This window comes from Neofelis nebulosa, chromosome 9 (genome assembly GCF_028018385.1).
Source record: "Neofelis nebulosa isolate mNeoNeb1 chromosome 9, mNeoNeb1.pri, whole genome shotgun sequence".
Taxonomy (NCBI): domain Eukaryota; kingdom Metazoa; phylum Chordata; class Mammalia; order Carnivora; family Felidae; genus Neofelis; species Neofelis nebulosa.
In genome coordinates, this window is record NC_080790.1 from 48,381,902 (window position 1) to 48,453,990 (window position 72,089).

A 72,089-nucleotide genomic window follows, 5' to 3' on the forward strand; every position below is an offset into this window, starting at 1 on the left:
ATTTTTGGTGCCAGACTAAATAGTGATACCACATTTGTGTGTTTATTTTGTTTTGTTCCACATGTTCTTACTACCTTTCCATATCTGCGTGCAGATGTGTTACGGTAAGTTAGTATCAGAACTCCAATTTAAATTTGCAGTTGGTACCAAGACAACCGAATATCTCAGGTTGTATCCTTTGCCGCCTTAGATCCCACAGATGAACTTCAATGACCTATCAATGAGATAACTTCCACTTGCTCTCCTAGTACACGGAGATTGTGGAAAAAAGGAAAGCAGTGACATGAAAGCATTCTTCCTGTAGCCCCATCTATCTCTCATGTGGCTCCTCACAGCCAGCGGCCAGGGCTCCCTGCTGGCCCCAGGGTCCCAGTGGTCTGGTACTCTGTCCATGCCTTCCAAGAAGCGTCCAAATATATTCTTGTCTCTGACTCTTCAACAAATACTACTTGCCTTTTGTCTTATTTTTTGAGGCAACTTCATTAATCTAATTACTTGATTTCAAAGTACCTTTAACTTAATATGAATTTAGCTGCACCCACACAAAAGATAAGAACCTCCAGTCTTGCAAGAATAACTTTTAAAACACTGTTGGATATATGGAGCAGTAAAATACATAAAGATATATATATACATATATACACACACACACACACACACACATATGCATATATATGTATGTCATATATATGATATAATATATAAATGTACTGGCTTAGTTGTTTATTTACTTATTTATTTATTAAAGGTGAACATCACAGATAAAGCTAAAGTTTACCTGAAACCACTATAAAAAATTCATAGCAGTCCTTTTGTCTTATATGTACCAATCACAGACTTTAGTCATGGTCATTAAAAATGAAAGGATCTCATTAGAAAGAAGGAAAAAATATTAAATAAGTGACACTCTTTATGACTACACATCAATAAACACTCTTCTTACTAAGCGTCCACTAGTGTCAGATATTTTATATCTATTTTTGTGTGTGTGCATGTATATATGTGTGTGTGTGTGCACGCACACACACACACATATATTGTTTCCCCTCATTCCTACATGGATGGTGGCCAAAGGCCGTTTAGCTTCCATTCTTTAGATCAGGAAACAGAAGCGTATGCAGTTAGTGACTCCACCAAGGGCTCAGCTAGTAGAGACACGACTGGAACTTTAATCTGCCTGATGTATACACCTGTACTCCTGTACTCCTGACTAAGGCATGCAGTTCATTCTGTCACCCAATGTGAGTTAAAATTTGACACTTTCCCTGTCATGCCACCAGACAAGTATTTTTCACAAATTCTGTACCGCATAGTAATCATTATAAAAATAACATTTTTGAAGTGTTTATTTTTAGAGGAAGCTAATATTTGATTTATTTCACTTCATGACCTAAAAAATCAATTTGAGACAGTTGGCATTTGGATCATAGCTTAATATTTGACTAATACACAAGCTGAGATGGGATTTGGCTGATATGGTGAAGTATCAATGTGAAAAGGGAATTTTTTGCAAATCAAAATGATTGCTTTAACCAGATTCATTTTCATAAATATTAAAACCAATATTTACTGGCTCAGATTACTTCTCCCATAGGACATATCTAAGTTAAAATATTACTTTTGGCAAAGAATTAGTTTACAATGTGGACTCGTTGCCATTTGGAATTTTAAAGCAATTTGAAATATTGAAGGTTTTTGTTGTTGTTGTGTTTCAGTTTTATTTCTGTCTTGTTTTTTTTTCTGGAAAACAATAAATGCTTTTAGCATATGCATAGTAAGTATTGCTTAAAAAGCATTTCGAATGCAAAGGTCGCTTATGATATAGCCTATTTAAGCTAGTAAAATTTCTCACTGACTTGGATCTCCCAAACTTAATCAGTCAGTGTTATTTTTCTATGAAACTGGTTTATATCCAATGGGACTTTCCCCCCAAATAATATATGTAAAACCATGTAAACAACTAGCTGCAAAGAATTATTTTTCTGCTTTATTTTCCAGAAGAATTGAATAGTATAAATGATATTGTAGGAAGAATTGATAACCAACGTGATAGAAGTTACTTACCTCAAATACTTTTCATAGGTCCATTTATATGCATCCAACAATTAACCTGATCTAATAAATCTTATGTATGTCTTACTCATTTACTTATGACATTATTATCTTAAGCTACTGTATGTAAAGAAATTAATATCTACTTTTTTCTTTATAGTTAATCCCTCATACTGTCTCTCTAAATGTCAGTGAAACCAAAAGTTTAGTTTTAAAATTTTCATTGCTTCTTTTTTGGGGTATTACTATATTTTTGTTGTTGTTGTTATATTAAATTACATAAACAAAAATGCCTAAGTACCCTGAGGCTTCTGGCTTATCTAGACCTTTGAAACCCAACTAAATAGCTCAAGACCATTCCATTTATGGTTGAAAGCTCAACACCCTTCCTAGGATATCCAGTGCGACGCCTAGGGTGGGGGATACAAGGGCTTACATTCTCCTGGTCACTTGAGCCTTTAGATTTGGTTTCCTCTTGTCACCTTGCCTCCTGAGTCTATTTCATTTCACCCTCTGCAGGAGTACTGTCACTGCCCTTTAATCTTCCAAGCAAAGCATCAATAATGCAATGTTGTGGCATTTAGTAGATATCTGGTTAAAGTCTGGAAATAAACCAGAGACCTACTTTGCTGTTCAAAGCAAGGAATGACTCCCAAAATAGAATATTAGACTCCCAGTACTTTAAGTTACTTGGACATCCCTTCACAGGGAATTTCTCACTGCTCATCCTTCTCTTTTTGATTGAGCCTGATCCAGGGGCACCTGGGTGGCTCAGTCGGTTCAGCATCCAACTTTGGCTCAAGTCATGATTTCACAGTGAGTTTGAGCCCCACGTGGAGCTCTGTGCGGACAGCTCAGAGCCTGGAGCCTCCTTCAGATTCTGTGTCTCCCTCTTTCTCTCTCCGCCACTCCCCCACTCATGTTCTGTCTGACTCTCTCTCTCTCTCTCTCTCTCTCTCTCTCTCAAAAATAGGTAATAAACATTAAAAAAAAAGTTTTGATTAAGCCTGAACCATTTTTTCTCCTGACCATGCACCCACTCCTCCGTTCCTCCCTTTTCAGGTCCCCTCACACCTCACACTGTCTCTCCTGCTGATGACTCTTTATTTCTCATATAGGCCATGATAGTGTTCTCTTTCTCTTTTTTTTTCCTTCAGTTTTCTTTAATATTTCTTAAATACAGTTTCTTAAATACACTTTTATAACCAAAAGGTTAACTCACAGGTATTTCTAAATTAAAAACAAACAAACAAACAAAGTCATCTACCTTAGGTCTTTAATCCTAGCAATGCAAAACAAAATGCATTACTTTAGCTTTCTCTTTACCTTGATTTAGTCACTTATTTTTAGTCACTTATTTTTTATTTAGTTCTACTGACGATTATGTTGGTAGTCTACTTGAGTCTACTTGAAATCCTTTTTGAAGAGTGCATTATGTAAACCTTACCAAATAAATTATGAATGGATGGATGATAGATAGAGATATGCACAGAGATACATTTAATGTTTTATCTTTACTTATTTTCTTATTGTTGAATGCATCACACATCAAAGGTCTGACAAACATCTGAATTTCAGAGAAAGCAAGAAATTTGCTTTCAGAGTAGTAAATCACGCTTTTCAGTAGAATATCCTAAAAATTTAAATGTTATCTTTTCAATGTTCTGAAATTACAATACTTATTAAGCTATATAAGTACAATGCCCCTTCCCTAGTGAATTTTCTTTGGAAATGTTAACAAAGTTTACTTGCCCTCCCCTCTTTTTTGGTACCAACCTTGTAACCGGTGCTGAAACCAGCACATCTAAAGCATAGTTTTCGCCCTAGAACTTTCACTATATAAATAGCTAAAAGACAAATGCCGTGCAATTACTCTGCATTTGTTTCTAATTGTTCTAATTACCTCACTACTCTAAAAATATTCATTCCTCAGCTTTGCTTTTTTGTTGCCTTATTGTGTAGAGAGAGAGAGAAAGAGCATTTTTTTTTCTCACCATAAATGTTTGCTTGTTTGAGGGAGGAGGGGGAATTTCTTCAGTACTGTATATTAAGCAATGCACTTCCCATAAAGATTACTTTTAAAGTCATCAAATATCTGACATTTATGGTATCAAAATATGAAAGAAGGATTGTGCATGTAGGGTAATGGCAGCACTCACTGCTTTCCATAAAGCACTTTCCATGATGAATTGATTAAACAGGCCAGGAGCAGAGTTAAACAGATTTCCATGGATCTCATCCAGATAGCATTTTTACCAGCCTGTCTTATGCAGTGCCAGGAAAACTGTAAATAAGTTACTGACCCTTCCTTAGAGCAGATACTCCCAGAAAGTTCACTGTGTTTTTAACTCAAAAGATAAAGGACTTACGGTTTCATCACCATGATTACCATTAGCATCACCTAATGGTCTCGTGCTAAATTCCAGACAAAGCATGATGCCAAGGGTAACAAACATTATCTGGAATATTTGCACCAATCTTGAAAGGCAAATCATGGTGTCTTCACTTGAAAGGTAAGACAATTGAAGTTCAACATTTTTAAAATGTGTGTGCAACTCCTTGGAATCATGTTTATTTGCTTCCAAGACCAGTATTGATTTTTCCTACCATAAGGTGTATCCATCATAAAATACAACTATCATAAACCACATATGATGAAATTCTGCTATTTTAAAATCACTAGACAACACTGAGATGATCAAGTTCAACTTTATGAATTTCAACATTCCCATAACTATCTGTTTCATACTATAAAAAGTCAACTAAACATCACATTTTTCCATATGCTCACATTTAAAAAAATTTTTTAATGTTTATTTATTTTTGAGAGAGACAGAGACAGGACACAAGTGGGTTAGGGGCAGAGAGAGAGGGAGACACAGAATCTGTGTCTCCACAGGCTCCGGGCTCTGAGTGGTCAGCACAGAGCCGGACGCAGGGCTCGAATTCACGAGCTATGAGATCATGACCTGAGCCGAAGTTGGACGCTCAACCCACTGAGCCACCCAGGCGCCCCTACTCACATTTTTTTTTTAATGTGTGGGACCCTTTTTACCTTATATACTCCTTTCCCCTTCACACTTTTTTCAACTAATGGTTATATTCTTGAAAGGCATTGAACAACATGCAGAATAGGATTGTGATCCTGGAGAGAAGGAAACACACACAGTGAACCCTAATAATGCACCATCTTTCTCCCTTGCGGTATTTTGCTGCCACTGATCCAAGCAGATCCAGAATCTCTGAAAGCTGAGGAGGTAGACAAAGGAATTCCAAGTCACTGACGGCGCTGTATCTGCAAGGCAGGAAAGAGCTGTGCAGGATAAGATCAGGGGCAGAAGTATGTGTGGATATTCACTGCAGATATTAAGCTGGGCTGAGTTGGATATTTGGAGGGCTGGACTGAACAGACTGTACCAGAGATGGCTGCTCGGAAATGAGAGCTGACAAGTTATGCCAAAGGTACTGTAGCATGAGGGAATGTTCAAATAAAAATAAATAAATAAACATAAAAACCATATAATCACATCGATAAATGATAAAAGCTCTCAGTAAATTAGGAATAAATGAACATTTTCTCCATAGTGCAGGAGGCATCAATGAAAAACCTACTGCTAATATTATATTTAACACTAACTAAATACAAGTTATGTTCACTCTCATCAGTTCTGTTGAACAATGTATGGAGTCCTATCCTGTATAGATGAGCAAAAAAATAGTAAAAGGCATAAAGTTTGAAAAAGAAGTAAAGCTGTCTTTTTTTTTAAACATAACATGATCATTTGCATAGAAAATTTTAAGGATTCTATAAAAATTACTATGTGGATTTTAGCATAGAATTCAAATTCAATATATGAAAGCAATTGTGTTTCCATATGCTAACAACAAACATTTGGAAAATAAATTTTGGAAAAAAATCTCTTTATAATATCAAAACATTACAATGTAAAAAATATCTAAGAACATACGTGCAAAATATCTATACTGAAAATTACAAAGATGGATCAAGAAATTAAAGAACTAAAATTATATTCGTGGATTGGAGGATTCATGGTTGTTAATGTGTCCATCCTCCCCAAAATGGTATATAAATTCAATACAACCACTCTCAATATTTCACTAAGCCATGTAGAAGAAAAAGACATACTGATTCTAAAATTTATGTAGAAATTCAAGAATACAGAATAGTCAAATGATCTTTAAAAGAAAAACAAAGTTGGAGTATCACACTATATGAATTAAAGATTTACTATAAAGAAATAGTAATTTAAAAAGGGTAGTATTGACATTAAGATAGAAAACTGTGTCATATGAACAGAATATGTGTTCTAGAAACAGAATCAAAGTTCAACCAATTTTTAATAAAGACGCTAAATAAATTCGATATGAAAATTTTTATCAAATCATGGTTTAACAACTGGATAAGTCTATAGGAAATAAAAACAAGGCTACACCATTACTTCACACCATACGCAGAAAATAATTTGAGATGTATTATACACATAAACAGAAAACCCATATGCTTTTAGAAGAAAACAAGGTAGAACATCTTCCTGACCTTGGGGTAGTCTTCATAAGGTGGACATGAAACATACTAATGACACACATAAGAATAATTAGACTTATACAAAATTAAAGCACTCTATTCATCAAATAATATTGTTAAGAATGTTAATACACAAACTATAGACAGAGGAAAATATTTCCACTACTATGGATCTGATATTTTATTTATCCAGAATACATATGAAACTCTTAAGAAAAAAATAAATAAATAAATAAGCCACTTAGAAGAGTAAGCAAAAGAATTGAGTGGATATTTCAAAAGAGATGCGTGAGTGGCCAATGACCACATGAAAACGTACTTAACATCATCAGTCATTGGGGAAATGCAAATTTAAACTGTAATGAGAAACCACTTCACGATCACTATCGTGGTTAAGATTTTTTTGAGACTGTTATCACCAAACTACACTATAGAGCAATTAGAACCTCTATACATTGCTGTAAAGACTGTATAATGGTACAACCACATGAGAAAATTCTTTGGCAAGATCTTAAAAAGTTAAACATAAGTCTATCTGAGGACCTGGCAGTTCCAATCCTAGGTATATATGCAAGAGATATGTAAACATACACCCACAAATAGATTTATAGGAGAATATTTATAGTAAACTTACTCATACTAGTCAACACTGTGGATGCATGCAGCCCAAATGACTAGTAAGAACGGATAGAATCTGTTGCATTTCTAGAAACTATTAATTAACTATCTAAAAGAGAAAAGAAAACAGTATCATTTAAAATTGCACCAACAGAATAAAACACCTAGGATTAAATTTAACCAAACAGAATAAAGACTTGTATATTGAAAACCATAGACATTAATGAAATAAATTGAAGATGATACAAATAAATGGACGAATATTCCATGCTAATGTATTGGAATAATTAATATTGTTAAAATGTCCATACTATCCAAAGCAATATACAGATTCAATGTAATCTCTCTCAAAATTCCAATGTCATTTTTCATTGAAATAGAACAATCCTACAATTTGCATGTAACCATAAAGACCCCAAATAACCAAAGCGATCTCGAGAAAAAGCAAAGCTGGAAGCATCACATTTCCTGATTCAAACAATGTTACAAAGTTATGGTAATCAAAATGGTATGGTATTGGCATAAAAACAGACATACAGATCAATGGAACAGAATAAAGACCCCAGAAAAAACCCATACATATATGGCCAATTAGTTTATTATAACAAAAGAAGCAAGAATATACAGAGAGGTGGGGCACCTGAGCAAAGCTCAGTCGGTTAAGCGTCTGACTCTTGGTTTCGGCTCAGGTCATGGTCTTACAGTTCAGGGGTTTGAGCCCCACAGCAGGCTCTGCGCTGACAGCACAGATTGGGATTGGGATTCTCTCTCTCCCTCTCTCTCTACCCCTCTCCTGCTCATTCTCTCTCTCTCTCTCTCTCTCTCTCTCTCTCCCTCTCTCTCTCTCTCAAAAATAAATAAATAAACATTTTTTGAAAAAGAATATACAGTGAGGAAAGAACAGTTTCTTCAATAAGTGATGGTGGGAAAAATGGACAGCCACATGCAAAAGAATGTAACTGTATCCCTATCTTACACCATACACAAAAATAAACTCAAAACTGGATGAAAGACTTGAACATAAGATCTGAAACCAGAAAGTTCCTAGAAACATGCTCTGATATTAGTCTTGACAATAATTTTTATGGATTTAACACCAAAAGCAAAGGTAACAGAAGAAAAACATAAGCATTAATTCTTCATCAAACTAAAAGCTTCTGCATTACAAAGGAAACCATCAGCAAAACAAAAAGACAGCCTACAGAATGGGAGAAAATATTTACAAATCATATATCTGATAAGGGGCTACTATCCAAAATACATAAAGAATGACTGCAATTCAGCAGCAAAAAAGAAGTAAAATCTGATTTTAAAGAAGGGCAGAAGGGGTGCCTGTTTGGCTCAGTTGGTTAAGCGTCTGAGTCTTGATTTCGGTTCAGGTCATGATCTCCCCTCCCTGTTCATGCGTTTGAGCCCTGTGTTGGGCTCAGTGCTGACAGTGCAGAGCCCTTCCCCTGCTTGCATGCATGCTCCCTCTCTTTCTCAAAATAAATAATAAAAATATACTTAAAAAAATAAAAAATAAAATAAATAAAAATAAAAAGTAGGCAGAAGATCTGAATAGGCATTTTTCCAAAGAAGACAAAAGATGGACAGCACATACAAGAAAAGATGCTCTACATCATTTATCATTAGAGAAATGAAAATAAAAATCACAGTGATATATCACCTCACACCTGTCAGAATGGCTATTATCTAAGACTAGAAATAGCAAGTGTAAAAAAAAAAAAGAAAGAAATAACAAACGTTGGTGAGGGTTTGGAGCAAGGGGAACTGTGCACTCTTGGTAAGAATGTAAACTGGTACAGCCACTATAGAAAACAGTTTGGAAGTTGCTCAAAAATTTAAAAGTATAACTACTATACGATCTAGAAATTTCACTTCTGGATATTTATCCAAAGAAAACACAACACTAATTCAAAAATATATATGCCTCCCCCCTGCTCATTACATCATGACTTACAATAGTCAAAATATAGAAACGACCTAAGTGTCCAATGATAGATGAATGGACAAAAAAAAAAGTGGTAAATAAACAATAGAATATTCAACCATCAAAAAGGAATGAAATCTTGCCATTTGCCCACAACATCAACATGGGTGGACCTGAAGGACATAATACTAAGTAAAATAGACAGAGAAAGACAAATACCACATAATTTTTCTTATACGAGGAATACACATATATTATATATACATATATATCATATATATACACATATATATGTATATGTATATGTATATATAACATATATGTATATATATGTATATATGTGTGTATATACATATATGTGTATATATGTGTGTATATATACATATATGTATACGTGTGTATATATATATACACATATGTGTATATATATACACATATGTGTATATGTATATATACATATACATATGTGTGTGTATATATATATATATATATATATATATATATATATATATATATCTCAAGCTCATAGATATAGGAAACAGTTTAGTGGTTGCCAGAGGTGATGGGTGGGAGGTGGGAGAAATGAGTGAACTGTTTTTATTTTGTTTTTGTTTAAATAAATTGAGTAGTAATGAGAGAATGGATAAACAAATTTGGTATATACTCAAAAAGAAGGCAATAAACAAAACTAGAATTACAGATCCATTTAAAAAGTGAACTAATGATTATAGCATACATTTCTGTCTATTATTGACTTTTTAAAATTATATGTCAACATTCTACATCTTTTTCCTGTGAATAAATTTCTTTAATTCTTTTGTTTAAAAAATGTTGAATTAAAAGTGGACTGATTCCTACAATATAGATAAGTCTCCAAAACATGTTCAACAAATAAGACAGACAAAAAAGTGCATATTACAGACTTTCATTTATATGAATTCCACAGACAAAATCTATTTTAGAAATCCACCATTTGTTGCCTTTGGGTGATGGAGACTGACTGGAAAGAGGCAAGAGGGAACTTTTTGGAGTGATTGAAATGTTCTGTATCTTAACTGGAATATTGGCTATATAGGTGTGTGTGCTTGTCAAAATTTATCAGACTGTGTAAATAATATCTGTACATTTCAACTGTGTATAAGTTTTAGCTCACCAAAACTAAGAGGGAAATTTGTAGGATAAAATTACATAGCTAATTCTTAACACTAAAGGAAGAAGGGCATTGACAACTGGAAAATGTGACAGTAAAAAATGCGAATACATTTAATCTCTCCTGGCGAATCAAAGATAACACTGAAAATGTTGGTGAATGTTGCACTTCATATAGCAAGGTAACGCAATACATTTCATTCCCTTTCTTATATATGTCTCATATTATTAAATCTTTTCATTTTGTTGTTGCTCTAAAATGAAAAAGCCATTATATTTTTAACTTTTAAATTAGTTTCAAAACCCTTGAAATATAAATCTTGGCAAAAAATGCACAATTTCTCAAATATCTAGCTGGAGAAAATATTTATTCCAAAAAAGTGAAAGGCTGGGAGGGCAAAGAAAATGGAGAATTTGAATAGAAGTAATGATGTGGTCCTAATTGTAGTGATGAGATTAAACTGCCATGTGGAATGTTTTCTATAAACATAACTCATTTGATTACTATTTCAATTAGCCAAAAATCTGCTTTCACATTGAGCATCAATCTATAATTGAAAAAAAAAAAGAAATCTGGTATTTTACCCTCAGAAAGGTGTGAAGGGTGTGGATTAATGTTTCCCAGGAGATAACATAATGACACTACTCTCTTTTATAACCAAAAATGTCAAATAGGAATAAACATTAATTACTATTCTACAGTTATTAAGGACCCACCATGTTCCAAAAACTACAATGTTGGAAATACAAAAGTGATGATAATAAAGTCACAACCCAGGACACGGCCTGGCATAGAGACACCTTATATTCTCTATATAATGTAAATATTTCAATAAGTCTATTGGAGAACGGTTTTGAATTTGTGTTTTAATTTCAGAATTTTTTTGTAGGAAAATTTCAAAAGGAAACAATTTCTTTAAAGGCCCAAAATATACATCCATAAAGATTTATGTTTTAGTATCTACTAAGAAATTGAAAACTATCCAGTTGTCCAAAGAGAGTGACTGTTTATGAGTCTTGAAACATTTATGTCATGATAATATGTAACAATTAAGCAATAAATATGTAATAGTTTATCAGCATCTCTGACTTTGAACAAGACATTTTATCTTTTCCTATGTTTCAGTTTTTCCATCTAAAAATAGCCCAAAAATATTGTCTTCACTGTTCTTGCAGATTTGGGGATGAATAAAAACTAGCTTGAAAATATAAGCACAAAAGGATCAAATTATTAAAATTTTAAAACCCACTTTCTAAATTATTTTTTTCATTTTGAGATAGAGGGTGTGTGTGTGTGTGTGTGTGTGCATGTGTGTGTGTGCGTGCCCATGTGCATGCACACAGGCAGGCAGGAGAGGGCAGAGGGAGAGAAAGAATCTGAAGCAGGCTCCATGCTCAGCATGGAGCCCAACGTGGGGCTCAATCTCACAACCCTGGGATCATGACCTGAACAAAAATCAAGAGTTGGACACTCAACTGACTGAGCCACCCAGGCGCCCTGAAAACCCACCATTTTAATAAAATGGGAAATCAGTAAGTGAAATCATTTCCTCTTTATCACAAAATTCCACATTCCTAGACTTAATACATATTATTTTTATGATTAGAAAACTGGTAAAAAACGATAGAGTAAAAAAGTCTGCTCTAGTCCTGTGGGGTTTTCCTACGTTGGCTTTTCAAACTGAAGAGGTTTTTATACACATTTTCAGCTCACCATCACACAAATGCCTAAATAGGGAGATCTGTTATCCATTGCCCTGGTTTGCACATAATGATCCTACATTTTTCTCATGAGAACACTTCAGACTCCATTTTCATTATCACACCCACTTCATAATTCTTGTTTTAGCTCATATTATGGAAAAAGCAGAATATACAAACCTATTTCAATCTTACTTTAGTTTATAGAACAAAGCACCCAAAGAAGCATAAATACATAACGCACAGTGCTGGCACAGTTTCACCTGCCACAGTTCTGCTTACCTCTTAATAAAATGGCAGAAGTGGGATTTATTCAGACTTTAGATAAGAGAACATAAAAAGGATATCCTTAGGTTGGAGTGGAGTCTCCACTGCATTCAGAATGGCCATTTAATTAGTCCTTCCTTTCAACTTTATCCCATTATCCTTAGCATTGTTCATGTTGCTGCATTGAACAGAAGTCTGCCTTTTTGAAATGAACTAGTAGGTTATTTTTATTAGTTAATGAGTGAAAAGTTTGCAGGAGTAAAAGAGCAAAGCTAAATAAATAAATAAATAAATAAATAAATAAATAAATAAAGGTGTTCCAGAAAGTTCTATTCAATATTCCTTAAAATGATATTATGTAATAATCAAATGTTATCACACCCAGTTGGTTAAGTCCAGGCAGTCATCTGAGAAAACTACACCCCTAACCCCACCTTAGTTTAGACTGACAAAAAAAAAAAAAAAAAAGGTTATCTTCAATCATGCCCTGTAAACCTGATCTGGGTCACTACTGTTCTCCCTCTTTTATACCCCGATGATTGATAGGAATGACATCCAATCACTTGCCCTTTCCTTTCTGGGACTCTGAGAAATGGGCTTTCACTGTTTTCTAACAGAAATATTATCAAGTGGCAAACAAAAAGCAAATAAAAAACTTTCACCAAATACAGCATTGAGACTAAAGACTATCTTTTTCTTGGTCCCTTCTTTTGTTGTAGCTCAAGAACTAATCTCTTGGGAAGAGAGTGGTCTAAGCACTGCTCTTTCAGTTAAACAAATCTGTACAATCACCAAATAGAGTAAGCATCACAACAGAGCAAATCAGAGAAAAATTATGCTAGGTCTGCTTCTGCAGGATTCCCTGAGAGTGTCCCAGCCTTTCAGATTCACATGACCTATTCTAGGGACAACATGGTCTGCCACCTGAGAGAGATGAAAGATGCTTCAAGCACAGTGGTCTAATCTGTAAGATTGAATGTGAATACTTCCAAAACTCTGCCATATTGAATTAAATAGTATTTCCTATCTACGTTGTTTTTTTTTTTTTTTTTGGAAAGGCCATAGTCTTGGAAATAATCAATTTCTCTCTCTCCCTCAACCCACAAATCAAACAAATCACCAGATCCTTTAACTTTTGCATTATAAACATATTTTAAATCAATCCACTCTTCTCAGTTTCCTTCTTCATTGTCCCTGCTCAGGCTCAGATCAATACACTAGCTGTTGAGATCATGGATCTTATGTCTAACCCCCAACATCTTCTACACCACTGTCCATACAATCATCACACAGTGAATGTCAGTCTTTCCATGCCACAGACACTCTTGAAACCTGCCAGAGTTTCCATATTTCTTTTAGAACAAGGTCCATGTACCCTATCATAGTGTAACCACAAACTCAGAGACCAAAGTCACCCCTGGGGCTAAGGCAGGGCTCTGCAGTCAAAGGGACTCCCATTCTAGTCCCTGCTCTGCTGCTCACTTGGCCTAGGTAGTATAAGCAGTCTCTACCCACAGCACTGATGCGAAGGTTTACCCAAACACTTAGTTATAGAATGTTCTTACAGTTGCCAGGAATAAAGTAAGCTTTCAAGAAACAATAGCTCCTTATTATTATCATTAACACTACTTTGATAAAACAATCTATGTGGTGTGTGTGTGTGTGTGTGTGTGTGTGTGTGTGTGTGTGTGTGTTTGGTCCACTAGTATTTTCTTCTTTACTTTCTCTCTATATTCAAGGAACTTGCAAGTTATTTCTTCCTCCCTGCCTGTGTCATTGCCCCCATCATAGTCATAGCTCTGTGCCTATTTCGCCAAGGCAGGTGGGTGTATGGTGGTCAGGAAAATAGAATTTTCTAGCCAGTCTCTCAATATAAGTGTAAGCCTCAGAAAAATTTATGTGTTGTTGAACAAAGCTTTAAGAAACCTGTAAGAAGTGTTCCCTACAGTCCCTACAGTCTAAATAGAAATTCTATCTGGGATAGTAGATGAGAGACCAGAAGAGAAAGTTTTGTGAAGAGAAAGTTTTGTGAAACTCTGGAGCAGCAAGGGCCTGGCTCTGCTTTCTGTCTGCCTCCTAGAAAGCTGGCAAGACCCACATGGGAAACAGCTGCCTACTGCATTGAGGGAGACAGGTTCTCCAGAGCCTGCACAGAATTTAGCTCACAGTTCATGATCAATTGTTATTGACAGTAATACACCTGAAGTGAGCTATTTACAGCTAGTGATGGACAAACTAGACACAGAGCTGGACCATGGTCCCGCTCTCATGGACCCAGTCCATTTCCTAAGAATCCTTTCTCTTCATTCTTGAATTAGACACTTTACTCCTAATATTCATATCTTTCTCTCCAGCTCACAGCCTCCATGGATATTAGAGCAATGAGGTAAAAATTGCCACCCTGGAACAGGTGTTCCCATATTCTTAAATCACACTTGGGACAAGATGAGTTACCAAAAAAAGATTGCTATTTTAATGACGCTCATCACAGTCATGACTGGCTCAGGGCTTTCAAATCTCCTCCCTCAACTGCAGCAAATTTAGAAAGCCTGCATTTTTTTCAAAGCATTCTAAAAGATTCAACAGTTTTCTCCATGTAATCAGAGACACTAATTATCAAGCCTATTTCAGATAAAGTAGTAGTTAATGCCAATTTATCAAGATGGGAAATGAATCTGATTTTATTTCTATTGCAACTGCCCAAAGGCAGGTGGCTTAAGGCAAGTATATTTAGTTTAATGAGACTCCAGGGGATAAACAGTCTAAGTTTGAGCACCCTCATTATGCATCAGCAAATACAGTGACCTGCCTGCTGCAAGAATTCAATTTATATTTACACAAAACATAGCCATAGCCAGTCCACTGATATAAGTGTAAGATATTGGAGTTTCCTCCTCCAGATGGAATTTGTGCAGTGCTACTCCAATATTTGTATTTTGAGTTTAATTTGGAAGTAATTTCTGGTCTAAATGCTTCTTTCCTCACCTCTTTTAAGCCATTTCACAAAGCTATTATTTTCTAATTTTCAGGGATAGAAAGGAGGCTAGAGTGACTCAATTTCCAAGTATTTTATACTTTATTCTTTAACATGTTCTCATCATAAAACTGTCAAGGGTTTACTGTCATGCAGATTCAAGGCTACTCAATACAGAGCCCCTAGAAAATACAGATGAATGTAAGAAAATATTCACCCATTATTCCAGTAACCAGAAGTAATCTTTGGCCATATTTTGGTGGGTCGGTCATCTGTAGTTCATTGGACTTCTACCAGCAAACTAAGTTAATTGGAAAGAAAAGACCAGAATGAATAAACACCCATGAAATATTTGGAATTCATTATTGGAGGATTGTGCCTAAAAAGAAAGATACCATGGGTAGTATACCTGAGCTGAATTTGGGGGCCATAGCCCTGCGTGGATGGTACCTCCCTTAACTACACCCTACCCCAATTTCTGAGGTCTCACTATGATTTGGAAGAACACAGATGGGAAACCACAGTAAAAAAATATTCAGTAAAGTTATAATATATAAGTAAATGGCATACAGATCAAAGGCAGGGTTGGGGAGAGAGAGAAAGGAAAAGAGGGGAAGAGAGGGAGAGAAGGGGTGAGAGAAAGAAGACAAATTTGAGGATTCTAGTTCTATTCTCAGGTATATGGATTTATTTCATTTCTTGATCCCCTGAAGTTAGAGAAGCCATGTAATTTACCTTGACTGGTGGAATCATGGGTGGTTATTTTCCTTTGTGTTTGTAAGAGCTAGTGTGAATATACCATGCTCTTTTTCCCTCTTTCATGGTGACTAGAAACACTCCTAATTACAGTTGCCCGGCAGTGTGGAGTACAAGCGAGGATAATGCAAAGAACCTTCCACTGACCTACGGGGCACACGGGGGGAGAGCAAGACACAAAGCTTTTCTAGTAAAACCACAGAGGCTATTTATTACCACAGCATAACCTAGGCTACCTTTACTGATACAAAGAGTAACAGTAGTCAGATACAGCTACAACCATTAGTTCTCACATCTGTGTCATTGCATTAGGGTTCAAGAGTGGGATTTGAGGACACTAATATTGGAGACTGAAAACATGGTGGTCCACCTTATGCAGAGATTGAATTGTCACCTGTAGTTCTTAGAAGGCAGAACATGTTCTTAACAAACTAAGGCTCTAGGAGGAAAGGAGAGAAAACAAAATGTTGGTAGCATATGTGCTGGTTGCTGCCGGCTCTGTTTGGAAAAGTAACATAAGCAAAAGATAATTTCAGGAAATAATTAGTTTGTAAGCAGAGAATTAATGGGAACACAGAGTTCACAAATTCAGAGATTCACAGAGTTCAGAGGCAAGTGCTTCTCAACCCAAAACTAGTGGTGGCATGGGGTATGCTGAGAGTGTTCTATTAAAACCCAGGATCGAGGCACCCGGGCGGCTCAGTCCATTGAGCATCTGGTTCTTGGTTTCAGATCAGGTCATGATCTCACAGTTTGTGAGAGTCAGGCTCTGTGCTAGCAGTTTGGAGCCTGCTTGGGATTCTCTCTCTCCCTCTTTCTCTGCTCTTCCTTTGTGCGTGCTCTCTCTCTCTCTCTCTCTCTCTCTCTCTCTCTCCAAATAAATAAACATTTTTTTAAAAATAAAAATAAAAACCTAAGATCCAGTCAAGGGTATAGTTATAGTTACTATCCCCTTATTCAAATTTCTCAATTCATTAATTTCTATTAAAATAAAAAGTGGGGCACCTGGCTGGCTCAGTCAGTAGAGCATGTGACTCTTAATCTCGGTGTTGTAAATTTAAGCCCCACAGTGGGTGTAGAGATTACTTAAATAAACAAAATCTTTAAGTATATATATACACATATGTATACTTATATATACATATAAATATATATATTTATATATAAATATATATATACATACATATAAAAATATATGTATATTTATATATAAATATATACATATATATGTATATATAAATATATATACATATATTTATATATATATTTTATATATATACATATATATAAATTATATATATACATATATATAAATTATATATATACATATATATAAATTATATATATACATATATATTTTATATATATACATATATATAAATTATATATATACATATATATAATTTATATATATACATATATGTAAATTATATATATACATATATAATTTATATATATACATATATATAAATTATATATATACATATATATTTTATATATATACATATATATAAATTATATATATACATATATATAAATTATATATATACATATATATAAATTATATATATACATATATATTTTATATATATACATATATATAAATTATATATACATATATATACATATATATAAATTATATATACGTATATAAATTATATATATACATATATACATATATATGTATATACATATATACATATATACGTATAAATATACGTATATACGTATATACATATATATGCGTATATATGTATATATATATTTATATATGTATGTATATATATGTATATGTATATATATATATGTATGTATATATATATATATTTGATATATATATGAAGATCAAACAAAGGATTGGCAGTAGTAAGTCCTTTAATTTGACAAAGTGGTTAAGAACCATGTGACTAAGTGTAGCTGTCTCTCTGAAGCTCAGTAAACTCAAGCTACCCACAATGAAATCACAGAAGATGCAGAGATCAAGAGTGGTAGTGTAAAGATGCATCACAAGTTCATAAGATTATATATCCAGAAAGAACTGTGAGTATCTGTGGGTCTTTGCATCAAAAGGAATGACCGCTAGACCGGAAGAACTGCTATGGTCTACATGTTTGTGTCCTCCCCAAATTCACATGTTGAAGCCCTAATCTTCAATGTAATGGTGTTTAGAGATAGAGCCAATGGGAGGTAATTCGAGTATGGAGCTCCCATGATGGGATGAGTGTCCTTATAAGAAGAGATGAGAGCATATTCTGTCTCTCTGCCATGTGATTGTAAAGCAAGAAGGTGGCTGTCTACAAACCAGGAAGATGCCCCTCACCAGTCACCAAATCTGCCAGGACCTTGATCTTGGCCTTCCCAGACTCCAGAACTATGAGAAATAAATGTTTGTTGTTTAAGCCCCCCAGTCTATGGTTTTCTTGGTAGAACATCCTGAACTGACTAAGACACATACAGACTAGTCCACATTAATCAGACATCCTAAACTTTTAGCTAAATAATGCAAAGGGATACAACTTTTGGGTTCTGCCTCTTGAGGTGGATACAGCAGACCAGAGGCCCCTGCTGACTGAGATGGATATATAGTGACAGAATGAAATAAACCGTTGTTTAAAATGGTTTAAACCACTTAAAACTCTGAGTTGTCAGGGTTTCTTTAACCACAGAATAACCTAACTCATCCTGATAGACAAATAAACATAAATGTTTCTGAATGTTGGAATATGAGAGATATGCTTTTACTTCATATGTGTTTGTGCTTCTTTTAAAATGAACATACATTAACGGTGCCTGGGTAGCTCAGTCCGTTGAGCATCCAACTCTTGATTTCAGCTCAGGTCAGGATCTCACAGCTCATGAATTCGAGCCCCACATCAGGCTCTGCACTGGCAGTGTGGAGCCTCCTTGGGATTCTCTGTCTCCCTCTCTCTCTGTCCCTCCCCCGTTTACACTGCCTCTCCCTCTCTCAAAATAAATAAATAAACTTTATTTTTATTTTTTTTCTAATTTTTTTTCAACGTTTATTTATTTTTGGGACAGAGAGAGACAGAGCATGAACGGGGGAGGGACAGAGAGAGAGGGAGACACAGAATCGGAAACAGGCTCCAGGCTCTGAGCCGTCAGCCCAGAGCCCGACGCGGGGCTCGAACTCACGGACCGCGAGATCGTGACCTGAGCTGAAGTCGGATGCTCAACCGACTGCGCCACCCAGGCGCCCCAATAAATAAACTTTAAAATGAACATACATTATTTATGTAGCAAAATGATACAAAGTTTAAAAACCACTGCTTTTTTAACGCCACTGGATATAAAACAACTTAGAATTAACATGAACATAAAAAGTTAACAAAAATAACATTTTAATAAAAGTACCAGGATAATAGTTAAGTATTTGGAAGCAAAGAGAGAAAGAAAAAAAAAAGTGTAAACTTTACTTTCATCAATACAAAATAAATTCTTGAAATCCTTACATCAACCAAAATAACTTTATTTTTATTTCTGTTAATTATTGGAATTGGGGTAATGCCAAAAATAAAAAAATAGCATATCTCTTATAATGAGCAGAGTACTATTCTTAGAGCCTGACATATATTAACTCATTAATCCCAACAACAACTCTATCCACCTAGTTATTACTATTTATTACCATTCCTGCTTCATATATAAAGAAACTAAGAAACTGGGAGGCTAAATAAAATACCCAAGATTACACAGTTAAAAAGTGAAAGCTGCAAATTGACTTCAGGATCTGTGATCTTAACCACTATTATGTCTATATTGCCTCTCAGATCATCTGAGTTAATGATTCATTAGGCTAATACTCATTTGAAAAGTTTTCTGTGTCTAAAATTATTGGAGAATTCTCTTTTATAACATTTTGCTCTTATTTACTATTTTCGTAAGCAAAATAGAAAAATGAATATGCTGATAGTAGTGAAAAGAAACATATGAAGTTAATACAATTGAGAAAAATATGGAAATCATTAAGCACAACAAATTGTTGAATCTGAATCCTCAATTGGAGGCAAATTGGACCTTTGGATCTAAGCCAACTATCTGTGTGTTCAACTATGAACAAAAACGACAGAATGAAAAAACATCTTGGAAATGCAGGAAATATCTTATTGTTAGTTGGACCTCAAAAGAGAGATACTAAAACTTCTGGAAAAATGGGAAAGGACATATGAATTTGCATAATCCCATTCCTGAGACAGGCTGAAATTAACAGGATTCAAACAAAAGGAAGGAAGAAACTAAAAAATGGCTGCAACCTATGTTACAGCTTGGAAGAATCTGTACAGAAGAGGTCTTTATCTCTGTTGGATGAAACTTTTTTTTAATGTTTATTTATTTTTGAGAGAGAGAGAGAGAGAGAGAGAGCATGCCCATGAGTGGGGGAGGGGCATAAAGAGAGGGAGAGAGAGAATCTCAAGCAGGCTCTGGCTGTCAGTGCAGATCCCGATGCCGGGCTCAAATTCACAAACAGTGAGATCATGACCTGAGCTTAAATGAAGAGTCACACACTTAACCAACTGCACCACCCAGGCACCCCTGTTGGATAAAAGTTCTGAGTGAAATGTCAGATCGGCCAGATCTCCATCCTGTGGTCAGTTTTGCAACTGACCCTTTCCTTGCTGCTGTCTCATATGTCCACGAATGCCAGCTCCCCTATCCCTCACCCACTCAGAGTGCTACAGGGAATATTTGCTGCTGTTGGGAAACTTCTCTTCAACTCAGCCACCACTGTCCCCCCACCCCGATTTATGTGGCTATCTTGCCCCAAGCCTTCCACCATAGGCTCCGTTCAGTCTCTCCTTAATCCTTCCAGGTGCAGCTTTCTGCTATACTATGACAGATACTTGTTAGAGTACAGACACCTTTCCAGAAGCATCTGCTACCATTGGAGACATCATTCCCCATATCAAACTACTGTTTGTTTGTATAATGTGGACTTTCTTTTACATGATTCCCAGAAGCCAAACTCTTTTAAAGGGAGGTGAATTAATATACTATTACTAGTACTACCAAATAGTAACAACAGTGCTAATAAAGATAATATTTGCCCTGGATTCCATTAATTAATGACAGATGCAGGTTGGGACTTGGATCACCTGGATTATGAGTCCATTATGCTATTGTCCTTAACAGGACCTTCTGCACCATGTCAGAAATTCCTGAGTGCTTTTTTTTTTTTTTTTTTTTTTGCAGATTCCAGAAATGATACAATTCTTCCCTATTTGCAATGTTTCTTATGTCAGGATTTGGGGTAAGGAGAGGGGCAGAGGTAGGGAGGACACTGGTGCTCATCTGCTTTCTTATTTACTGGAAGATTTCATTGTGCACCGTTGATTTTGATGGCAAATATACACTTTTCTTAGCTCTGTCTAGACACAAATAAATAAAGAGCAACATTTACTCTAAATCTACAATCACTCAAATAGTATCTTCTATTCTCAGCTATCAGTCTTCTCCTTGTAATGTTTCTAAAATTTGTCACTTCTGTAAGGGTGAATTGCTCCCCAGAGGCTAAATAAAGGGAAAAAAGAAAGACTCCCCAGAGCTGTTTGCCTTTCAAGATTAAATACATCAAGTTTGCGGTCAGAGTTGGAGGTGTTTCTTTACTTTTAAAATAATTTTATTGAGTTAAAAATATCTCCTGAGTGGGTTCATGTTCATTACAGGAAACACAGGGGTGGAAAAAATGCCATGCCAAGGATCTGAACAATGTTCATTGCAGTGTTATAACAAAAGGATACGAATGAGTATTCCACAGTTTCCTGAGGTTTTCAGACGCCTCGGTAGCTGGGACCATGTGAGATCGCTTAGTTTTCCACTGTGATCAAATTATTTTTTTCATTTTGGTCATGCCTTGGAAACTAATTAAAGATTTTTGATATGTCATGTTAAGATAATCACATTAAAATATCAGAATTTTTCTTTTAAAATGTACATGCTTTCCATTTCTTCTTTTCTAAGCTTGTCTTTCTTCTAACATTTGCACCCAGTTGACTTACTCCCTCTCCCATTCACTATTCATTAGTTACCATTTGACACATAGCTGTTGAAACGCAAATGTCCTGGGTAGCCTGGGTGGCTCAGTCAGTTGAGCATCTGACTCTTGATTTCAGCTCAGGTCATGATCTCAGTGTTTGTGGTATCGAGCCCTGCATCTGACTCTGTGTTGACTGCGTGCAGCCTTCTTAGGATTCTCAGTCTCTCTCTCTTTCTCTCTCTCAAAATAAATAAACATTAAAAAAAAAGCACAAATATCCCTAAAAAGCCTATCTAAATGTGGTTCCTTAGTAAACACATTATCAAACATTTCTTCTGGATGCTTGCCCCAAATAAGCTGATAACCTGATATCTGGAAGCAAACAGCGGGGTCAGCTGTGGTGACCCCTATGTAGGAAGGGGACTTGTCATTTCAAGGAGTGTAATGGAGAAATAAACAAATTATCCCTTTTGTGTCATTTACTATCGAGAATATGCTCCAAAAATGTGTTGTTGGCATATTAAAAACGCAAAAATTTAGTAAAATGTGGGTGTTCTCTGTTTTGCTCACAGACATTGCTCATTAATATCTTGTGGGGATATTAGCATAGACCTTCATGTTTTCAGCCTTTTTTCAAATAATAATGTATCAGGAGTTTCTTTTCCAAATCCTCAGGAGGTAAAGCAACATATAAATTGAAGTTCTCATTATCAGAGGCAGTCTCATTTCAGACCAGTCTGTCGAGGGACCACAGTTCTAATTTACATGCCGCCAAAAGCTGCACATCCCTCTGGTGCTGTGTGAGGTGTGCAGTGTTATGGTGAGAGAATCTCTATGGCTGGATTTGCCACTGAAGTTGAAAGGTTAATGGTATCGACCGAATGAGATGAGAGGAATTTCATCTGACTGCATGGTAATAATAATGAGTTACTATTTCATCTAAGCCTTTGCTTGTTAGAAATAGGGAACTTTGTTCTACAGAAAGTATTTAGAAAGAAAGAATGGAAGGAAAGAAGAGAGGGAGGGTGGGAGGGAAGGATGAAGAAAGAAAGAAATTCTGGACTGCAAGTTCCAGCTATTTCATTCTTTGAAGGATTACAATTTGAATGTTTTAACTTTACTTAAACATAAAATGTCGACATATCAAAGTTTATTATAAATAAATTCTACCATGATAACGAAGCCATGCTAAATAGTTCTGCTCAAACATTTTAAAATAATTTGCAACCACTTCCAAAGAGATCATCTTACCAATTTATAGAGGAGACTGGTATCACCCTGACAGGTTTAAAAACTTTTAAAACATTTTTAGAGAAAGCAAAGGTAAGAATAAGAAATAGAATTTAATGTTCACGTTTTTACCCACTCTTTAGAGTTCTCTGAACCTCTTCACTCCAAGTCTATTTGCATGCAGTAAACATTCATAGGAAGCCTCTCCTCTGGGTCGGCTTCTTCACTCCTATAGGTGGTACAGAAATCACTCCAGAAGGAATTGGAATAGGATGTGAAAATATAAGACAGATGCCTAACCAAGCAGAACAGAGCAACAAGAGACAGAATGGCCAACAGCCCCACAGGGTGCTTCTGTAACCACATCCAATGAGAAGGGACACTCAGAATGTGGCCTGGTAATCATGGAAACAAGGAACACTTTTGGTCCTCTGCTGTTATCCTCTGCTTTTTTTGGTTTTAGGTTTTCTTGTTCTTTCTCTTTTTTTCACTTTATTTTGTGCTCTAAATTCCCTTGTGCTTAAAAAAAAAAGCCCACGCTCACAAAAACATAAGAAGTAAAATACTTGCCACATAATGGCAAACATGCAGGGATTTATTCTATGAGGGGCTACGTCTAATTTTCAAATATTAAAAATCTCCATGCCCTATGTTTTTCTACTTATAAGTGTTGAAATGGTGAAAGAACTTCTTTAGAGAGAGGAAAAATAATACAGGTCAGAAATTTGGATCCAAATAAAGAAAGGGCATTAGGCAAGGAACACATTCGGTAAAAAACGTCTTTTACTTTTCTTATTCTTAATCTAACAAGTAACAGTTTATTCAAAATAGCAATAGCAACAATGTATTCAGTGATTAGAGCTGATGGAAAGTGAAATCAATGACAGCAACATTGTAGGGAGAGAGGAATCGGGAATGTACTGTTATAAAGTACTTAACAACATCTGTGTCTCCCTCTCTCTGCCCTTACCCCACTCATGGTCTCTCTCTCTCTCTCTCTCTCTCTCTCTCTCTCTCTCTCTCTCTCTCTCTCTCAAAAATGAATAAATATTTAAAAAATTTTTAAGAAAAATAAACTACTTCACAACACGAGGCAGTACAGTGTTATTTAAAAAGTGGACTTACATTAGTTATGTATATATTTCGAATTCTAGGTCAACCATTAAAACTATTTTTAAGTTTAGTTATTTCATTTTTGAGAGAGAGAGAGAGAGTGGGGGAGAGGCAAAGACAGAGAATCCCAAGTAGGCTCCTGGCTACTGGCACAGAGCCTGACGACGAGGCTCGAGCCCATGAACCATGAGATCATTACCTGAGCTGAAATCAAGAGTCGGAAGCTTAACCAGCTGAGCCACCAGGTGCCCCTAAAAATATTTTTAAAGAGTATAATTGATATGGTAAAAGGAGAGGAAATGGAATTGTATAAAATCATCAATTGAAACCAGAGAAGGGGAAAAAAGAGTGGAAGAGAAAATAAGAAACAAACAATGAGGACAACAAATGGAAAAAATTTATAAATATGTATTCTGAGTCCAGGATATTGGGAAAATCACAGGTGATGATCTGAGAGGTTGTCATACAGCAAGAAACTTACCATTCTGTAGAGCCCCTGCCCAACTCTTCATATGCTTGAGCAATTCCCCAGAGCGTTTTCCCGTCATATGTTCCATTGAATTACAGCGCGGCCTGAGTATCACAGATGGCCACTCGATGCGGGACCTGGAGGCATCTCTGAAAGTTGTTTGATCAATCAACTCAACTTCCCTTCTGGCATGCTCACAATGAGGAGGTGTGTTGTATCTATTTTTCCTACTTATAAATTAAAAATAAGTGCTTCAGCCTATCAACTATATAGTCAACTTTCAAATTTTCCCATTTCTTCACAAACGTGTTGCTTGTATTTGAAGTTTGATGTAAAAACCTGCCTAAAGCTCATGCATCCCATTGTTTGCTGTGTCCCTCAAGTGTCTTTTAATCTATAGGTTTCCCTGCCCTTCTGTCTCCTTGCAATTTATTTTCTGAGTAAATCAGATTCACGTGCCTTATCAAGATTCCCAGATGCCGGATTTTGTCGCTCACATCTCCATGTTACCTTTTTTTTTTTTTTTTTTTTTTAAACACGTTCTTCTGTCTCCCTCGTTTTCTGCAAACTGGTCATTAGATCTAGAATCTGGATCGGATTCAGGTTCCATTTTTTATTAAGAACTCTTCATTGGTTTCGGTCAGATGCATATCTTCTGCATCACTTGTGCAAAGCCACAAATCCACCTCCTTTGCCCCCCTCTCTTATGTTGAGCGCTGAAGCATCATTGCTCACTTACCTTACCTTGGATCTGCATTGTCCTTTACCCTGAAGCTGCGATTTCCTTCTTGGACCTAAAAGAATCTGTCCAAATTTGAGAGTGACCATTCCCAGAAATGCTCACTCTTATGCCTGTGCCAGCAGGTGATGACATCACATCATCATTCACGTCTGATGTACTCAGGAGTGAAGGTGCTGTCTCTCCTCTAACATTAAGAGCTTGGAGTCTTAGGGAGGTAGAGATTCCATAGCATGGAGACCTAGCCCTCAAGGGAGGGTGATCTCGAAATCTGGGTTCACTTGGCTTCTTCTGTAATATCGCCTTTCCAGATGCACCACACAGCACAAGTGTGGGGCAGTGGCCATCCTGAAAATCGAACGGGGCTATAACCAAAGAACCAGGGCGTGTTTGATCTCAAGTCTTCTACTTTCTTACCGTCTGTGTGACCTTAGAAAAGTCACTTAACTTTGCTGAGTCTTCTTCTCCTCACCTCCATAATGGGAATGACATTACATTCTCAAAATTTTAATTGCATACTGTGTTAATTAAAGCATAAAACACACTTAAAAGTATAGAGTGAAATACAAGTATAAGGTTGCTATTTAGCATTTCTGTAACTATATATCAGATGCCATTAGAAGGTTGGCATAAATGGGACCCAGCCTAGATGAAACATGAGGGAAGAAAAGGAATAGACATCCTTCACTACGCACCAAGTACTTCATGTATGAAGAAAAGCATAAGGAAATAGTAAAGGAAGAGAAGCAGTATTTCATGTAATCTGCATGCTTGAGGTTTTCATTGCTTGCCCTCACTAAAATCAAGTTCAACTAGCTGTAAACACTTTTACAAGTCACCTCAACACACTTTATCTTTTTGAAAGCTCAGAAAAACTCTATAAGGTTATTATTACCCCCATCATGAAGAAGAGGAAACAACTGAAATTCAGAGCAACTTACCTGAATTCAGTTTAGATTTCTGTCCTAAGAAAGACTGTGTTGGTTATTGAGACTCCTCTGCCATAATTACAAAAGCAAGATTATAGCAAAAAAAAAAAAAAAAAAAAAAAAAAAAAAAAAAAAAAAGTGGTAAAAGCTGTTGTCCTGATTATTAAAGAAGAAATCCACTTGAAGAAGCTGGTCCAAAAATCACCAATTACCATATGAATCTCTAGAGATTAGCCAGAGGTGATGAGGTAACATGGAAACAGTATTAGGTGCTTGGCTACCCACAGATAAGGTTAATAGAAAAGGTATTGCTAGACGGAAGAACTATGGACAATTGTCTCCATGCAATTCAAACTAATGAATAGTCCTTAAACCTCTCTGAACCCCTTTCATGCTTACTTTCTGCATGGCTTACATGGAACTTACCTTAAGTCACACTGCATTGTTTGCTTTGAACACCCATCTGTCATCTCTCCAACAAGTGAGGCCCTCCAACGGAGTCCGCCTCTGTTCCGCCTATGGGACTATCTCCTCAAGAAAGACTTGGTTTGAGCCTCCTCCTTCCCCATCGACACTGCTCATCCGAAATCCAAAAATCATCAGTGAACAGGGTTCCTGAATCTTGTCTTTGCTTCTACTTTGCCTAAGCTGTATAGCAAAAGAAGACTGCAAGTTACTTTAATGAGGAAGCAGCCTACTCTCCAAGATTCTAATGAATAAAAGAGACCATAAGGGACCATAAAATGCAGTGGTTGTCTCTTCTCTTCTGCAGTTGGGGAGTGGACATTGTAAGTCCTTTTAGTGTTCTCTGTCTCTCTCTTTGTGTGTATGTGCATGTGTGTGTGTGTGTGTGTGTGTGTGTGTGTGTGTGTGTGTGTTAAGCACAATGTTCTTGTTCACTCTAGCAAGCTTCCTGGGAAGAGAGTACTGAGCTGTGAAGAAAAAACAGTATTCTTACGAGGTCCACCTATGTCTGGAAGAGTCACTAAGTTCATCTGAACCACCTCTGCTACACTTAGCATAAAACCATAGATGCTTCACCATGCCTCCTGAGGATAAAGCCCTCTATAAAGTTTGTCACTGAGGTTTCATGACATCTTTCAATGCTCTAGAACAAAAAGAAAATCAACCTTGAACCAATCCCGACAAAAGCAAACCTGATCTGGGTATGTTCCATACATGTGAGAAGAATGTTCTGGCCTTGCTCAAAGAACTGTTTATTCCAGACTAGTTTATTAGTATCCAGAGGCCCTGAGCCCTAAGCAATGAGTGGAAATTAAACCTGCCTCTAAGTAGGTGTGGCCCCCAATGGACACAGAGTACACAGTGGTGCCTTAAGACACTGCCATCCAGCAATGTTTAGTGATGTTCATAAAAACAGAGGAACAGAGAAACAAAAATCTTTAGAATGAAATCAATTTAAAGTATTTACATTACATGCTTTAAAAGTGATAACAGTATCTAGTCAACTTTATAGTTAAGCCTATCTGTTTTAAAGGCTATGAAAGTAAATTATAAGAAAAATCAAGAAATTTAAATATATAAGGAAGTAAGGTAGAATTTTTTTTAAATAAAAATGTTGACCCCTGTTGAAGGTTGGGCTTCTGATTCTGAGATGGGGATGGGTGCACAGGAAGATGGTGAAGGAATGCTCTTGGGGACAATACCCAAGGAAAGGAAAAGTAAAAATGAGACTAGGCAGAGGAAGAGGTGAGGTCTCAGTGGAGTCCCAGTGAAGACCCTAGCTGACCCTGCAAGGTGTTCTGAAACTGGGATGACCACCCAGATTTGTCACTACTTGGGGTGCAAGGGCTGGTCCTTCACATCTCTACGTTAAGTCACTGATCATGAGCTGCCTCAGGAAGATGGCATGGCCTTGGGTGAAACAGCTCACCTCAGCCCTGGCTAAGAGGGCTAAGAGCTGAGGGCTGTAGCCTCCTGCATTCCCAGCAGCCAGGAGCATTAGTCCTTCCATTGTGATGGGGATTGGAGTAGCATCCCAGCATCCCAGCATTAACCGAATGGATCCTTACAACTCTGCTCCTGAATTTTATCACTTCAGGGCTGATTTTCTAAGAAATATGGGGGTTTTCAAACTCACTCAATAAAATCACAGCAAACCTAAAGGACATTACAATCATGTTAAGCTGGGAAGGGTGAGTATTGGCAAATGTCCCCCAAACCTTTCACTGAACGGAGAAGACTTTAGGGGTAAATTCTATTGAGACTGCAAAGAAAAAACAATCAAATCATAAACCAATCTCATTATGAGCATAGTTGCCTAAATTGTAAATAAAACATAAACAAATATAACCCAGCCCTGTGCTATAATTACATCTTGCCCAAATAGAGTTTACTTAAGAAATGAGGATATAAATGAGATAGGAAGTATGATCATTTTTATAGATGCCCCTAAAAGGGCATTTAAAATTTCATTTGTGATTCATTCCTGGCTTAAAAAAGTTTATATTTAGTAAACTATCATGCAAAGGACTATTTCTTAACATGTTAAAGCTTATTAATCTCAAAAGAGCAGTTGGCATTAATGAGGTTCTCATTACTTTGCAATGCTAGCAAATGCAAATAGTTTTTGTCAACTGGTTCCCAACTCAGGCTACTAGATCAATTTTTAAAATGGCAAAATCAACAGAAAATGGAGTTCTACTCCAAATACTCTATGATACCATGACAAATAGTATTCATACTGATATTTCTACTCTAGACTGAGTCTCAGTTCTGGTGTCTGAGACCTGCATATAATTTTGAACTGCAGTCATAAATATTTGATTTCTGGCTTTATTAAAGGGTCAATCCCTCCATCCTTTCAGGTTCAACATTTTGCTGCAGCTGGACCTTCCACCTACTATGGCAGAGATGGTGGGTGGGTTCCTCAACCCAGCCAAGTAGCTTTACCCATGCCCCATGCTGTTTTCTTAACTGATGACAACTGCTTGTGCACTAGCCTTGATTGATAAATATCCATTGGCCTGTATTTTCTTTCTTGGTGCCCCACAGGCCTGCTGGGATTGCCCTATACCTTCATATTAGAGCCCCAATCACTTGCTGTTGGCCTATTCCTTTAATAATTGCCTGTTTTCTAGATTCATTTTCTTTCTAGAACTCTTTAGCTGTAAAATTATTCGACTCATTCCTTGGGCAGACATTTGCCCAGGTGGCAGAAGCTACTTTACTGAGCCTGGCTATACAAAATATTTTTGGATAGTTGAAAATAAAATCCACTGGAATGTTTAGCCCAGGAGAACCAAACAAAGCCTTATCTGTCTTCTTCACTGCCATATCCTTAAGTGCCAAGTAAAGGGACAAAAAAAAGACACCTCAAAAATATTTGTTGAATGAGTAATAGTCAAATCTCAATCTGAAATCAATTTGTGGCTATGTTTTCAATAATATTAATATGAATGTTCCCAAGTTTAAATTGTAATGTTAAATGATGAACACAAGAGAAGCTAAGAAGAATTTCTATTTGGCACGTGCTATCGAGGCAGATTCTGTGAACCCACATGGGTTCTGATCTCATTAGGCTTCAGGTAGGTATAAAGGTATCCGGAGGACATTGCAGATATTAAAAATAGGGCCCATTAAATAAAGGAACTTAGTATGTGGGGTAATTAAAATATGTGTTAGTATTTAGGGTTAAGGAAAATCTTTCCTTCCCCAGTGATAATCCCACATAGCCTTTAAAAAGCTCTTGTCTCTAAGAGTCCTGTGTTTAGGTTCTAGGACATCATTTAAAGTCAAATGTGTGATATTTTTCAGGTTACTAAGCCTCCTTTTCTGCTTGAGATATTTCTCATTTGTAAAATAAGATTAGGATGCGATTAAGATCTCTGTACGCGGGGCGCCTGGGTGGCGCAGTCGGTTAAGCGTCCGACTTCAGCCAGGTCACGATCTCGCAGTCCGTGAGTTCAAGCCCCGCGTCAGGCTCTGGGCTGATGGCTCGGAGCCTGGAGCCTGTTTCCGATTCTGTGTCTCCCTCTCTCTCTGCCCCTCCCCCGTTCATGCTCTGTCTCTCTCTGTCCCAAAAATAAATAAAAAACGTTGAAAAAAAAAATTAAAAAAAAAAAAGATCTCTGTACGCTCTGATGTTTAGCTGTTCTATAACCCTGTAATAGTAGAGGCTCTATTCTTAAGAACAGGGACAGTGTTCCTCAGGTACAAGAAACACCCTGGGATGTCTATGCTGGTTAATGCAGCATTGATATACACGAGGTGACTCTGGCCATTACTGATGAGACATATGCTGGTTCAATCCGGCCCATGGCATCATCAGCTAAGTAGAGAAGTTACCAAAAGCCTCTGCTGGACAACTAATGTTTGGATACAGCTGAACTTGACCTCATTTGTCCAGAATATGGAGTCAGGTGGCATTTTAGCCATTTAGATATTTATTTTCTTACCCAGATTAAATAGGACTCAGGGGCATCTTGGAGACAAAGACATGGATCCCATCCACAGCTGGAGGTTCATGTCTAATAGATGGGAGCAAGAGGGTATTATGGTGGTCCCAATGCATGGAGGGACAATAGGTCCCTTCAGAGAATCTGCAATAAAGGTAGAATGAATCTAGAATTAAAAAAAAAAAAAACACCTTAACGTGAAAAAAAGGACCAAGGATCACAGGGCATGGCACTTCTGAATGAGGTATTTGGCATGATCTTGGGAATACATCTTAACCCAGTCCCACAGGTGGTGTATTTCTCTTCAGGGAGAAAAATAACTGAATTTTTGATAGAGCTCTAAATTCTGAAGGTATTGGAGCCCAAGTTATCTGGCCCTGGGGCCTCTCCCATGCTCCCAATTTAGTAAAGATTTAAAAAAAGGGGGGGGGGAGGATTTTCTTTCTAGTTTTTTAAGTAACCACTTGGGTGTCAAAGCCACAGTTTCTGTACACCCAGCTGCTGGTTACGCAAAAGTCACCTGAAGAAGCTTGTTAAAAATACAACTTGCCAATTTTTTGGCTCCAGAAATATTGATTTGATAGGAACAGGAGCCCAGGAGTCTATAATAAAAAGCCTGTGTGGTGACTGAATATCAAGTGGCACAGAGAGCACATTTTGAGAAATAGTGCTCTGACACCTTGCCATTCACAGTGTGGTCCATGGACCAGCAGCATCAGCAACCACCTGGAGTTTATTAGAAAGGCAGAATCTCAAATCCCACTCCAGACCAGCTGAATTAGAATCTGTATTTAACAGAATCCCTAGGTGATACATATGCAAATTAAAGTTTAAAACTCACTCTAAAGCTTCAGAAGCTATGGTTCATTTCAGGAAACAGGGACTCTCAGATAAAGCTACATTGTGTTTTGTGAATGACTAGTACCTGGCCTCTGGTAACAGTAGCAAATGTCTCCAGCTACCAGGGTGGAAGGGGAATCCGCTTAGGTGGCTAGCAGCTAGGACCTGCCTGCCTAATTTATACAGGGAGGGACAGGAGGACTGGTTCATGCACATCTTTAAGATGGCTTTGGGGATTCTAAAAAATATTTGAGGATAGGTTACTCTTCCAGGAACAGGATGCATCTTCCTAATGATGGGAGCTTAGAATTATTGAGATGTGACAGGCTTAAATAGCAATGCAATTACATTTCTACTCACAGGCTGTTGAAGACTAGGACATTTAAATGATGGTATATAAAGATTAAAACTGGAAACAAGGAGTTCAGGAGTTCCTATATGTGACATCTTTTCCTTCCCTTTTTTTCATATGAAAATGAAGAGATGATATATAAGGTTTCTTTACTCTCAAAAACGAAAAGAATTGATGAATTCTTCTGAATCCTATTGCCCTCTGTATGCATGACCTGAGATGAAAAGGTTTGGCAGGCTTACTGATGTGGGCCATACTACAACCAAATCATGACCAGCTGTCCTCCATTTACTTATTTAAACACTGTCGCTTGTTTGTAGCTGCTGCGGTTATTTACAGAGTCTGTCAATTTCTGTGATTTTTCATTATCTGCCTAATTCTTTTTTACAAAAAAAAAAAAATGCTGACAGGAATTGTGGCATGCCACATGCATTCAACTATCCCTGGTGTTTCAGAGCAGCCAAGACATTGGGTAACATTTCATGCAACCATGTATCTGTCTATGCAACAAGCTTCCCCTTTTCTCCCTACAGTTATTTTTCTCTCCAATATTCCCTCTCTATTCTGTCTATTTCACTTCATTTATATCTCTCTTCTACTATTATTTATTTATTCATGCATAAATTATGTAGTTAAGCAAGATACACAAACCAATTCCACAAGAATCAAGTAAATGTCACCATCTTCCATGCAAAGTGACTAGAATAGCACCTGGCAAATACAGGCATTTCATAAATGTTGGGCATTCAGTGAACATTTTTGAGAGCTGCCTAACTAGATGCCATGTTTCTATGGAAAGTGTAGAATATAAAATATAATTCTGAGTTCACATCATTTATCTACAGAACTGGCTACATAATTTGCTAGGCTCAGTAAGTTGAAAATGAGTATCCCCTGTTCAAATATTATTAAAAGTTCCAAGATGGTGACACTGGAGTGGAACACTCTGGGCATAAGCACAAAGCCAAGAAGATCACTAACAAAGGTTTTTTAATTTTTTAATTTTTAATTTTTTTTTTTTTTTGGATTGTCTGTCTCTGTTGGAAGTTTGGGAGGAGAACCCAAAACTTTTAGCAAATACATATTCCATTTTATTTTTTTAAAAATGTAAGCATCCACTAGCACATGTCCAATTATTCAGTGCTGATAGAACAAAGGTAACACGTGGAAAGAAGGAGAGTAGAATAGCAGAATTTAATTATCACAACGACCCTTACCACAAATAACATTAACCTAAAAATATTTTATAATTTTTCATAATCTGAGTCTACTCATCACTCCTAGAGGCACACATCAAAAACTATGGCATCTTTTCCCCCTCACCTGTCCCTTTTCTCCCTCCCCAAAGTCAGAGGATGCATTTCCTGGCTGAGAAAATGTCAATAATGAGGAATTAATACCAGTTAAAATGCACTGCAATTCTTCGGCATGTTGGGGTGGAAAAATAGGTTGAAAGCCTTTACTTTAGCTTGTGCTACATGGCAAGAAGAATCATGTGATGGTCTTGTTCATATGTACATAACATCTAGCATTCTGTCCCTATTTACATGGTATCCCGATTGTTTACACATCTGTCTCCATTACTAGACTCGAAGGTCCTTCAGAACAGGCTTGCTGTATACTTTTTATATGGCACAGGAACTAAAAGTGTTCAATAATTGGGGAAAAAAATCAACAGAAGAGTATTTTGTGACATGTGAAAATTAGATGAAATTCAAATTTCAGAGTTCAAAAATAGTTATTGGAATACAGTCACACACCTGTTTCTTTATGCATTTTCTGTGACTGCTATGGCCCTATCACACTGGAGTTGAGTAGTCATGACAGAGACTATATGGCCCACAAAGCCTAAAACATTTGCTCTCTGGCTCTGTGCAGAAAACGTTTGCTGAGCTCTACTTCTGTGTGAGGGCTATATCTTCATCAATGAGCTGACGGAGTCTGGCATAATGTCTGACTTGCATATATGTTTCATATATTGAAAATAGGTATAAAAAGGGAAAAAGAGGAGTGGGCAAGTTCCTTTTTTATGTGGAATTGCTCGGGAGGCCCACTGATATTCCCAGGCCCTCTCCTGAATAGACCTCAGCCTAGCCCATCTATAGCACTTTTTTTTTATGAGAACATTTAAATTATACTTTCTTAGCAAATTTCAATCATATAATACAGTGTTATCAACTGTAGTTATCGTGTGATACGTTATATCCTCAGATCCTATTCATCTTATAACTGAACATTTGTAGCCTTTTACCAAACTCCCTATTTCTGCTACCCCTCAGCCCTTGGCAACCACTTTTCTACTCTGTGTGTTCAATTTATTTTTTAGGTTCTACATGTAAAGAAGATCATGCAGTACTTGTCTTTCTCTGTCCGGCTTATTTCACTTAGTATAATACCCTCCAAGATCATTCATGCTGAATGACAGAATGTCCTTTGTTAAGGATGAAGGATATTTTATCATGTGTGTGTATGTGTGTATGTATGTATGTGTGTGTACATATGTATACATACACACACACACGATAAAATATACATATGTACACACACACACATACATACACACATACACTGGACAAAGAAAATGTGGCATATATATCTTGCTTATACCTTGACCTCAGACTTTGAGTCTCTAAGATTGTTAAACAATAAATTTTTGTTGTTTAAATCATGAAAAGGTATGGAATCATTTCTGCTGACAGTAATTCCTTTCTCATATTAAAAATAATTACAAGAGCTCCTAAACATGGATTGATATAGATTATTTCTAATAAAAACATACTAAAAACTCACTAACACTTTTATGAATGCATTTGTACTTAATAACCAAAACTGAGTAAACATATATTGACAAGGGATTTTACCCATCTATGGGAGCCATTATTTACCGCACCATGTTTATTTGATGTATTGCTTTGCACACCACTTGCAATAACTTGCAGTAACCTGGAGCCTCCCCTGCTTATCCCCAAGGGTCTGTAATCCACAGGCTTGGAACTCTTGTTTTCTCATGTAACTGATTTATTGGAAAGTCTCAATTCTTCGAGGGTATAAACATAAACTGGTTTTCTTTTTTTTTTTTTTTTTTTTTTTTTCAGTCCTTGCTTCCAACCAGGTTTTGTTGAATCACTCTTTTCTATCCTTTAACAGTTTGGGAAAATCATTTGGTTTCATAGTCTCTTTCAGTTATAACAAGCTCAGATTAACTGCTGACTTTAATCACAAACTGATTTTTTTTTCTGTTTTAAATGTTTATTTTTGAGAGAGCATGAGTGTAGGAGGGATGGCAGGGGGGTGGACAGAGGATCGGAAGCAGGCTCTGTGCTGATAGCAGCCAGGGCTATGTGGGGCTGGAACTCACCAACCATGAGATCATGACCTGAGCTGAAGTCAGATGCTCAACCAACTGAGCCACCCAGCGCCCCACAAGCTAATTTGAATATCGTCTTTTCTTGACTGTCTGTCCCTGTATCCAGTCAGCAGTGGCTACACATCCACACTGGCTGTGTGCAGTAATCCCAAAGCGGTCTTGCTCGTGGGGGAGGGGTCTTTCAGAAGGCCCCGCAGGACCTCCCTGCTGTCACTTCTCCAACCTAGGATGTCCAAGTGCAAGCTCACCCCTTCATTCATTCCCTCTTCTCAACTTCCACAATTGGTGATCTCCCCACAGCCTCTGGCAGCTAGGGTTCCCTTGACCAGAAGGAAGCCACTTGAGTGAGCCTCCACAAAACTGTTAAATCGAAACTACCAGTCATTACTTAGGCATCAGCATCTTTGCATATCAGATAATGGAGCTCACATCTCCAGTCAGTCATCTCTTTCCAATCGTCTCCTATTCAGTCCAAGTCAGCAAGTTGGCTGTTTAAGAATGCCTAGGAACTGTGTCTTAATAGAGGTGTGGGTTACCCAGAGCATGCATTTGTCAAAGTGAATGGAAGCTCACACTTAAAATCAAAGCATTCCATTCTATGTAAATTAGACCTCAATTTAAAAGCAAGGATGTCAAAGAATGGAAAATTAACGATGGATAATGCTTAGGAATGAAAATAAATGCCTACTTCTCCTGTTTGAAAGCACTATGAGTTTCTTTAACTGAAGTTCTTGGAGCTCTCACCTTAGCTTTGGGGTAAAGTGTTCTCTACCTCTTGGAGAAGGGAGACAAATTTCATTTTGCCATGAACTCGGCTTTCCTCCCAAAAATCCAACAATGTAGCTTCTCTAACTTAGTCCCCTTCAATATTGACTGGGAAAGGTGAACAGGGTTTGGCATAGGGAGTTGTGGGGGAAGGGCAAGTCTGCTGTCTCTGGGAAACTCTTGGGGAAGTATCTGCCTCAGGTGCTATCGCAGGGGCTTGCTTGAAGTCTCCTGATTTTGGCTGGGTCCTGGTAATAAATGTCGAAGCAATTGGTAAGTACCATCAATAATCTCTTACCAAAAAACAAAAATGTAGACAACATATGAAGAGGAGAGTTTAGAGACAATTCCATGGCCCAGGTCTGACTTTGCCTTTCATTTGTTTTATTTTATTTTTAAATTTTTTAATGTTTATTTATATTTGAGAGAGAGAGAGAGAGAGAGAGAGAGAGAGAGAGAGAGAGAGCGTGTGTGTGTGCGCAAGTGGGGGAGTGGCAGAGAGAGAGGGAGACACAGAATCCGAAGCAGGCTCCAGGCTCTGAGCTGTCAGCACAGAGCCCAGCGCGGTGTTTGAACCCACGAGCCGTGAGATCATGACCTGAGCTGAAGTCCAGATGCTTAACCAACTGAGTCACCCAGATTTCCCTCCATTCATTTATTTTAAAATAGCAATTGAGCACCTCCTACATGCCATGATCTTTCCAGGCACCAAGGATTTGATTAAAAATCATCAGGACCAATAGATAAAGTTGAATAGATTGGGGCATATACAAACCTAAGATGTATACGAGGCAGTCCTGCTCTTCTCAGAACCAGATAGAAAAAAAAGCTTGTCCTTCTCCCAACTGGGAGATAAAAGACAAGTAAATCAGGTATTACATGAGAGTTTGTCCCAAATTAAGATGGAGTACGCACAGGATTCTATAGGAATACATAGGAGAGATGCTGAGCCAACATTTGAGAGAATCAGAGGAAACTTCCTGGAGGATGTACACGTGAGCCAAGACCCAAAGTTTGAGTAAGGTTAGCAACAGTGAAAAAAAGAAGCAATTCTAGGAGGAAGAACACAGAACCAATGTATTAGTTTCCTATGGCTGCCGTAACAAATCACCACAAACCAAATGGCCTAAAACAAGAGAAATTTATTCTCTCACAGTTCAGGAGGCCAGAAGTCTGAAATCAAGGTGTTGGCAAAGTTGGGTCATTCTGGAGTCTCTGAAGGATAATTTGTTACATGCTGTTCTCCTAGCTTCTGGTAGTTGCTGGCGATTCTTGACTCATAACTCCGTCTCTCCAATCTCTGCTTCTGTTTTCACATACCCACTTTCCTATGTATCTTTGTTTGTCTCTGTGTATTCTTTCCTCTTCTTATAAGGGCACGAGTCATTGATTTAGGGCTCATTTGAATCCAGGATGATCTCATTTTAACCTAATAATATCTGTGAAGACTCTATTTCCAAATAAGGTCACAATCTGAAATTCCAGGGGGACATGAATTTTTGGAGGCTACTATTCAACCCACTATAGTCACTAAATTTGTGATCGTTAGCAAGTTTTTGTCACTTTGCTGTCAAAGTAAAGTCTCTTTTACAATTCAACTTTTCATACTGTGTTATAATTAAGGATTTGAGAGTCTGTCATCCCTCGTAAGACGGTTAGTTTCTTGACACAGAGAATGAGACCATCTCTAGCCCAGAACCTAGAAAACCAATAAGTGTCCCTAAAAAAATAAGAATGACTGGAGTGCCTGGGTAGCTCAGTCAGTTAAGCTGCTGACTTTGGATCAGGTCATGATCTTGTACTCCATGAGTTCAAGCCCCACGTCGGGCTCTGTGCTGACACTCAGAGCCTGAAGCCTGCTTCAGATTCTGGGTCTCCTTCTCTCTCTGCCCCTCTGCCTCTCATGCTCTCTGTCTCTCTCAAAAGTAAACATTAAAATTTTTAAAAAAAGAATTATTGAGACATGGCTTCCTCAACTATAATTATGTGGTGGGCTCACTACACAAAACATGATCTTTTTTTTTTTTTTTTAATTTTGGTCAAGCGCTCTAAGTCATAGTATTCCTTGGACTGAAATACAGCAATACTCTGAAGCCAAGTGTAAGAGAAGGTGGCTTTAAAATGTGGCCATGGGCTATGTTCTTCCTACTACAACTCATTGCTACTTTTATTTTTACGATAAGAGTGACTATGATAATGCTTGCACAACAAAGAAGGTGCAATGACAGCTTATACACATTTCAGCTCCATGCTGTATTCCTAACATGGTTGTGAAAAACCCCTTGAAAAAATGATTTTATATGTACAGTAATAGTTTCTATGAAAACCTTGATAAGATTTCTACAAGATTAGAAAGTCCTCGATTGCTTTCGTTCTAGAAACATGAGAAACTAATGAAAGTATTAACAAACACAAAAAAATTGTAAAACAAATTCACCACCTTCTAATAACAATGTTTTTCTGTGAAACATTTTTTTCTTTTTTCTTCTTGTAATTACTTTTAAGTATAATCACCACATTGCATGTTATATCCACAGAACTTATTTGTCTTATTTATCTTACAACTTATATGTATATCACCTATCCCTCACTGCCTCCCACTTCCTCCCCCCATGCCCCCCACCACCACCTCAGGCAAGCACCAATCTGTACTCTGTATCTATGGGTTCCGTTTTTGGTTTTGGTTTTGTTTTACATTGCACATACACATGAGATCATACAGTATTTGTCTTCCTTTCTCTGACTTATTTCTCTCTCTGACATAATATCCTAAAGGTCTATCCATGTTGTTGCAAATGGCAGGATTTCCTTCTTTTTTATAACTGAATAATATTCCTCTGTGTATATGTGTGAGTGTGTGTGTGTGTGTGTGTGTGTGTGTGTGTGTTCTTTATCCATTTTCTTTATGCATTCATCCATCAGTGAACACTTAAGTTGTTTCCATATCTTGGCTGTTGTAAATAATGCTGCAATGAACCAGCAATGCATATATCTTTCCAAGATGGTGATTTTGTTTCCTTCAGATGTATACCCAGAAGTGGAGCTTCTAGATCATATAGTAACTCTATTTTTAACTTTTCGAGGACACCCCATACTGTTTTCCATAATGGCTGCACCAGTCTGCATTCCCACCAACAGTGCACAAGTGTTCTCTCTCTTTTCTCTACCTCCATGTCAACACTTGTCATCTTTTGTGTTTTTGATAACCATTCTAACAATTGTGAGGTGATATCTCATTGTGGTTTTGATTTGCATTTCCCTGATGATTAGTGACACTGAGCACCTTTCCATAAGCCTGTTTGTCATCTGTATGTCTTCTTTGGAAAAATTTCTATTCAGTTCCTCTGCCCATTTTTAAACAGATTTCTTTTTACTATTGAATTGTATGAGTTATTTAAATATTGTGGGTATTGACACCTTATCAGACATACGATTTGCAAATATTTTCTCCCATTGCCTAGGTTGTCGTTTACTTTGGTGATGGTTTCCTTTGCCAGACAAAAGGTTTTGAGTTTGATGTAGACCAGCTTATTTATTTTGGCTTTGGCTGTCTTTGTTTTTGGTGTCAAATCCAAAAAATCATTGCCTAGAACAACGTCTAAGAGCTTTCCCCCTGTTTTCTTCTAGGAGTTTTATGGCTTCGGGTCTTACATTCAACTCATTGACCTATTTTGAATTTATTTTTGTGTATGGTGCCAGACAGTAGCCTAGCTTCATTCTTTCACATGTGGCTGTCACTTTATACTTTTCACTGTGGCTTCAAATATATCATCTGTTTGGCCCTTGTAAATATCCCACAAGGTAGGGCAAGTGTTTGAGAGAAGATTTCCTAAAGGTAGAGTATAAGATGAAAATCTCATGCAAATGACTTATTGAAGGAGGTTTTTGAGGAGAAACAGAAAGTGAGGGACATGAGACATTGCAGGGGGAAAAAAAGAGCAAAGATGTGGTTTCCATGGAAGTTTGTCTCGGATTAATCCCACAGGTATCTCTGGAATATGAATAGCAACACGGAGCTGTTCTACATTTAGGCAAAAGGGCCAGACTTTTGTACTCCTACATTAATAGTTTATTGGCCGTGTGTCAGTCACTGGAAACAGGAGATGGAACATTCCAGGATATTTGGGTGAACTGGTGCCCATCTGCCAAGGGCAAGTGTCTGGAGAAAGGGCAGCTGTGAACCACTAGCAGCCAATCCTTACAGCAGCAGATGGTAGGTGCAGAGCCAGGTAAGAAGAATCTGGGCAGGGCACCAACAGCATCTACTCCAGAAAGTGAATGATCCCATTTTACAAAAGTAACAACCAAGGCTTACAGAGTCTAAATACTTACCAAGGCTACTGAGCCAATAAATGGCACAGTTACAACATGAATTCAGGTCTTGCTTCATAAATGAGGCTCTTCTTGCAGCCTCTGAAGACACTCCCTTCTGATGAAAGTTTTATAGCAAATTCTTTGACAAATACCCTGTGTTGCTATGGATGATCCCATTGGGCAAGAATAGGAAGGCTCATTCTAGAGCTTACTAGTGACTTTTTCCTAGGGAGCAAGTTATGATCGAAATGACTGTGAATCCTATTTGTGTAGATGCACCAGAATTATGTTTTTATCACCACACCTTAAGATAGTCTTCTTAATTTTTCTTACACACAAATACTTTTTTCTCCTCATGAAAGATTTTACTGTCAATTAGAGACTGTTAAAAGTTAAGAAGTTGACCTCCAGTGATCTCAAGGGTAAGCAGTAAAATCTTTTGTAAGATAATACTAAAATGATTCAGAAAAATCGCCATTTGATCAAATCACAACAGGCCCAGTGCCTTTTACCCTCATATTCCTTCACTCGGGAAAGGAAAAGTGTATTTGAACATATGGCACCTTTATTAGGGCACCTATCAATTATCTTGAGCCATGAGACATCATTAGACCAAATCTGAATAGAACAAGCCTGAGAAGAAGTACTATTTCTTAGAAATACCATTTAAAAACATATTTCATGCAATATTCTCTCCCAAAGTAGCAAGCAGGCCCATTTGGAAATGAATCACTCGCTCTGATTGTCTATTCCAGGTATGTGAGTAAATCATCTACCCTCAGAAAAGTGACTAAAATACAGTGAAGAAAATGAACTTTCTAGCATACTTACTCAAATGTCTATACCTGATTTAGATAGGATTAGAGTAGAGATTTCATTACCTTAGCCAAATTTAGGGATTTTATTTCACTGTTGAAGACAGCTAAGCACAAATGTATTACAAGGCCATCTCAGGGTCTTATACAACATGCTTTATTCTGAAGGTGAGTTATACTCATTTTTTCATCAAGTTATTGTTGTCCAATCTATGACCATTCTTAAAGTTAAATTTTCCATGACCTGACACAAACATGGACATTTCCACAGGATTTTTCCATGTTAGTCTGTATGTCAGTCTTTCTCTCACCCCAAATATTATAAAAGTGATATAATTAAAATGACATATAAACTGTGCCTAAGAGGAGGACTATGTGATTTAACTAAACAAATTTATGCAGAAAAGTTACACTTACTCTACTTGAGGAGATATAGCCAATTTTAAATTAACTTGCCACCTTAAAATTGAACTAGTTGAAAAGAACAATTTAATTTTACGTTAAAGAGATAACATTCCAGTAAGGTAAGAAATTACATACATGTGCATATTTCAAATGAATACTGATGTCTACCGTTAGAAGAAAGTGCCAATAAAATCTGGGAATAGTTGCTTTTTTTTCCTGCAAGAGAATTGGGATGTAGTAATCCTTACCTATACAGGTTTGGTTAATTAATGTTTGCAGAGCGCTTTGAGTTCTTGTGGTAATAATCTCCTTAGAAAGATGAGACATTGTTATGAACACCTGAGTAAGCCACTTGGAAAAACTGTCATACAAACCACCGCTTCAACCTCTAAGAATAAAATGATACATTGTTGCGGGTTACTGTCAAAGGAGAGTTCCAACCCATCACTCCCAAAGAGAAAAGAAATGAAATAAAGGAAATACTCATTTCAGCACCACCTCATGCCCTTGCTAGAGCACCAAGCTCCTATACCAGCCATTTATTTTTTGATCCATTCCAATGGGACCTTGAATTCAGAGAAGGGTTATAGGATTAGTTACCGTTAGCTGGTTAATATACAAGGGTGAACTTTTCCCAAAGGCATCTGAGTTTAATAAGAAAGCTATTTGAGATACATTTAAAACATTCTTCAATATCCCTCTATTAGATAAAGGTACTCTCTCTAATGCTATCATTCTAGGCATATAGTCAGTCTTGCCTTATTATTTGTATTGCCTTATTATTACTGCCTGATTATTATGATAAATAATAAGGGGATGGATAAAATAGTTGCTGATGACAGGTTATGAAGGCAAAAGATTTGTTAGTCTTTGACAGTTATCTAAGCAAGAGGAGCCTCATTTCAAAGCCAAGTTCTTCCACCCCATGTCATTACATTACTTCCAACTTCATTTCTAAATCAAATGTTTTTTATATGGAGAGAATATTTCGATAGAGAGAACCCATCGAGTATAGGATTTAATAACAAGCAACTGCTTCAAGGAGCAGAGCCTTCCCTGACTGTGTTTCAGATCTAGCCAAAGTCACCAATTACTGGACTCTCTGGAGACCAGACCTTACAACGAGTTTTCTGACCCTGGGAGGATTTAGATAAGCTCTGGATAAGTTCTGTTCTGTGACACGAGCCCTGACTTGTTTAGCAGTAAAAGTGTTTCTCCTCTTGAACACCTCAGCCAGCAATATTTCCCCAGGATTTATGAGGATGCCCTGCAACAGGATGGGGGTGCTCAGTAACTGAGTGTGACAACAGTTTTTGTTAATTGTATGTTAGGTTTAAGACCCTAAGGCCATTTTCAGCCCCTTCTGAGTTCTTTCTTTCTTAGGTTTAAGAATGGAAGGGACCCTGCAGGTGGTTCTGTTCTTCCCTTTCCCAGTGGTGTGAACAGGACCAGCCAGGTAGTGCTTAGGAGAGGTAGAGGTTCTCAGTTCCCAGAGATGTTTGTCTCCTCTATCTCCATGACAGGGTAGGGGCAACTATGGGGAGAAAAAAAACATCACATTCTTGAAGGCCAATTATGCACTAAATGCTTGAGGGAAGGCAGTGTGTTTGTTAAAACCGTGGTCTCTGAAGTGGGACCGCCTGGGTTTAAATAACCCAGTTCTACCTATCCTGGTAACCCCTCTGAGCCTCTGTACCCTTAAGGAAGGTATTAAAGAAGGGATAATAGGATAATTGGACAGGTAAATAGGAGAACATTTAAGAAACTTAGAAGAGGACCTGAAGCATTGGAGGCTCTCAATAAATCTGAGCAAGTATATATATAAAAGAACGAAGTCTTGTTATTCTCGTTTTACAATTGAAGAAACTAGGTATCTGAAATGTTAAAAATTCTAGTAACCAGGACCACACAACGAGTTAAAAAATGGAAAAGCTGGGATGTGAATGCGGGACTGCCCCTTTGCAGAGCCTTCTCCTCCTATTCTCTCAGCAATAGCCCATGCCAGTACTGTGCATAGATGGTGTTACCCAATGTGAAGGCCCCAAGGGGCCCTGAAAAGATCATGATCCCCAGAAAGCCACAATTACAGGTTAACGCTTCCAAGGAAAGGATTGTGTTTCACCCCAGTCCTCTTTTACAAAGCAATTTCTCTTGCAAAGGGTATCACAGTTAAGGGGAAGATGAGGGAGTTGGTCTAGGCTGAGCACATGCCCCACGGTCAGTGCTGGGCTACAAACTTCATGTGTATCATCTCGTCTACCCTGCACAACGACATTCAGTGTTGGTGTTATTATCCTCATTTTACAAGGGAGGAAATGGAAGCTCAAGAGAGGTGAAGCATCGGTCCCAAGGTTAAGGGTTATCAATTGGTGAAGGTAAGGCTCTCCCACAGCCAGCCCTGGCTGGTTCCCACCCCCAGACTGCTTTGTGGGCAGTATACTACCAACATGCACTCATTTCCTAATGGAACTTAGAGCAAATTGCTTTATCAACAATCTGGTTGTTAACAATTTCAGCCAGACCTTGGGCAGCAGGCACCTGAACACAGGCAGGCCCAGAGAGCTATGGAAATGCAGAAAAGGGGGTGGAGAGGTTCACTGGGCAGGAAGCCACCAGCCCTCATCGTTAGTCAGTGAGCAATCAGAATATTCCAGGCCACTTGCCATGCTGAATGCAGGAGAAGATTCAGAGTAACAAGCAGTTAAAAATGGATTTTGCCATTAATGCACTTCTGATTAATGCCTTCTGCGTTGTTCACAAGTAAAGTAAGTTCATTTTCTTTTCAGAAGATCCACACCTTGGAGATTCTATAAATATGGCTCTTAATTTAACTCCTGTGAAGAAATGGTAACATCTCTTTGAGTGAAATTACTACCTTTTAGAGGCACTATCTCTCCCTAGTTGCTGCTGCTTCCCTGAGCACTCATTAGCCTTCCCCCAGATGGGAAATGATTTTGTACAAGGCCCCGAAATGCTAAACGTCCTTAGGTTGAAGGGCATTTGTTCCCTGCGCCTGTCTGACTCAGCAGTGATGTATGTGCAGAGGAAATCTTTCTTTGCCTGTCTTAGCTTTGCTCTCATTCCTCTTTCAACTGAAGGAGTGTGATTTTTCTTTTCCACTCAAGTTCCATTCAGAAAGCAAAGGAAGTGCATAATTACGTGGTTGTCCCTTGCATGCCTCTGCTGTACATTTCCCAGGAAATCTCCTTATTAAAATAAGAATATTATCTGTAATCTATGAAAATAGATTGGGGTTGGTCAAAAGCCACGGTGGGGGAGGGTGGAATCAAACCTGCGTCCTGCAGCAAAGAAGCCCATTTTGTTGAGCTGCAGCTCGGAGCATGTTGTCAATTGAATGATGACCAGAGCAATAAATTCTGGGGATTCGTGGGAGAAAGTGTTTCTTATCACTCTTGGTTTGAAAAGGCTTGTGGTGTTTCAGGGCTTTCTCCAGTTGCCTTGAGCGATTAAGGAAAATGTCAAAGAACCTTGGGGAGCAGGAGCCAGATCCTTCTGTGAGGCCTTCCCAACATATGCCTGATGGGCCCTGTCATAGGGGCTGCTGCGTTGGGAAAGGCCAGATGCCATGCAGAGAATGTGCCTGGCACTCTGCAACTTCCTTTTCCCAGCCCTTGCAGAAGGAAGATCATTTGAGGGCTCCAGCAGCATCCCATTACACACAGGACGGCCCAGAAAGATTGAAATGAACATGTGCTCTAAAAGCCCCTGGCCTTCTTTCCAGATCTTGCACCCAAACAATTAAACCCATCATCAGTCTCCATCTGCTTGGGCTCTGACTTAAAAGTCAGAGTCAAATAGCGATCAGTGCCAGCCCCTCAATTACCCAGTGTCATGGCTTCACAAAATAATTGTGATGACAAAGATTTTGATTTTCCATAGCGGGGAAGAAAACAGTCCAAGAGCCCTAACGATGTGGAAGCCAGACACAATCACTCACAGAGGAGACATAGTTTTGTCTCCACATCCCACTGGAAGAGCTTTTCCCAATTTAAAACAAAATAGGACCAACAAACAAAATATCTCCTATGTCCCCAACAGAAGCGAAAACCCATTGTTCATTAGCTGTGTTGTTCAACTTTGCTGTGCCTTGGTTCTCTTATTGTAAAGTGGGGATAAAAGTATATCTACGTTATAAGACAGTTGTGAGAATTCAACGACTACTCAGAACAGTGCCTGGCATCTGGCTATTCCATCCATAGCTGTTACCATTAATCTTTCATAGGGAGGCATGTCAGTGGGCTACTATACATATACCCAGGAGTGACAGCCATGTCTATATTCATCCCAGACTTGCTCCCTCCCTCACCAACATTGTCATATGAATAACGACTGAGCTTGAGTTTCCCCACCTCTAAATAAACAGACCCATACGCTACCACCTAGCGATGTGATACAAATGACCTCGTTGACTGTTCCCACAAGACCCTGATGCTCCCTGGAGTGACTGATGTGAAAATGAGTTTGCTAAATTCAAACCCAACATGATGTATATGCTGACCATGGCTCTTTCTGAAAATATTAAAGTCGAAGCATGAAGGTAATAATGTCTTCAATATCAAATTTTCATTGAGCTGTGGCTTTGTGGATTAACAAATTAAGTAAAAATGACCGTAACGGGTCAGATTTGTTGTTGTTGTTGTTGTTTGCTATTTTTATTGTTTCATAGTTTCAGAGGAGTTTTCTGGCTGCAGGCTAAATAAATGTTAGCTTGGCCCCCAAGTGCTACCGCCTATCAAGGGATTCTCTGAATGACTTCTTGCCTCGGGCACAATGAAAATGGATTTATGAGTTTTCCAGGGATCTACTAGACCCAAATAAGGCTGTGCATCAGAAGGTTCTATTTAAAGCTAAGTTAGCCAGCCACAGAATACTGCTAGAAGGAAAGGAAATTATAAAGGAGAAGGATGGGGCAGGTCTGTGCCTGGATGGCTAAGCAGCCGAAGGTGAACACGTGAAGGGCAGGCAGAGAAAAAATGCTCACCCTAGAGATATTTTTCTTTGTACTAAATCACACCACTGGAGATGGAATGAAAGGTGAGCCATGGGGAGCTAAGCCAGCCAGCATTCTGCAGCTCCCAAGACTACAGGTGCCTGTCAACAGCACTGGCACGGAGGGCCAGAGGGGCTTAACATCACTTCAGACAGGGTTCTCTTGAACTGTATTTCTCTTGAAATATTCTTTGTACTTGGGGTCCTAAAGTCAAATCTTATTGGACATTTCCCAGCAAGCATGTTAATCAATTCCAAAACACCTAATACCTTGTTCTTTGAAATACCTAGAAAGTTCTCTTCTAGTTCAAAAATAGGTAACAGCATGTGACAAGCTATTTAAAATATATATGTAGTACATAAAAATATGTTATACATATTTATATTATTAGGGATTATATATAATATATATAACATAAAATATGTATTCTATATTATTATAATTTATATGTTGCCTGTTCAGTCTTACTAATGTCCATGTCCTTTATTTTTAATAATCATGGATCTTGGTGCATGAGGCTTAAGGAACAATGTCTAACTTCACACACATACTCAATTAGAGCAGAGCTGACAGTCTGATGCTGCTAACACTGAGGACTTCACAGCTAAGCACTGTAACGAATGCAATATTTGATAAAAGAATTATTATATAGATACATCCTTTATTCCCCTCTGTGCCTTGTTTTTTTAAATGAGAAATGCTTTAAGCTGGGTATATAATGGCACTCATGTGCATGCAGTGGGACAGGGAAGGCTGACTGAGTGAGGCCAGGCCTGGGGAAAAGTAGGTTGTCCACTGATGGCATGTATCTTTTCACACTATCTCATTGCTCTCTGCAGTTCTTTGATTCCCACTTCACCATACCCTTGTCCTCTCATCAATTTCTCCTTATCAAAGGTGACTCTCAAAAAACAACCTGATATGGGGCGCCCGGGTGGCTCAGTCGGTTAAGCGTCCGACTTCGGCTCAGGTCATGATCTCACGGTCTGTGAGTTCGAGCCCCGCATCGGGCTCTGTGCTGACAGCTCAGAGCCTGGAGCCTGCTTCGGATTCTGTGTCTCCCTCTCTCTCTGACCCTCCCCCATTCATGTTCTGTCTCTCTCTGTCTCAAAAATAAATAAACATTAAAAAAAATTAACAAAACAAAACAAAACAACCTGATATCCATCCGCATTAAGAATAACAACAACAAAAAATACTACACTTGTTAGCTATTCATTGAGAATCAGCATTTTGACAGATACCAAAGCTTTAATAGAGAGAAAAAGGATCTAAGAAAAGGATATATTTTGTGTGAAGTTCATTATTTCAACAGCTAAATGCCTTCAATGTGCTTGAGACTATTCTATATGTTATTGGAAACAGAATAACGTGGAGTTTGCCTTCTTGGTATTCACAGCCTAACAACAGAGACATCCATGTGAATGCAGCAGGGAACTGAGATGTGAAAAAAGATAGAGGGGAGGTAGAAAACAAGCTTCAAAATGAAAGTAACTCATTTTCCCTAGGGAAGTTGGAGCATGTCAGATTCTGGTCTTAAAGAAAATATGGACATTTTGCCAGGTGATGGGAGGAAAAGGGTCATCCCTGCGAAGGGAAGAGAATGTGAAAAGTGGTTGTAGGCAGGGGGCCTTGACAAACACACTGTGCTTGAGAACTGGCCAGGAGAAGAATGTCACAAAACTTAAAATCGTACATCGTAGTGGACTCCGGATGAGCCCAGGGCTGTGAAGATGAACATGACTTTCAGGGTAACGATCATATTTATGATAGACGCTATAGCGGACTCTCTTGCTCACCACCTTATCACTTCACAGGACAGCATTGCCCCAATGTTGATGAGCTTGTCTTGAAGATTTTCGAGGGAAAGAGTCACTACCTTTCTGGCCAGCATATCCAGCACCTAACAAGCTTTACTCTCAAGTATTAGGGAGGCTTACAAAAGAGGGCACGTGTGAGAATTAGGCAAGCAGTAAGCAAATGTCCATGCTGGAGCACAGGCCTGCCTTCCCAGTCTGACTTATATTCTAAATGGCATCTGCCATTACCCTTGTCTCATTCATTTCCCACTATATGTTATTTATTCTTAGGTCCTTAATCTTAGTATTTTCTGCAAACATTGTGTTTTCATTCAAACAGTCTTAGAATTCTCCTGGGATGGTTGATAGAAGTTTCATTTATCAGCCCATTTCTTCAGCAGCCTGCGCGGGATGGGAAGTGATCGGTGCCATGAGAAGTTACATTTTTCTCTCAATTTGGGGAAGCTTCTGTTTTGAAGAACAGTGTTCTTCTCCTCCTCCTCCTCCTCCTTCCTCTTCATCTTTTCCCCCTTCTTTTCATCCTTCTTCATATAATTTAGTTTTTTTTAATGTTTATTCATTTCTGAGAGAGAGAGAGAATGAGAGGAGGAGGTGAAGAGAAAGAGAGGGGACCAGAAGATTCGAAGCAGGCTCTGAGCTGAAAGCAGGAAATCAGACGCGGGGCTTGAACTCACGAACTGTGAGATCACGACCTGAACTGAAGTCGGAAGCTTAACCAACTGAGCCACCCAGGCACCCCTATAATTTAGTTTTTTAATTTAATTTGGCTTCCTCTAGAAAAAGACGTTCACTTTCATAAAGTGATGAAATGCCCCCTTATTCAAAAGGGTTTCATGTGGCTTTTGGCCTCCTAGTGCAGCCAATTCTAAATGTGGCAAAAGAGGTACTAAATGTAATAATGCTCCCTGCGTTATTTCCAGACCACCAGTACAACCCATTCCCCTCTGGCGCTTTTGGTTACCATCATAGGGTGGGCAGCAACATACCTGTGCTCAGTCATTGTTATCCCCAGATGTCTGTCCAGCTCTTCAGTTTTGTTTTCATTAGCTCTCTGGTGATCGCGTATTGTCACCACGGTTAGAATGTGTTTGTAAGCTTCATTTTGCCTGTCACAAAGGCAGGGTCTGGAGCTAAAGGATGCGCTTGTCCAGTGACTATTACGTTGCTGTTGCTGCCATACAGGATGCCGGCTGCCTCATCCACTACTGCAGGGACAAAGAAGAAACAAAGGCACAAATTCAGGAAATGCTTGGGTGTAGATGCAAAGGATAAGGGAGTCCCAGTTGCACAGCATCAAGTTTTGAGAAATGAGAAAGGTGAGTGATAAAGGAAGTCTAAGAAGAATGGAGGACTGGAACAGCCACTGTAGAGAACACAGGAGGGTGAGCCATGGATACGCAGAAGGGTAGCCAGGCAGCACTGAACTGCTCTTAGATAAATAAAGCATTCTCATCTTACCACTACATAGCCAAGAGGATAGCTTTACAATGCCAAATGTGGCAAGTTACAAACTCTTACCGGCCAACTCTCAATGGGAGCTCTTAGAAAAGCGATAGTGTGAAATGCATTTGAGGAAAAATTATATTTTGAATGCATCTCACCCCCCTCACTAAAGTCAAGGTGAAAAGAGTCTTCCAGTTCTACTCTTTATTAATCCAATAGTTTAGTGTTTCCACTAGCTCCAAGGAAAAAAGCTAATCCCTGCCTGGAATCCTCCCATCCACTGTTTTCAAAGACACTCAAGATGGCTTAGTAATTAGAAGAAATCACTTAGCTGGTGGAATTTGATTTGATTTCAAGTATTATATAAAACACAATTCTCAACTGACTCTTTTGTATTCAGAAAACAAGCGTATCAGTTTCTTTTTCCAGCATACATTTATTCTCTCCAAGTGAAGTGAATTGTAATTAGGCTAAACAATTAATCAAAAACCATTTATTCATTCCCTACTGTGAAGGATGCTCCAAAGCTTGAGAAACAGCCACTGTGGTCCCAATCTCGGTGGCATGGGGGCAGCGTGGGGGGCTGTTGACGCTTACACAGCTAGATCAAAGAGAGAGTAAATGAATGCCCGTGTGATACAGGCATAGGGTGAAGTTAGAGTTCAGGCCCAGCGATAAGTCTGAGTTGTTAACACACTCGAGATGATTAACCTTTCCGATAAAATGAGAGCATAGAACAGCGATCGCTTCAGAAATCCTTTCTTTTCTCGTTCACAGGAAGGTGACATGAGAAGCACTGTGACATCTGGGACTAGGGTGTCATTTGGGCCAGGGAGCAGTTGCACACTGGGCAGACCACTTGAGAAATGTTGGCATTAGCACGTCAGCATCTGCCTTTGAAGCCCAGCAAGGGTGCCAGATGTTGTTTGCGAGATAATCGCCCTCTGTGCTTGGCATTTGTCTCCTTCACGATACAACTGCACTCTGAACAGCCACAGTCAGAGGAGCAGTAAGACAAGTACGAGAGGAGGAGAGGAGACATGCAAGGAAAATTATTTTAGTATCGTAAGTTAAGTCTGTTTTTTCCATAATTCCTTTCCTTTTAATATGCCAAAATAGGCGCTAAGGGTTTCAGAACAGTATTTTATTTATTTAATTAATAAGGTGTCTTAAGGGACAGCAGTTAGATACAATTACAAAGATTCATTCTAACAATAATACTTAATGCCTGCATAACGTTTTGGATTCCGGAGTCATTTTGCATTTATTAATTTTCTCAAACTAATAACCATTCCTGCACAGGCAAGATGTGCAGTGATCTTGATTCATAAGGATCAGGAAGTCAGTCAGTACAAGAGATGTGACAAGGCCACTCCTCCAGCCTTTTAAGTGAATTTAGATCCTGCTAATCATACGGTAGTAGTAGTTCTTGGTCTCAGTCCATCCTCTTCTTAACTTCAAAAGTCACAGAGTTACCTAATGTGTGATGCCAAACTCTGAAACAAGATTCTCTTTTCCATTTACTATGTGACCAAATGAAATGACAAATAGTGTTCCAATTAAAAAGAGGAATGTGAACCCAGTAAACCACATACACATCATAAAATGTGGTGAAAGCATTCAATGCTGGCTCAGGAAAGTTCTGTCTGGCTTCTTTGTGCATTTAGCATCCCACATGATCCATAACTAAAACTCTCAGAGCCTATGGTCAGTGTTAGCTCCTGTGGCCAAGTCTAGGCACCATCAGGCCAGTTAGCCAATATAGATTCTGGAAAGCTCCTACCGAGTGCCCAGTAGTATGTTCAATTCCAAGAGAAATGCAGTATAAATCTAAAATGTGGATTTAAGGGCTTACAGATGAGTAGTGGAAGGATTAACCTTGATAGAAAGGGGAAATATTAAAATGGCATTGCATGAGAAGACCCAGAAACACTCAAATCCTGTCCTTAGGTTGCAATTATCTACTGCTGTATAACAAACCTTCTGAAAATCAATAAGCATTTTATAATTCTTACACGTTCCATTAGGAATTTAGATAGGGCACTGTGCGGGTGGCTTGTTTATTGCCTGGAGCCTTAGCAATGAATGCTGGGGACTAAAATTGTTGGAGAATGCACTGATCTGGAGGTTTCTATACTCACATCTCATGTACCTGGTTGACTCAAAGACTTGATTCAACTGGGGCTGTTGACCGGGCACCTACACACACACACACACACACACACACACACACACACACACACACGTGTAATGAGCATTACTACATGCGATGCCTGCTTCTAGACACAATAATGCCTATTCCAGTTTACACTCCCTATGAATAAGATGAAGCCCAAAACATGGAACAGAGTAAGGTAATCTTTCAGGTTCTTCTTTTCCTATTAAGAGGAACAAATACACGTTAAGCAATAGAGATGTAGAAGGCTATCCAATCAGTCCAAGTTCAGGCAGGAGAGCAAAAACCCCTCTAGGACATCATTTAATATAGAGAATTAAGAGTCTAAGGCAACTTTTGGAAGGGCTGAGGGAAAAAGTAACAGGAGGCTACTTACTGCTGGCCTCCAGGCAATAAAAATTGTAGGAATGTCAGGGATGCTGCCGTCAATGATGGGATGAACATTTACCCTGGTTCTATCCAAGAGGGATCTAGAGGGACACAGGAAGAATATTTTTCCTACTAACTAAAAAAAGAATAAATGATGAAAACAGCAAGAAAGGAAACCCATTTCGCTCCCAGCCTCTTTCTTATTCCTTGGGGTCTGAGGATAAGATGCCTGAGGCTGTGGCTGGCATCTCACAGCCTGGAGGGAAGACTCCATCCACGTTGTGAGAATGGAGATGCAAAGTTACTGGTGCACCAACCCTCTAATCTTCTGCCTTTATATTTGTTGTCACGTAAAGTTAATCCACTCTTACTTTTGTTGAAGTACTCTCTTACTTACAGCTGAACACACAAACTAAAACATATACAGTACAGAAACAGATGTTGACAGGCTTTTGTGATGGTAGAAGGAATCTTTGGATGGATTCACAGATTGAGAAGCTGTATATATAGAGAAAGGTACCCTTCTCTGACTTCAGGAACCTCAGTACTGCCATACTATGTCATGGCCAGTTTACACCCTATCCCCGTCCACGTATTTGGTGATAACCACAGGAATATGAGAAATCAAGATCTAGGTTACAGTGTCTGCAATGTTAAGTAGATGCACCCCATTATGCTCTTAAATGTTGGTGAACCTACACAGAGCAAAATAAAAACCGGTGTTCTTTATCGTCCAGTCTACATGGTGTCAAATGTAAATATTCTGCCAGTCCAGCCACTCATAGAAACACAGATTTCTCAGATTTCTTGACCTCTTTCAGTTTTTGCGGGGAAGAGCCACTGTTTGGTCAGGTCTCCTGTGTAACAATGTAACTGGAAGGAGGCAACAGGTCAGCAGTGAGGGTCAGAAAGTGAAGATGGGAGGGGGAGTCACCAACCAGTAAGAGCCACCATGAAGGGAGCTGGTTAGGTTAGCCAAAGACCACCTGGAAAGGCAGCGCCTGTGCCATTCAGCGCAGGTAATGAATGAGAAAAAGCAAAGATAAGCGAGGCATGCTCTTTATGCTGTGGAATCCCAGAGCAAGATAAGGTACAGGGCAAGAAGAATGAGGACGGTAAGAGTGCTCCTGGAGCTCTGAGGACAAACTAGAAGACTCTTTCCTGCTCTCTAACAGCATTTAATATCTTGAACACATATACTCTGAGCATGGATATTTCCATTATGATAATATGGTGTGATTTAGAATACCTTGATGCCCTCTGACAAATTACTCCTGTGCCCTCTGGCAGACATTATATTTCTTCGGGTTAAATCTTTATTCCCAGGCCAAATTCACTGAAGAAAGCTAGCATTTTATACCAATATCAAAGCATACAGAGAGCTATAGAACTTGTTTTTAAGAGTTCAAATGTCTGGGCCTTACAGTAGGTGATTCAGTAGGTAAGGATTAGTTGAGGCCCAGGAATCCAGCTGATTCTGGCACAGGTAGTGAGAAGAACATGGCTTTGGCTTTGTATTCTTTAGTGCAGGTCCCAAGCATACATCTGTTTAAGAAAGAAAGTCCTTTGAAGTCACACTGTTCTGAACAGTGCGATATGGAAGTAGAAGGGGGTGGGTGGGTAATGTAAAATGAGATTGAGTTGCCAAGTAAAGTTCATCCAGCCAAAGCCAGATTCCCCAAGGGGAGTCAGAAAGGCTAGGAAGAACTTCCAGTGAAAATTTCTATTGCGAGTGGATTTGAAAATTGGGTGTTAAGTGGAGGCCTGTGTTTATTATTTATTCAATGCATGACATTCTCAGTCACCTCTGCTATGAAGTAAGAGATTGGCAGAAACTCCAATATAGTCCTCTGCCCTGTGCCCAGCACCGAGGAACGCTTTCAAGTAAAAACTGGAGAACAAACACTCACAAAGGAGACAGGGACCAGCTGGGATTTATTTCGATGTGTCAGCTTGACACAGACATGGGTGAAGGCCAGATATGGATTGGTGACTCACCCACATTTAGATGCAGTCTGTGTAAAATGTTTTCATTTCCGCATCATGGAAGCAAATCTGAAAGCTTTCACTCAAACCACAGAATTTAATTTCTTGCAACAACAAGTGACCCACCTCATTGGATAGCTTTAAAAAGTCCCACTTCAATTCCTGCTTAGTGTCCAAATCTAGTTTAACTAGTTTTTATTTAATTCCAACATAGAAACAACAAAAATGATGATATTTTGCCTCTAGGTAATTCTCTGCTCCTGTATGCACTGTTTTTAAATAAGAATGAGTTAAAGTTTGGTTAATCCTTAGTACTACATAATCCTTTCAAAACAGACTTTAGATATTACATATTATTTTGAAAGGCACTGATATTACAGCCTGAATGTCTGTACTTTGAGGGGTCAGAAGAGATCAGGAGAGTGTGTTAGCCTGTGTCTATAGCCATCCTCTCTTTGAATATTCACTTTTAGATGAGTCAAACCATTTTTTTGCAAGCTTTAAAAGGGAGCAAGAATTAAAATATTAAGGAGTATGCACTGCTTCCAGATTTTTGTTCAACATTGCTTTTTAATGTTCATGATAAAACCAGTTTATGGGAAACTTCTCCCTGACCTCAGATTATCATGTAGACATCCCTATGCATCTTATCATACATAACCAAGGAGTCATCATAAGGTATGGATTTGAAGATCAAAGGATTCCCAACCATCATCACAGTATCTAGAGGAAAGAAGATAAAAATTTTTGTGGTAGATAGCTCAAAATTATTTTTAACAGCTTTAATGAGGTATCATGGAATATAAAAACTGCATATACTTAAAGTGTACAGCTTGATGTACTGATATATGTATACATTGTGAAATGATCATCACAATCAAGCTAATTAACATACTCATCACCTCTACACAGTTACCATTGTGTGTGGGTGGGTGTGTGCCCACTGAGATTTAATTTAAGATCTCTCCTTTTAGCAATTTTCAAGTATACACTACAGTGCTGTTAGCTATTATCACCATGCTATCCATTAGATCTCCAGAACTTATTCAGCATTCAGCATTGAAACTGTGTACCTTCTGACCAACATCATGCTATTTCCTCAGCTCCCCAGTTTCTGGTAACCACCATCCTACATTTAGCTTTTATGAGTTTGACTATGTTAGATTCCACATATAAGAGAGATCATGCAGTATTTCTCTTGCTGTGTCTGGCTTATTTTAGCCAGCATAATGTCCTTCAGGCTCATCCACGTTGTCACAAATGTCAGGATTACCTTCTTTGTTAAGGTTGAATAGTATTCCATTGCATATTTATACATACTGCATTTTCTTTATCCATTCATCCAACAATGGACCCTTGCCTTTTTTCCAGATCTTGGCTATTATGAATAATGCTGCAATGACCATGGGCTATCTCTTTGCTGATTTCTATCCCTTTCAATATATACCCAGAAAGAATTGCTGGATCATATGATAGTTCTATTTTAATTTTTGAGGAGCCTCATAGTGTAAATTAGTCCAGTCTTTAGGGAAATAAGTTTGGAGTTTTAAAATTATTTATATAGCAATTACTGTGAGTTGGCCTTGAGATATATCAGTAAAACCAATATCCAACCTGTGACCCTTTAGTATTCACATCCTCCTTCTAATTCTCAGTTTTCCTGTTAAGGAAACCTGAGAGGTTCTGGTTCAAGATGGCAGCATAAGAGGATCCATAAGAGGATCCTCACCTCCTCCCATAAACATAACAAATCCACAGCTATATATGCAACAATTCCCTCTGGAAAAAAATTCTGAAAACTAGTGGAACAGATCTTCCACAACAAAAGATAAAAAGCGCACATCGAGATGGGTAGGAGACGAGAGACACATTCTCACCAAAAACCCCACCCCTGACACGGCAACCCACAATTAAATAGAGTCAAGAGGGAGCTCACAAAATTAAACTTCTTCTTGAGGGGCAAGGAGTCTGTGTCACACATCAAGCACCTCAACCCTTGGCACTTGCTTAAGAGAGGCAAACACCTAAGACCTCTGACCTCAAGATCCAATGAGGCTTACCTCCAGGCAAAACAGGGATGAAGGGAATTGAGATTCCGCTCTTAAAGGTCCACATACAGACTCATTTTCTCCAGAACTCGGCACAAAAGAAGCAAATTAAAAAGCACCTAGACCATACGTGAAGGAGATTTCTTTGCTAACCCTAAGTTGTCTGCCAGAGGGGTAGAAGCCTGCTGGGATTCTCTCGGGGATGGAGGAGCTGGCAGACACCATTTCTGGCATTCTACCTTGCTAGCACTGCCACGAATGCACACCATCTTTGTAGTCCCCCTCTGTCTTGCCAGTGCCAGTGCAGACAGGCATCATATTTGCATTCTCACTCTAATCTGCTCGCACTGGTGGGCCAGGTCCCCACACTGCCCTGCACTGCTCCTGCAGCCACCACCAGACCCAGAGAGTGAGAGTGGCCTATGCACATGGAATGCCCCTGGACCATCTGGCTCTGGTGACTGGGAGTATTGCATTTCCGGGCCCATAGGTCAGAAATAATCACAGAGACAATTCAAGAGAGATAATCAAAAGCTAAGGGGACAAAGATAAAAGATAAGGTTAATCTCCTACACAAAGCCACTCCTTCAAGACTGGGAGAGATGGTTGTTTCACCTAACACATAAAAACAAACACAGAGTCAAAAAAAAAAAAAAAAGAAAAGAAAAAAGAAAAACAGAGAAATATGTTCCAAACAAGATAAAACTCAAGAAAAAATTAATGAAACAGAAATAAGTAATTTACCTAATAAAGAGCTCAAAGTTACGATCATAAAGATGCTCAGTAAACTCGGGAGAAAAGTGGATGAAAATAGTGAGAACTTCACAAAGAGATATAAAATATAAGAAAGTACTAAACAGAAGTCACAGAGCTGAAGAAAATACAATAACTAAACTGAAAAATACACTAGATTGGATCAACAGCAGACTTGATGAAGCAGAAGAATCAGTGAGCTGTAAGACAGGGTAGTGGAACTCACTTAACAAAACAGCAGAAAGAAAAAAAGAATTTCAAGAAGCAGAGATAGCTTAAGGGACCAATGAGACAATGTCAAGCGAAATGACATGAGCATTATGAGTCCCAAAAGAAGAGAGAGGGAAAAGGGCAGAAAACTTATTTGAAATAATAATGGCTGAAAACTTCCCTAACCTGGGGAAAGAAAAGACATTAAGGTCCATGATGTACAGAGAGTTCCAAGCAAGATGAACTCAAAGTGACCCACACCAAGACACAATACAATTAAAGCGTCAAAAATATAGCGAATCATAAGTAGCAAAAGAAAAACAACTTGTTACATATAAGAGAACTTCCATAAGGTTATCAGCAGATTTCTCAGCAGAAACTTTGCAGGCCGGAAGAGATGATGTGATATGTTCAAAGTGCTGAAAGGAAAACACCTACAACCCAGACTCTACCCAGCAAGATTATCATTCAGAATTGAAGGAGAGATACACAGTTTAACAGACAAGCAAAAACTAAAGAAGCTCATTACCACTAAATTGGCCCTACAAGAAATGTTAAAGAGACTTCTTTAAGTTGAAAAGAAAGGGTACTAATTAGTAATAAAATAATACATGAAAATTAAAATCTTACCAGTAAAGTAAATATGTAGTAAAGAAAGTAGGTTAATCATTTACAAAGCTAGTATGAAAGGTAAAAGATAAAAGCAATAAGATAATTACAACTACAATAACTAGTTAGGAGATCCACAAAATGAAAAAATATAAAATGTGACATCAGAAACATAAAATGTGGAGAGGGGAATAAAAATGCATAATTTTAGAATGTGTACAAACTTAACTTGCTATCAGTTTAAAATAGACTTTTGTGTAGGCTGTTATATATGAGCTTCATGGTAACCACAAAGCAAAACTGTATCATAAATACACAAAAAAACAATGAGAAAGGAATCTTAGCATAACACTGTAGAAAGTTGTCAATCCACAAGGGAAGAAAGAAAAGAAGAAAGGAACAGACAGAAACTACAAAACAGCCAGAAAACAGTTAACATAATGGCAATAAGAACACATCTATCAATAATTATTTTAAATGTAAGTGGACTAAATGTCTCTAATCAAGAGACATAGAGTGGCTAAATGGATAAAAACAAGGCCCATCTATATGTGCCTACAAGAAACTTATCTCACATATACAGACTTACACAGACTTAAAGAGAAATAATGGAAAAAGATGTTTCACACAAATGGAAATCAAAAAAAAAGGTGAAATAGCTATACTTACAGGAGACAAAACAGACTCTAAAACAACGACTATAATAAAAGACAAAGATACATATAACATAAAGACAAAGGGATGTTGGGAGAAAACTATTACTCCACCCTTCAAGGTTCTGGCTGGTCTTAGAATTAAATTGACATGAGACAGATGAACAGGAGAAAATCAAACAGAAGTTAATAACACATATACCTCTACTGCATGGGAAAGACTCAGGAAAACTGAGTAAAGTACCCCAAATGGTGGAAGCCATCATCTTAAATATCATCTTCAGCTAAAGACAAAAGATTTTGGGGCTGAGGAGTCAGTTATAGGAGGTTACCAGGGAAATCACAGTAAACATAAGGTAGTTATGCAGATTTAAGCCATTGTCCTCTCCATTGATAAGAGTGTCTAGAGATTGAGTCACCCCCTCCTTCCTGGTAAAGAGAGGAAGACACCCTTGCATATGGAAATTTCTTTTACAAGTTTAAACATCTCCTACAAAAAGGTAAATTTTGCTGGGATTGTCTCCAGTTTCTTAGAAATATCCAGCTTAAAATAATCTGTATGCCAAAGAGACATATTTTGGGGTAGCAAATTCTGCTTTCTTACAGGGGATAATCTAACAAAAGGACATAACATTTGTGAATATTTATGCAGTCAATATACAAGCACCTAAATGTATAATGCAAATATTAAGAAACCTAAAGTGAGAAATTGACAACAATACAATATAGTAGAGCACTTTAACACTCCACTTACATCAATGGATCAATCATCCAGACAGAAAATCAATAAGAGAACATTGGCTTTAAATGACACATTAGACCTGATAGACTTAATAGATATATACAGAACCTCCCATCCAAAAGCAACAGAATACAGATTCTTCTAAAGTTCACGTGGAACATTCTCTAGGACAGATCATATGCTAGGCCACAAAACAAGTCTTAATAAATTTAAGAAGACTGAAATCATTTCAGGCATATTTTCTGACTACAATGTTATAAAACTAGAAATTAATTTCAAGAAGAAAACAAGAAAAATCACAAATATGCAGAGATTTAAAAAGATGCTAGTAAACAATCAATGGGTGGAAATGAAGAAGTCAAAGAAGAAAACAAAAAATACCTTGAAACAAATAAAAATGGAAATCAATACATCAAAATCTATGGGATGCTGCAAAAGCAGTTCTGAAAGGGAAGTTTATAGCAATCCATGCCTACCTCAAAAAACAAGAAAAGACTCAAATAAGCAATCTAAGTTTACACACAAAGGAATCAGAATAAGAAGAACAAATAAAGCCCAAAGTTAGGAGAAGGAAGGAAACAATAAAGATCAGAGTGGAAATGAATGCAATAGAAATAAAAAGAAAACAGAAAAAAAAATCAATAAAATTAAAACCACTTCTTTGAAAAGATAAAATCGTCAAACTTTTACTAGAGTAAAAAAAAAAAAAAGAGGTCTCAAACAAATAAAGTCAGAAATAAATAAAATTGTAACTGATATCAATAATAATAATATAGGATCATAAGAGACTCTATGAACAATTATATACCAATGAGTTGGACAACCTAGAAGAAATGGATAAATTCCTGGAAGTGTACAATCTTCCCAGACTGAATCACAAAGCAATAGAAAATCTAAGTAGACCAATTACTAGTAAGGACATTAAATCAGCAATCAACAATCACCCAGCGAACAAAAGCCCAAGACCAGATGGCTTCACTAGTGAATTCTACCAAATGTTCAAAGATTTAATACTTAACCTTATCAAACTCTTCTAAAAATTTGAAGAGGAAATGGTCCCTAACTCATTTCAGCAGGTCAGCATTACCCTAATACCAAAACCATAAAAAGACACCACAAAAAAAGTAAATCACAGGCCAATATCCCTGATGAACACAGATACAAAAATTCTCAACAAAATATTAGCAAACTGAATTCAGCAATACATTAAAAGACTCATACACCACCCCAATGTTTGTAGCAGCACTCTCAACAATAGCCAAATTATGGAAAGAGCCTAAATGTCCATCAACTGATGAATGGATAAAGAAATTGTGGTTTATATACACAATGGAAAACTACGTGGCAATGAGAAAAAATGAAATATGGCCTTTTGTAGCAACATGGATGGAACTGGAGAGTGTGATGCTAAGTGAAATAAGCCATACAGAGAAAGACAGATACCATATGGTTTCACTCTTATGTGGATCCTGAGAAACTTAACAGAAACCCATGGGGGAGGGGAAGGGAAAAAAAAAAAAAAAAGAGGTTAGAGTGGGAGAGAGCCAAAGCATAAGAGACTGTTAAAAACTGAGAACAAACTGAGGGTTGATGGGGGGTGGGAGGGAGGGCAGGGTGGGTGATGGGTATTGAGGAGGGCACCTTTTGGGATGAGCACTGGGTGTTGTATGGAAACCAATTTGACAGTAAATTTCATATATTAAAAAATAAAAAATAAATTAAAAAAAAAGTAAAACAAATTTTTAAAGTAAAAATAAATAAATAAATAAATAAATAAATAAATAAATAAATAAAAGACTCATACACCATAATCAAGTGGTGACTTATGCCAGGGATGCAATGATGGTTCAACAGATGCAAACCAATCAACCTAATACACCACATTAAAACAATGAAGGAAAAAAAAATCATATGATCATCTCAATAGATACAGAAAAATCCTTTGACAAAATTCCACATCCATTTATAATAAAAACTTTCAACAGAGTGGTTATAGACAGAACATACCATGACATAATAGAGACCATATATGACAAGCCTGTAGTTAACATCATACTCAGTGGTGGAAAACAGAGATTTTCCCCTAAGGTTAGGAACAAGACAAGAATGCTAACTGTTTCCACTTTTACTCAACATACTACTGTTTAATAGTGTTATGTCAATGGTATTGACATAAAAACTTATAGATTAATGGAACAAAATAGAGAGCCTAGAAATAAACCCAAGTATATATGGTCAATTAATTCATGACAAAAGAGGTAAGAATATATAATGGGGAAAGGACAGTCTCTTCAATAAATCATGGTGGGAAAACTGAGAGCCACATGCAAAAGAAACTGGATCACTATCTTACACCATACACAAAAATTAACTCAAAATGGATTAAAGACCTGAATGTAAGACCATAAACCATAAAACTTCTAAAAGAAAACACAAGCTGTAAGCACTTTGACATCTCTCTAGACGGTATTTTTTGGATCTGACTCCAAAGGTAATGCCAACAAAAGCAAAAATAAACAAGTGGAACTACATCAAACTAAAATGTTTCTGCATAGCAAAGAAAACCATCAACAAAATGAAAAGAAAACTTACTGAATAGGAGAAGATATCTGCAGATCATATATTTGACAAGGGGTTAATATCTAAAATATATAACAAACTCACAAAGCTCAATAACAACAACAAATCTAATCTGTTTGAAGATGGGGAGAGGATCTGAATCAACATATTTCCAAAGAAGACACATAGATGGTCAGCAGGCACACAAAACGATGCTCAACATCACTCATCATCAGGGAGATCGAAATCCAAACCACAATGAGATATCACCTCACACCTGTTAGGATGTGTATTATCAAGTGTTGGTGAGGATGTGGAGAAAAGGGAAAACCTGTGTATTACTGGAGGGAATGTAAATTGGTGCAGCCATCATACAAAACAGTATGGAGGTTCCTCATAAAACTAAAATTGGAACTATCATGTTCTAGCAATTCTACTTTTGGGCATTTATCCAAAGAAAACAAAACACTAACTTGAAAAGATACATGCTCCCCCATGTTCATTATGGCATTATTTATAATAACCAGGATAAGGAAACAACCTCAGTGTCCAGATGGATGAACAGAAAAAAAAGCTGTTTCTTATATGTACATATATATACATACACATATATACATATATATACATATATGTACATATATACATATATCTTATATGTACATATATATACATATATATACATATATATACATACATATATATACATATATACATATATATATGTATATACATAATACACACACAGTGGAATAGTACTCAGGCATAAAAAGAATGAATTTTTGCCATTTATGACATGGATAGACATTGAGGATATTATGCTAAGTGAAATAAATCAAAGAAAAAAAGACAAATACCGTATGATTCCATTTATATGTGGAATCTAAAAATCAAAACAAACAAAACTCAGATACACAGAATAGATTGGTGGTTGCCAGAGGGTAGGGGTTAGCAAAATGGGTGAAGGTGGTCAAGCGGTATAAGCTTCCAGTTATAAAATAAATAAGTCATGAAGATGTAATGTACAGCATGGTGACTATAGGCAATAACTTACTGCAAATTTGAAAGGTACTAAGACAGTAAATCTTAAAAGTTCTTATCACAAGAAAAAAACTTCTAACTTTATATAGTGGTGGATGATAACCAGACTTATTGTGGTGATCATTTTGCAATGTATACAAATGGGGAATCACTATCTTGTACACATGAAACTAATATAATATTGTATGTCAATTATACTTCAATAATAAATAAAAAGAAAGAAAAGAAAAAATGGGAGATTGTACTAGATGTCATCAAAAGCAGTCTGGCTCTAAGATTCAATAGAATCTTGAATTCTTGGGGACTGGCAAAGAGGTCATGTTAGTGAGTGCTGGTTGTTAAGAATGAATTTGACTAATGAAAGTCTTCAAAGGATGGGAATAATCCTCATATCAGGGTTTTCAGCATTTTTATTATGCTTTGTAATTACAGGCAATTTATGATCATCTTTTAAATCTGGCTAATTAAAAAGGATGCTCAGCCAATCTTAGTGGCAATACTTTTTCATTTTGTTGTTAATGTTTTCAGTCAGGAATAAATGAAGATATTACTGTCATTAAAAAAGAAGTACATTTTTCTGGAACACAAAGAGATTCTTCTGTAAGCAAGTAAGGAAACACTTAAGCCCCACACTGGGTAGTGAGTGATGTGTCTTTGTCCCCAGGGAAAGGACCATTTTAACTTCTTGAGGAGATCAACAGGCTAAAGTTTTAGGCTTGAATTACCATTATAAGCAATTTGAGCACAGCCCCCACAAATTCAGAAAAACAATCAAGAGCAGCTTTAGGACTTTGATGGCAATTTTTAAAAGAAAAGAGAAAATCTTGTAGTGTTTCACCCATCTTCAACATTAAGTGAGAAATATCTTCAGTAAGTTCACTGATTGATTATAAGCACCTTTTACTTTCTGCTACATTTTTTTTAACTTCCAAAATTGTTTTTAGTTCTTTTAAATATAAATAGGTAGAGTGGATAGATAGATAAATAGAAAAACTTAGATAAAATCCTGGAAAAAATATTTATTTATAAAAGTCAAAATGAATCCTATCACTTTGATCCCTGGCCACAGGATAAAACTAAAAATGTCTCCCAAGTAGTCACTATTCGACTATTTTACATTATTTAATGTAATATATTATTTTCCCCCTCAAGTTTAAAAGAAAATTTGTTGTTACAATAACATGAATTCAATCAAATTTAAAAAACAAGTGAAGGAAGCAAAACAAACACATAAAATGACTATGTGGAAAGACATGAACCCCAGAATGTTTGGAAACAATTATATCTAGAGATCTTTACTTTCCTAAAATTTCCAGTCCCATTCCTTTCTTTCTCCTATAGTGTCAGCAGATTATCTTGCCTCATTCTTCACGGTGAAGACTGAAGCGCTAGATGGGAGCTCCTTCAAATTCCCTCCACCAAATCTACAAATCTGCACCTGTGCTCTCTTCTGTCCCTCCTCATGCTCAGGGAAGAGTTTCCATCCTCCCACCAAAGGCCAATGCTTTGAGCAGCACTCCACCACCTTCCCAGGGACCTCAATCCACTGTTATTCCTTCAATCTTTTGCCCCACTCTCTTGGATCCCTTCCATTAGACATCACATATTCTCTATATCCCCCATGTTAAAAATGTTTTCCTTGAAGCCTACAATCCCCTCAAGCTACCTGCTCAATAACCTGACTCTATTTCAAGGCAAAACATCTCTCAAACAATATCTACTTTGTTGACTCCATGTCCTCACCAACCATATATATTCCTCCATCTACTTTACTAGAATTGTCAATAATTTCCAGGCTTCTAAAGAGAATGGACCCTTGTTGGTCTCCATCTTCTGTTCTCTTTCTCCTCAAAAGTGTACTTGGTTGACCACAGCATGCTTGAGCCATTCCTTATAGTACCTGTTATCACATGCTCTCCTGATTTACTCTGCCTTCTGGCTGTGCCAGTCTTGAGACTTTCTCACAGTTAAACGTAGTCTTCCTGCTCACTGAAAACCAATTATGCATCTCTTCTCTGATGCCTGACCTTTATAATCAAATACACTTTATATCTTACTATTTCCACTCAAATGTCTCTAAAATTCAAACTAATCACCTCGGAAACTAAATTCTTCCCCTCCTCAAATCTTCTTCCCACTATTAGCATTTCCTACATTAAAAGTATTGTGCCATTATTCCATATGCTCATGCCAGAGGAGATGCTCTTTTGCTAACATGGAGAGATTGCTGATATGCTACTTCACCTTTCAAATCCAATGATCTATCATCAAGTGCTTTGATTCTACCTCCGAAATATATATAAAATCCATCAATGTCCCTCCATATCTATTCCCACCACTCTTGTCCAAGCCATCATATTCTGGTCCATCACCTCAACTCCTACCAACCAATACTATCTCTTCTTCCAATTCATTCTTCTCACAGATTTCACTTTTATGTTTGAAAAGCAAGTATCACAACAAAATGGTTCTGCTTAATATACCATGGCTTCCTTTATCTGTAAGAGTCTACATTTTTTAGCTTGAGACATGAGATCCTGTGTGATCTGGCCCCTGCTTGCTTCTGCAGCCTTGTTGCATATTTCCTCTCACTCCACTCACTATAGCCACATAGAGACTCTTTCCTGTCTTTTTTGCCCATGACCCCTTCTCTTAGTGTTCTCCATGCCTATAATACATTCTTCACCTGTTCACCAATCTGTTCCCTACCCATCCTTCAGGTTGCCCCAGCTAAAATGTCATTATTCCAGCAACTGGCATATTGCAAAGAGCAAAACAAGAACTCTAAAAATATTTATTGAATAAATCAAAATGATAGGAGCAAAGACTTTATCAAAGATCTACACTTAAAGGGTATAAATAATGAATAAAAAGGATTGGAATCCTAATTGAGATTGATCAATATTCAAGTCAACAAGTGATTTCATAACTGATTCCCTCTATGTACTATTCCATAATTCTGACCTAAGCTAGAACACCCCTGAAACAATGTAGATAAGTTAGTTCAGTTGTCCCTTGCTGAATGTAAATGGTTTGACCATAGAACATTTTTGGAGCAATGTTAGCAGCCTAGAGAGAATTGGCTCAAAAAAGCCCAGCAACGGAGAGCCCAGGGTTTGGAGTCAGGCACTGCTTGTAGTCTTGACCTTTTTTTTTCTTTTTTTTTTTTTTTAATGTTTATTTTTGATAGAGAGAGAGAGAAAGACAGTGTGAGCGGGGGAGGAGCAGAGAGAGAGGGAGACACAGAATCTGAAGCAGGCTCCAGGCTCTGATCTGTCAGCACAGATCAGGGCCGGAGGTGGGGCTCGAACTCACAAGCCTTGAGATCATGACCTGAGCTGAAGTCAGAAGCTTAACTGACTGAGCTACCTAGGCTCCCCTTGTAGTCTTGACCTTTGAGGTTAAAAAGTGATAGCCTCTGGGGTGCCTGGGTGGCTCAGTCGGTTGAGCTTCCGACTTCAGCTCGGGTCATGATCTCACAGTTGGTGAGTTTGAGCCCCGCATCGGGTACTGTGCCGACAGCTCAGGACCTAGAGCCTGCTTCGGATTCTGTGTCTCCCTCTCTCCCTGCCCCTCCCCTGCTCACACTCTGTCTCTCTCTCAAAAATAAATAAAGATTAAAAAATAAATTTAAAAAAGTGATAGCTTCCGAAATCGCATTATATCTCCTGTAGGATATATTTGAAAAAAGAACTGATGACACTGTATGTTGTTTTCTTCATGAGGGCCCAGTGTGTATTAGTGAAGAGGGGAGAGAGAAGTCTCATTTTAGGAATATTTGTGTAGGTCCTGAATAACTGATTTGTTTACATGCCTACAAATATAGTCATTTATCTAGTTTCTTCATCATGTACACCAGAAAGTTAAAATCAAATTATTCACCTATTCATTAGACATGCATGAATTTTTACGCTGCATCTTGACACTGACCTCGTTTATAGTTTCATCCTTCTTCCTACTGTAATTTTTGGCTCACGTCCTTTGATTATCCTAAACTTACTTATATTATACATAGAGGTACCATGCAAAATCTTCTTTCGGCGCAAAATCCAAAGCATGACCGAAACATGTGATTGTGAAAGACCAAGAATGTAGGTTTTGTTTGTTGAAGATAAACCAGGAATAAAAGAGAAGGTGCAAATTAAGAATGAAGCCTCAAGAGGCAACAAAGAGTAAAGAAAGTAATCAATAGGATTTATCTTGGTAAAGCCGCAGGAAGAAATAAAGAAGTGACATCAGGATGGAAAGTATAAAGACTTCTGATTTAAAGAAATGTAAATAAAATAAGCAAAGCGTCTTTCACCTCACAAAGTGGCAATGGTGCTTTCAAATTCTAAGCTCCAGTATTCAAGAGTCATGGAACCAGGCACTCTTATATGCTATTCACAGGAGAGTGAGATGGTGCAGAAATCACAGGGAACAATTTATAAGGCATATCAATAGCTTTAAAAAATTCCACACCTATTTACCCAGCAATTTCCTTTCTGGGAGCTTATCCAAAAGAAATATGCATGAAGGTTTAAGAAATTCAGATTCAAAAGTATTCTTGGAATAATTGGTTATGATATTAAAAATATAAATGAACGTCCTACATACCTACATAGTTAACAAGTTATTGCATCTAAGTACTCTAAAATCCTATATAACCTTTAAAAATAATACTACAAAAGAATGTTAATGTCATTGAATGGAAATTATGCATTAAGTGGAAATCATGTTATAAAATAATAGGTAAACACTAGTCAATTTATATTAAATATGTTACTAAATATACATTTTAGACACATTTATGTATAAATTATTTATATATGTATAAATATATATATGAAAGAGCATTAAAATTATCATCTTTGGATTGTGATATCAAAGTTTTGTTTTCTTCTGTATAAATATTAAAGATAAATATTTTTCAGCAGTTGAAAAAGCAATAGGAAAAAGACTTTTAAAATTGAACACATTCAAGGATAACTAATCCAACAGCTATTTCATGGAATATTCAGGCACTATTTTAGGCATTGGAAACAGAACAGTGAATAAAACATAGTCTGTATCTCAAAAGCCTAAATGCTAGTGTAAACTCATTCCATTTAAAATCTTATATAGTCTACATTCTATTTAAAATGAAAACTTCTGGGGTGCCTGGGTGGCTCAGTCAGTTGAGCATCCACCTCTTGATTTTGGCTTGGGTCATGATCCCAGGATCTGGGGATTAAGCCCGCACTGGGCTCCAGGCTGAGCTTAGATTCTTTCTCTCTCCCTCTGCCCTTCTCCCAAGCTTGCATGCTCCCTTCTAAAAGATTTAAAAAAATAATTAATTAACTAATTCATTAATTAAAACTTTTGATCACTAAAATCAACCTCCATTGAATTAATAATGATTTAAAATGTTTGATGGGGCGCCTGGGTGGCGCAGTCGGTTAAGTGTCCGACTTCAGCCAGGCCACGATCTCGCGGTCCGTGAGTTCGAGCCCCGCGTCGGGCTCTGGGCTGATGGCTCGGAGCCTGGAGCCTGTTTCCGATTCTGTGTCTCCCTCTCTCTCTGCCCCTCCCCCGTTCATGCTCTGTCTCTCTCTGTCCCAAAAATAAATAAAAAACGTTGAAAAAAATTTTTTTTAATAAATAAATAAATAAATAAATAAATAAATAAATAAATAAATAAATAAAATGTTTGAGGGGTTTAGGTGGGACAGCACAGATGAGAACTGTGGAGCAGTCTGGATACCAGCTGAAGCCTAACTCCCCCACTGCCTCAGTGGAGATAGGTCCAGCCTGGAGGCACCATGCCCCAAACCTCTGGCTCCACCAGGGCTAGACTTGAGTGGAAGTTAGAATACTCTTGACCCCAGGTCTGCTAGGCATGAGTACCTCTTCCCAGCCCTGGGCTAAACCTCACTTTCTAATCTCTGGCTTCCCAGCTGGTCCTCTCATTGACAGTTCAAGAATTAGAGCCAGATGGAGGAGGAATACCAGGCCTAAATCCCAGGAACCTCCTGCCCATATCCCAAGTCCCTGTGTCCCTGCCTCTGCCCATATGAACAAGTCTTCCCAGTCATATTCTAAAAGCAGTGGGCACTTGAACACAATGGTAATGGCCTAAGGGTCACCACTGTGCCAAGGAGCTGGAGGCCTCATTGAGTTTCATGGATTGACACTGCAGCACCTTCCTCCAGCCTTGGGGATCTTCCTAGGACTCCTGACCCCATTCAGCATGCTCATGAAGCCTCCTATATCCTAAATGATCCTTCCTTATGGTGCTTGCCAAGCCCTCTGATCCTATTTAGTCCATGAAAAGATGGCATACCACACTCTGCTCTATGTTGTCCTAAGTGGTAAGAATGTGAGCTTCCTGACCATACCATAGGGTCTGTATCAGTCAGTGGCCAATCAGGAAGCAGAAGCCATTTAATTATTTAACAATAAGAATTCATCATAACTATAAGTTGCAGCTTGAATCCCTAGAAATGGTGGAACAAAGGAAAGAGGTTAGAATTATTAAAATTTACCAGCTTGAAGATGAGCTCCTATGAATCTGGGACCCAGATCTCTGAGAAAGGAATGCTTCTTGGTGGCTGATGGTACCTCTGAAGTTGGTTCTGCAAGTTGATAAAGGAATTACAAACCAGAATCTGGTATTGCAGGAATGAACTGCTGCAGGGCTGCAGCAGTGTTGCTAGATGATCTCGAAGGGCCAGGAAGCTGACTCTTCTTTTGGCTTCCCAGTCTCCCCATACTGCCCCCTCTTGGCAGAGTCTAACAGGTTAGCTGGAAAAGCAGAAATTGGGCTGCAGAAAACCTGTCCCACCATCACAAATATGAGTATAAAGGAGTGGTTTGGAAGCTGATATAAAGTATCTTAATAACTGGCACAGAGTCTGAGCAGTCTTTGACCTCTCCTGAACTTCTTGGCAGGAAGAGGTGCCTGGAAAGTCAGAAACTGAAGGGCTCAATAAGCCTTTTTGATCATAGTCTTTGTAGTGCCCTGACTCACAAAGCTATGCATCTGCCTGTCTCCAAGCTGTCTTCCAGGAATGCATCCTATCTGTTCAGGAAAGAGCCAAGAGAATGTCTAAATTTTGAAAGCTCTACTTGTACGGCTACATCTGCAAATCAACCAATGAGATGAAACTACAGGTTCCCCAAATCCTGGCCAAGAGGTCAGCCAATCTCCAGACACCAAGGAGGGACTAAGTCCTGATGATTTGAGCCGACATTAACCTAGGAGCAAGAGGATGTCATGTGAACCTATTTGCACATCCTTTGCAAAGTCAACTCTGCTGCCAAACCTATTGGTCCCCCTCCAAGACCTTTGAAGGTTTTTTTGCAGCCTGTCCCTGCCTATCTCCAAGAAATGATTTGCTTTGGGAAGGTGTCTCTGTGGGACTTTTTTCATCCTCTTCACCAAGGAAAGAGACCTAGAGGCAGAGACCTAATGACTGATGTTGACAAAAGACATGAGGCACCAAAAGTTGACATGACAAAGATTGCTCAAAATTCTTATGCTCCAGTGAGTCAGTTTTCTTTCTACCATTGCTTGCCTAAGGAAACAAGAAGATATAGACTTCCCCTACAATAAACAGTCCTAGAAGCTTTGCTAATAATGAGGTTAAACTCTAGTGAGTCAATCGTATGCTGTCTACAACCACTAGGGCAGTTTTCTCTATGGCCTTCCAGAGTTCTGTGCCTGTGCTGTTTCTGGGAGGGTGGACACACCTACAGTTCTTATGTCTCCTTTGTCAGGGAAAACCAAGTGGTATCCAGTGAGAGATAGATGCTATTTTACCAGCTGATGCAGGAACCACCCATATGCTCATGACACCTTCATTAAGTCCTGGCACCTATGACTTAATTGCATTAAGCCCCAGGCTCCCCAAATTATTGTCTATGACTATGTATTTTTACCTAGAGTGGGAGAGAGAAGCTCTATATTTTAAAAGCACCCTTCCATCTGGACAGTTCTTGGTTTTTCAGCCCTGTTCTCTTCTGGCAAAAGCCCAGGTATAGCAATATTTCCCTCCCTTTCTAAATACGCACTTGCTCACATGCATTTTAAGTAGACAGTATTAAAAATAAAAAGATTGACTATGGTGACTGTTAATAGTGGTTGGATTTATTTGGATACGTTAGACTATTTGCTCTTTCTTGCTGCCTTCTTTTGCATTACATTTAGGAATGAAAAATATGTTATGCTGCTAAATGCAATAATATCATAGATAATCCAGTGTGAAAATGTCCAATTACTGATTTTTCTAGTTTATCAACATGGTCTGTTTATAAAAGGCTTAGTTTTTAGACTCCAGTGCATTGAATTATTCCATTTTTTAAATGATGGATTAGAGCTCTTAACTTTATTATTCCCCAAACTCCATTACAGAGCAATTGCAAAAAATACTTGCATAGGAAAAATTACTTTCCTATCATGCCCTAGAGCAGGATGGTTCTTTCTCACTACCTACATAAATTACACTTTACTCATGTGGACAGTACATGTGGTACCAAGTGGTACCATTGCCAGGCCTTATCACAACCCCAAAATGTGTACAAACACCTGCGTGTACACTCACACGTGCACGTGTGCATGCACACACAGACACATTATTTTCTAATACTGTAAACCTCTAAATGAAGGTGGAGCAGAGGAACAGACCATAAAGAAGATGAGGGTTGGAAGGGAAACCACAGCCCTGTAACCACCTAAAACCTAAGTGGTTTTAGGATCACGGGGCAAGATTTTAATATTCATATCATCAATTCCATCAAGCCTCCTACTTCTTTTCAGAAAATGTCTATTTCTTGACTCAAAGTCAGAGAATATCATATACTGAACCTTTAAAGGTATTTCCTTATTACCTTTCCATCTGCCTTATAATTAGTGACAATTCCTCCCAGGTTCTGGCATCAGGCTGTCGGTCTTTGTTCCCCATGTTGCTA